Source organism: Nomascus leucogenys, chromosome 13 (assembly GCF_006542625.1).
Source record: "Nomascus leucogenys isolate Asia chromosome 13, Asia_NLE_v1, whole genome shotgun sequence".
NCBI lineage: Eukaryota > Metazoa > Chordata > Mammalia > Primates > Hylobatidae > Nomascus > Nomascus leucogenys.
In genome coordinates, this window is record NC_044393.1 from 61,485,689 (window position 1) to 61,557,777 (window position 72,089).

General features: G+C 39.2%; 2 protein-coding genes across 3 annotated transcripts; both read left to right on the forward strand.

Moving 5' to 3' along the window:
* Nucleotides 1-20,196: 20,196 nt before the first annotated feature.
* Nucleotides 20,197-46,973, forward strand: IFRD1 (interferon related developmental regulator 1). Its single transcript, XM_003261199.3, has 12 exons — nucleotides 20,197-20,572; nucleotides 25,546-25,650; nucleotides 25,787-25,871; nucleotides 26,701-26,825; nucleotides 28,628-28,785; nucleotides 31,569-31,619; nucleotides 31,704-31,882; nucleotides 31,973-32,081; nucleotides 37,689-37,823; nucleotides 41,862-41,990; nucleotides 42,411-42,506; nucleotides 45,235-46,973. Exons 1-12 carry the CDS (start codon nucleotides 20,479-20,481, stop codon nucleotides 45,322-45,324), a joined length of 1,356 nt encoding a protein of 451 aa, XP_003261247.2. The 5' UTR covers nucleotides 20,197-20,478; the 3' UTR covers nucleotides 45,325-46,973.
* Nucleotides 46,974-50,644: 3,671 nt separating this feature from the next.
* LSMEM1 (leucine rich single-pass membrane protein 1) lies at nucleotides 50,645-60,681 on the forward strand. Of its 2 annotated transcripts, none has more exons than XM_003261203.3 (4): nucleotides 50,645-50,774; nucleotides 54,618-54,749; nucleotides 56,721-56,849; nucleotides 59,603-60,681. In XM_003261203.3, exons 2-4 carry the CDS (start codon nucleotides 54,623-54,625, stop codon nucleotides 59,740-59,742), a joined length of 396 nt encoding a protein of 131 aa, XP_003261251.1. In that variant the 5' UTR covers nucleotides 50,645-50,774; nucleotides 54,618-54,622; the 3' UTR covers nucleotides 59,743-60,681. The 2 variants fall into 2 exon arrangements, with proteins under 2 accessions (XP_003261251.1, XP_004090244.1); XM_004090196.2 differs by lacking the exon at nucleotides 50,645-50,774 and adding an exon at nucleotides 50,785-51,133 and having other exon boundaries at nucleotides 59,603-60,680.
* The last annotated feature ends 11,408 nt before the right edge of the window (nucleotides 60,682-72,089 follow it).

The following is a 72,089-nucleotide window of genomic DNA, read 5'->3' on the forward strand; positions in this document are numbered from 1 at the left end:
TCATAATTCCCTCCTGTTATCCCAAGCCTCCTGATTGTTGTGGTACTTTGGGGATTCAGGGATGGGCATGTGTCAGTGCCGGGAATACAGCAGATAGGGAAGCCTGGCAACAACCTGGAAGGTAGTTCTGAGATGGCCAGGGGTGGCCTGCTGAAGACTGGAGCAGCAGTCTAAGTCCTAGCTGAGGGGACAAGCAGTAGCCAGGGAAGATGTGTGGAACAGGTGAGCATTCCTTGAGGATTTTCAGAAGCACTTAGGGAGGAGAACCTGGTAAAAGTCTAAACTTCCTTTTCATCACAAATGACATGAGCCCTGATTTTTGTTGCCCTGGGAACACTAGAAAATAGAGAAGTCTTTCACATCTGGCCTACCCCAAATAAACCTTCATGAGCCCATGTCCGGGAATGGGGCTAATTCTCTGCTTCCCTTCCACACACATGTTCACTCCTAACTACTTTTCATCCCCTTTCTATCTCTGTTCGTTTTGAGGTTGACCAAGTGGGTGGACTAGACTAAAGGAAGCCAGAAGGATCACCTATTGCAGTTTGCTACTCTGCCAGAAGTAGCCTGGGGTACTCATACAGCCTGGGGCCTGATATAGAAGATTCTCCCAGCATCGTGTTTCATATAGGTCAACACCGTGTTCCCCAGCTGATTGATACAGAGGCTCCCCAAAGGCCAGTGAGAGTGGAAGGACCATTCCTCTGAGCTCCTCTGGCTCAAGGTTTTACATAATTACTCCTTGAGATGAATGGAACTTAATAATTTATTTCTTTCCTTTCTTCTTCTTTCTTGCCTCATCCTTCTCCTCCCCTCCCTCCCACCTTCTCTCTTCATGTGTCCTGGATCCTAGAACATTTTCTGCTTATTATTTTTCAAGCTATATTGCTGTTACTACCAGTATCCTGTGTATCCTGTCGTGGCCAGAAAGCTACTTACAACATTAGTGCTTTACAGGGCACAAAGGGAGCTAAGGAAGCTTAAGGCTAGACTAGGAGGTTTCTGCTCTTTTGGCTAGAAATTATTATACGAAGACATATACTATTGTTTTAAATATATGTCATATTATATAAATTGAATTAAGATTGATTGGTCTCAGTATATAAATATGTGGTAACAAAATTCAAATTTGATAATTCAGCATAACAGTTCAGGACTTTTTTCTCCTCTTGAGAAACAGGACTCTACTACTACCTATGGAGTCTACTCTCTTATCTATGTTGGAGAACACGAATGACATGCATCAGTTTGGAATTTTTTAGGTGAAATCACCTAGAAGCCAGGTTCTGGATGAGGTGTGGTGTGATCATTTATCTTTAGACTCACAGGCTGCAGTTTACCCTCCCACCACCTATTCCTCATATCTATGCAGTCCTCCTTCCCATCCTATTGCAATACTGGGAGGGAAATATCCAGGGCAGTAGGAAACTCCCTTGTCCTAACCTCCGTACTCTGTTTCTCTACTATCTGCATTGATGACCAAAGGTCATAGGGGTTACTCTCTCTGCCTAAATGAGTGGAAGCAGAAATGTCACAGTTATGAAAGTAGTATTTGAGTTAAAGAAAGGGGCTACCAAGTATTCTGTCTATTCATTACAATCTTTTTGGACTCTCCTTTATATGGGCACTCCAGTCATCTGAGGCCTCAATTCTTAGAAAGCAAGCATCTCCACATTCTGTCCTTGACATAGATGTACTTGTTCATAAATATTTTGTCCATTTTGGCATCATCTACATCCTATGTGCTCAGTACATATTTACTAAACAAACAAGTGATTCTTGCTGCCTTTAATAGTGTTGTGTTGGCAGTGTGAACACAATTTAATACTAGAAGATATTAGTCATCAGGCCAGCCATTTAGCCACATCCTCTTATTGCCTACTCCTATAATTACATGATAAATATGGGAGCATGAATGCCCAAGGACTTTATATATCCTATTTTCTTATATTCATTTGTTTGGAGCATCAAAAATCAGTTATTGTGGCCTACTGTGTACCAGGCATTGTAACTGTAAGTGGTACAGAGTGTACAGTTTTTAGAATCCTTACAATAGTGTGGTAAGAAATTATCTTAATTTTTCATTCATTTATTGGTTCATTCAACAACCATGTGTCAGGATCTGTGTTAGATGATAAGGAGACAACAGTGAACACCACAGACAAGATCTTGATCTTCATGGCACTTAGAGCTGAGACTTAAAGAAGTAACTTGTAGTTAGAGACATATCAAGTGACTAAGCCAGGATTTGAAACTGATTCCAAAATTTGTGCTGTCTCTGAAAAATACTGATAATCAGTTACAAAGAACCTGCTAAGTGCCAATCCTTTATAACTTGGCTCATTTTTAAACCTTTGAACCAATTCCATGTATTAAGTATGACTATCCCTATTTTACAAATGAGGAAATGGGACTCTCAGAGATTAAATAACTTGCCCAAGATCACCAAGCTAGTAGACGGCAGGGCTTAGATCTGGACACACATCAGCCTGGCTTCAGAGCCCATGCTGCTTCCATGTGGTCACACTGCTGGCCAATGGCATAATGAAGAGAAAAGTCCAAAGGCCAAGCACTGTAGGGGTTTATGGTTCAGCAGGTGAGAAAAGTAAAATACACTTACAGTGCTTACAAGAGTGTAAGCAAACTGCTTTGGGGTTGAAGAGGGATTCTTTTAGTCTAAGGAGTCTTTGAAAACAGGGAAAACACAATATAAATAGAAGTTAGGATTACTTCACTTCCTTAATCTTTTTTTCCCAATGAAAATATTCATTATATACAATTTATTGAGTGTCAGAATGGATATGGCACTGTAAGACATTTCCATTTCAGAGATATTAAACTGTTAAAACATGTGGATCATAGAATCAACTGTAACTTCCCAATGGGTTCTCCTTGCCTGCTGCCCAGACAGAGCCAATTTATCAAGACAGGGGAATTGGAATAGACAAAGAGTTGAATTCATGCAGAGCCAGCTGTACAGGAGACTGGAGTTTTATTATTACTCAAATCAGTCTCCCCAAAAACTCAGGGATCAGGGTTTTTAAGGACAATTTGGTGAGTAGTGAGTTGGAAAGTGGGGTGTGCTGATTGGTGGGGTCACAGATGAAATCATAGGAAGTTGAAGCTGTCCTCTTGTGCTGAATCAGTTCCTGGGTGGGGCCAGAAGACCAGATGAGGCAGTTTATCCATCTGGGTGGTGCCAGCTGATCCACTGAGTACAGGATCTGCAAAATACTTCAAGCACTACTTTTAGGTTTTACAACAGTGTTGTTACCTCCAGGAGAAATTTGGGGAGGTTCAGAATCTTGTAGCCTACAGCTGCATACTCCTAAACCACAGTTTCTAATCTTGTGGCTAATTTGTTAATCCTGCAAGGGCAATCTAGTCCCCAGGCAGAAAGGGGGTTTGTTTCAGGAAAGGGCTGTTACCATCCTTTGTTTCAAAGTTAAACTATAAACTAAGTTCCTCCCAAAGTTAGTTCTGCCTACACCCAGGAATTAACAAGGACAGCTTGGAGGTTAGAAGCAAGATGGAGTCAGTTAGGTCAGATCTTTCACAGTCATAATTTTCTCAGTTATAATTTTTGTAAAGGCAGTTTCACAACTAAATATAGTTTCTTTTTTTTGAGACAGAGTCTTGCTCGGCGGCCCAGGCTGGAGTGCAGTCGCGTGATCTTGGCTCACGGCAACATCCACTTCCCAGCTCAAGCTATCCTCCCACTTCAGCCTCCCGAGTAGCTGGGACCACAGGCATGAGCCACCACGCCCAGCTAATTTTTGTATATTTTTTTAGAGACAGAGTTTTGCCATGTTGCCCAGGCTGGTCTCAAACTCCTGAGCTCAAAGTTATTAGCTTGCTTTGGCATCCCAAAGTGCTAGGATTACAGGTGTGAGCTACTGTGCCTGTCTTATTTTTTAATTGATGAGCATGTCTTGCTCTCTGTTCGAGGTATTTTAATTAGTAAAAGTATTGAAGAGTCATAGTCTATTCTCATTTTCATTGAGGTCCCCATGGGGCTGCTGTGTATAGTTGTTTATTTTGTGCACTGAACATAGGTACCAAGCTGAGAGCATGAAAAGAGTTTGAAATCAAGCCTATATACTAAACAATGCTTCTCACTGCAGGACTGACTCATTCCCACCAAAAGAAGGGCATTTAGGAGCCTTCTTAAAATCCGTATGAATTGGAAAGATTTTTCTATGGGCTAGCAATGGCCCTGGATCCCACAGCAGGAATGATGACAATGGTGCCACAACAGCCAGGGTTATATACTGTACTTAATATGATAACACATTTTTAATATGTCTACTATATACTTCAAAAACTGTAGAAGTTTATTAAACTCTAAATTAAATTTAAGATTAACTTAGCAATTAAGTAATTACATCATTGTAAAATTTGTTAATGAAAATTTTTATCAATTCCATGTTATTGCATAAAGACAAATTATATTATGGGATAAAATTAAATAACTTTAACTTCCAACTATACAATATTTTTGCATATAACTTCAGGGGTTTCAAAGACCATCTAAATCCCATTTTGTGGGACGTTTGGACCTCAGATTATACTAATATCACACTCATACTATTGTACAGAATGATTCAAAAAGAATTGAACACGTACAAATATTAATATAAACATGATCACAACCTAACACTTTCCATAGACATTGAAAAGGTCACTCACAGTTTGGCTCATACATGATTCTGAATTACCTGGTTACTGACAAATACATTTTGGAAGTGTTCAATTATTTTTTTGATCACCCTATATAATTTAAAAACTTCTTCTGAGAGGTTTCAAATGCCAACTTGGCACTCCTAGCCTTGGATGCTATTGTGCTGTGACTAAATATTATGGCTCATGATGCAAGATGCCTTTTATAGGTTAGATTAATGGTGAACAGAATAATATTTTTTTGGACGGCAATAATTTTACTTTAGATTTCAATAAGTGATGGCGGTATTACCTCTCCACTGCAACACTCCTTCAAAATCAGATCAACACATAACCACCCGCGGACAGAACCAGAGCATCTCTGAAAACTTCAGAGTTGTCATAGTGACCATCAAATTGTGAGCCACTCCAGGGCTTATTCTCATAGAGAGTGAAGATTCCCAGGACAATGAGTCATTATTAAAGCAGAGAGAACCTCTAAATGGTTCCCTTATTAGATCATTAAGTGTTTGACTGCAAAACATGGATCTGACAATGTGGGTATCATCATTAGCCAGGGGCTGTCTTCAATTTCACAGACTATGTCATGCAACTGTCATGTTAAACATTTATTTTTCTAGCTGAATGTCATCTTTAAGGGATATTATTTCACTGGAGAATTTGCTGAGAGGAGACTGACTTGGATTTTATCAGTCCAGAACTGAGCCAGAAGAATCTGCTACAGGGGTGTATATGTGTGTGTGTGCGCACTTGTAAAAAATGCCACATGCTCTGACTGCAACCCCATACATAAGCTCCATCAGCCAGTATAAATTCAAGTTGACCTTAACAGAAATATATTTATCTGGTCAGGTTTTAATTGGCTCTTACTAAAATGAACATTCAACATTCATTCATACTTCAATATATCGTTAATTTTGAAATATTTTATATGCCTATTACTTTATCAATATTTTTCTTTTTTCTTTCTTTTTTGTTTTTTTTGAACAGAGTCTTGCTCTGTTGCCCAGGCTGGAGTGCAATGGCATGATCTCAGCTCACTGCAACCTCTGCCTCCTGGGTTCAAGTGATTCCCTTGCCTCAGCCTCCAGAGTAGCTAGGATTACAGGCATGCGCCACCATGTCTGGCTAATTTTTGTATTTTTAGTAGGGACGGGATTTCACCATGTTGGCCAGGCTGGTCTCAAACTCCTGACCTCAAGTATCTGCCCACCTTGGCCTCCCAAAGTGCTAGGATTACAGGCGTAAGCCACCGTGCCAGGCCGAATATTTTTCTTCTTAAAGAAAAAGAATTTCAAATAATGTTGACTGATTAAAGCAGATACTTTTCCTTAAAATTTTCTTTTTAAAAAATGAAAATATTTGTTCAAGGAACACGTTTTAACTATGAATGAAAGCTGAATGCAACAAATGCAAAACGAGATCACCAAGACACATGCTAAGTATTTTGCTTCATTGAACACCCAGAGCAGCAGTGATGAAAATGAATGTAGGGGGATTAGGGATATTCACTATCAATGATTAAATGGGTGGCAGTTTTTCTTGGCCTATGCAATGATGATCCATAAATATTTACTGATGTTTTATTAATTCAACAAATATTTGTTGAGTGCCTGTCTGTGCCAATCATGGCGCTGGGTGGTTGAGATACAAAGATGAATAAAGCAGTACTTCTGTGTGCTCTGTTCTGTCCCAGCTAATCAGTGCTTCATAAAAGGGGCTAATGGCATGAAGGAGTAGGAGGGATCAGTTCTAGCTACAGGGTGGCCATGAAATCAGGCAATGCAAATATATTATTTCATTGTGTATTATAGTATAAAACCAACAAACCATTTATTATGTATGTGCCTATGTTTCTAGACTTGCTGTCCACCTATAAAAGGGTCAGGAAAGATTTTAAAGGAAAAGATACTTAGATTAAGGTCTTATATATCAAAAAATGTTCACCAAGTTTGGGGAAAGGGCCTGGAAGGACATTCCTGATTGAAGGAAATGTCCAAGGAGCTGCAAGCAATCTTGCTTAGAGTATAGGAGATTAAGCTGAATAGGTGCATAAATCAGGCTAAAGAGAACAGTTTTTGGTTTTTTTTTTTTTTTTTTTTTTTTTTTTGAGACAGTGTCTCTCTCAACCTCTAGAGCCCACCAAACAATCCTCTCACCACAGCCTCCCAAGTAGTTGGGACAACAGGTGTGTGACCCAGCTAATGCCCAGCTAATTTTTTAATGTTTTTTAGAAATGGAGTCTCACTATGTTGCCCAGGCTGAAAAAGTGTGAATCTTATTCTGCAGGCAATCAGGAGCCAGTGAGGAGTTATAAGCCAAGCAGTAACCTGATGATTCAATCAAAAAATATGTATGGAGTGTCTCCTACTTTTCAGGCCAGTGCTAGGTGCTGGGTTACAAAGATGAATTAGATACAAGGAACTCAAAGCCTAGTAAAGAAAAATATAAACAAGTTAGTGCAGTGAAAGTCATAGATTTTCTATAATAATGATGATGATGATAGCTTATTGGGTGTATATCAATACCATGTGCCAGGCATGCACTAAGTGCCAGCATGTATTATCTTACTTAATTCTCTCATCGACCCCAAGAAGTACTACTGATTAGTGCTTTTTTATAGAAAAGGAAACTGAAGAACAGAGATTTGGTAACTTGCAGCTGGTAAGTGGTACAGCCATGGTTCAAATCCTAATGGTCTGACTTCAGAAAATGTACCTTTTAATCACTAAGGGCTATGCTACTTCCCCATAATGGAAATCCCTCCAGAGCACTAGGGGCCACACTAGATAAGGCAATCCATTCTGCGGGGATGAAAGTGGGGGCTGGAAAGTCTTCATGGAGATGGTAATGGGATTAGGGATGGGATAAGGAAGATCATTCTGACAGCTTAGAGCTGGGCAAAACTAGAGGTGGGACAGTGAACTAAGAAGCTAAGTAATACTTGGTAGTTTCAGTAGGAAGGAGAGGAAAGGACAGGGTCTAGACATATTTTAGATGTGAAATGGTTTAGCATGCTGAATGAGGTTAGGTTTCTGGTTTGCATATTGAGATGGATAGTAGAGCCATTAACCAGGATGCATAATGCCAAAGAAGCAACAGGTAAGAGTGGGGTAGGGGTAGAGTGGATACATTTTTCATTTGTTAAATATGACCAGTCTGTGGAATAGTAAATGAAGAAGACAGTGATTAGATATGGGGTTCTGGAGTTTGGGATAAATATCAAAGCTAGGGATTTTATTGAATGTCATCTTTGAAGAGCTTCAAAAGAATACATTACTTAATTGCTTGTATCTCTCTAAGTGTCAAATCATAACTACTGATTTCATAAAAAAATGGTGCCAAATTTTTGGGTAAAAAAGGAATAATAATACAAGAAAGAAAATAGTGAAGCTGGCAAAGTGTACTACCTCATTTAAAAGCAAACGTGTAGGCAGGTTTTCTAGCTTATAGGGCTATGAAAATGGCACTGAAGCACTGTGCATACCTTTGAGGAGAAAAATACAGGGGGTGAGGAGAGAGGCAGATCAAGGTAAAGAGGCAGAGTTTGAGAGAACAAGGGTAGGGAAAGAATATTCCTGAATGTTGCCTTAAGCACATAAAGAGCTATAAGTATAAATGTTGTTGTTTCACTTCCTATTTTGAGAGTTCCTTGATCAGCCTAGGGTTTCCAAAAATTTATCATAAGAAACACAACCTGGAGACAAAGGCAAATTTGTTTGAATGGATGCATGAGTAGAAATAACTTGAGACTACAAGATACCTCCTTCGCCAAAAAAGACGAGGCTATGGAAATCAAGCCAACAAATAAACAACCTTCAATCTATATATGTAGAGTCAAATTAACCCTATTATCATGTGGGTGGAGTCTGTTTTATTCCCTCAGTCTTTGGAATACAGCAAAGGTACCATTACTCACCCATCATGGCAACACTTGTTTAGAAGGAAAACTATCATTCATGAATCATTGACCTGAGCATAATGAAAGTTAGCCACCTGGGATACTGTTGACAGAAAAATGGATTCCTCCCGTTGAAAGATGTTTCGGTTAAAAAAAAGTTCTGATGCCAATTAATAACAACAATAACAAGAACAGTAACAAACAACCCTATTAAGGACCATTAAGGGAAATGAAAACTCTTAATTCAGAAGCCAAAGATGGGTAAAGAACAAGAGAGTGAAAAAATCCCAAAAAGCAGTCATACACAATAATAGTGGGCACAGAAGGAAGGAAATTCTCCAAATACAGTTTTAACAGGGTGTCCTTGGACAGAATTCTGTGGAGGCGGAATGAAGTGGGCAGGGCCCTATGTTCATACATTGTATGTACAAAACAGCAGGTGACAAGAGTGAGGATTTCAAAGACATTTTCTTTCTTGGAACATATGGGACTTTTAAGGGAAGTAGGGAGATAGTTGGGGGATTATTTTTACTTATTTCTGAATGCATATAAGACTGTTAGAAATTGCCAAATGGTATCATCATTTTAAAGAGATTGTTAGATGTAACAGTATCAGTTGAGATGCTTTCAGCCCTAAGCCACAGAAATCTCAAGTTTAAATTTTTTTAAATATTAAAAGCATTTATTATAATCACATAGGGGTCCAGGGGTAGAGGATGGTAGGTGGTGCCTGTTGGTTAATTCAGTGACTCAAAACCTCATCAATGTTCTTTAACCCTTCTCTTTTGCTATTCTTGGTGTTAGCTTTGTTTGCCTTTATGCTCACAAATGACAACATCCAGAAAAAGACAAGACCATCTGTTCATTTGTATTTCTCTTGGGAAGAAGAAATCTTTCCCTCAAGCCCTCAACTCTTACACCTCACTGGCTAGAGCTGTGTTCTGTGCCCAAGAATAAACCATTTATAAGAGGAATCAATTATAAGAGGAATCAATTATAAGAGGAATCAATTATAAGAGGAATCAATTATGACCCAACCCCTGGAGCTGGGGTCCAGCCTTCCCCTGAAGCACATGGCCCCTCGAAGGAGGTTGGATATCTGAACAAAATTGGAGTTCTGAGAATAAGCAAGAGAGTAAGATGGATCTGTGGCAGGAAATCAATGATGTCTGCAACAGATTAATTTCAAAAGCCTTTTTTTTTTTTTTTTTTTGACCTGGAGTCTTGCTCTGTCACCTAGGCTGGAGTGCAGTGGTGCAATCTCGGCTCACTGCAACCTCTGCCTCCTGTGTTCAAGAAATTCTCCTGCCTCAGCCTCCAGAGTAGCTGGGACTACAGGCATTCGCCACCATGCCAAGCTAATTTTGTATTTTTAGTAGAGATGGGGTTTCCCAATGTTGGCTAGGCTAGTCTCGAACTCCTGACCTCAAGTGATCTGTCTGCCTTGGCCTCCCAAAATGCTGGGATTACAGGTGTGAGCCATGGCACTCGGTCACAAAAGCCTTTCTTGAATGGAATGAAAATATTTACTAAGTGTGTCTTATTTATATAAGGCTGATAAATCTTTTAGCGGTCTCAGCAGTTTGATAAATGGTTAGTTTTCTCTCTTGATTTTAATAAAACAACATAATTATAATTTTAAGACTATTTTAAATAAATATTTCAATGTGATAAGCTTGGTATGGTCAATTCAGTTTGGCATAGGTTTTTAAAGTGTCTGTTCAGAATTCTTTTGGCTGGATTGGTTCACAATAAATATCAGTAATGATGAATGAAATTTGGCAGTTCACTCATTCTCCATAATTTAGAAAGGTGCTAACATGCCTCCAAAGTGTTGGAGAATCTGTTCCTACTTCCTACTGCCTTTCATCTGAGTGTAAAAGACAGGCTTTTAAAGTCCCACTTGCAAATGCCTGGACAGTTTTCTGGAACTCCAAGAGACACTAATAAAAAAAAAACAGAGGAGTGCTAAGGAGAAACTGTAAACTATTCTAGCTTGCAAGAAATAAAAACTGACTGGACCTAACTTAAGCATAAGAAAGAGTTTATTTTAAAAGTTCAGGCTGGGCGCAATGGCTCACCCCTGTAATCCTAGTACTTTGGGAGGCCAAGGTGGGCAGACTGTGTGAGTCCAGGAGTTCCAGACCAGCCTTGGAAACATAGCAAAACCCCGTCTCTACAAAAAATACAAAAATTAGGCCAGGCAGGGTGGCTCACGCCTGTAATCCCAACACTTTGGGAGGCTGAGGCTGGCGGATCACGAGGTCAAGAGATTTGAGACCATCCTGGCCAACATGGTGAAACCCTGTCTTTACGAAAAACACAAAAATTAGCTGGGTGTTCGAGGTGCGCACCTGTAATCTCAGCTACTTGGGAGGCTGAGGCAGGAGAACTGCTTGAACCTGGGAGACGGAGGTTGCAGTGAGCCAAGACCATGCCACTGCACTCCAGCCTGGGCGATAGAGTGAGATCCTGTCTCAAAAAAAAAACAAAAAAATTAGCCGGGCATGGTGGTGCACACCTGTAGTCCCAGCGGCTTTGGAGGCTGTGGTGGGAGGGTTACCTGACCTCAGTGAGCTGTGATCGCACCACTACACTCCAGTCTGGGTGAGAGGCAAGACACCATCTCAAAAAAAAAAAAAAAAAAAAGTTCAGGGTGTTCCCTGGAAGCCTAAGGCAGGAATTCAATTGAGTCTGGTTGTTCTGCCTACCTGGAAGTGGAAGCTCATGACGAGATGGGAAGATCCATTTCTTGTCTCTGCTTCTCTCTACAGTCCTGTTTCATTCTCTCCTCTCTGCAAACTGTCTTTCTTGTTTTTCCATGTCTGGGGTGGGCAGATGATAGCTACTTTTTATTCTCTGCTCAGAAGACAGTCCAGACTCTTTGAGTGTCTCTCAGTTCTAATTCTGAATTCCAAGGAGAGAGAATCTGATTTACAAATGATGCTGAGCTCTCCTGCTAGACTAGGAACTTTATGAGGCCAAATACTCTATTTTCAGGCATCCCTTTGTCTCATGCTCTAGAACATGCTTAGTATATAGTGGACACCTGAGGAATGTTTGTTGAAGGAACTGAGACTTTTCCAAAAATGATGACTATCTAGTGTTGGAACTAGCGGCCCTGAGGAGTTGTGTGATTCCTAGCACTCGCAGAATTTAAGAAAAAAATGGATAAATATCTGCTTACTAATATTAATAGCTAACACATACTGTTTCATATATTCCTCATTCATATAGCTTAGATTAAGGAACTTGCACACAGTCACCAAACTAGTAAGTGGTTGATAAGGCATTTTGACTCTAGTTCTGTCTGTCTGGATCTAAAACTCGGTGACCCTCCAGCACAGTATATGGCCTCCAATAAGATTTTTAGGAGCAATGCTGGAGGCCTGGTTGACTCAGTCTAGTCTTGTCCTTATAAGTCTGATCTGGGTCTTAGTAAATTTCTCCTCTTAACCACTTTATCAGCTCCCAGCCAAAAGATCTTCCCTTGCTTACTGATGTCTAAAATTCCATCTTTAGCAGAGTCATTTCTTTCTTTGGTTTAATATAAGGAGTATCTCATCATTACAGAGTACTTGGCAGGTTACAAAGACCTTTACATAATGATGTAATTTTTATGACAATCCAGTGACATCAATAGGGCAGGGATTATTGACTCCCATTTTTGAGATAAGGAAATGGAGGTTCACTGCGGCTAGGTGACTTGCTCCAGAAGAGATGACTGAACTCTCCAGGGAGCCTGTGGACTCACTGCTTAGGGGTAAAGAGGAGGAACCTCCTTGGTCATGTCCCTGGGGGTGGCAGTGAAAGCTGATCTGTCATGAAAGAAGCAAGAGTCACCTCCAAATGGGCTGAGAGGGACCGACAGCCATAGGCCACCTGGTACTGAGTTCTGTTGCTGGACTAGGGACTTTATGAGGACAAACACTGTTTTCAGTCATCTCTTTGTTCTCATGCTCTAGAACATGCTTGGTATACAGTGGACACCTGAGGAATATTTGTTGAAGGAATTGAGACTTTTCAAAAAATGACAAATATCCACTGTTGGAACGAGCTGCCCTGAAGAGTTGTGTGAGTTCTAGCACTGTCAGAGTTTAAGAAAAAATGATAAATATCTGTTTACTAATATTAATGGCTAACATTAATTGTTTACTATGTGCTGAGTACTGAGCTAAGTACTTTACTTGTATTGTTTCATGTATTCCTCATTCCAGCCACATGAAATAGGTTCTATCATTAATCACATTGAAACCAAGGCATGGAACAGTGAAGTTACTTGCTCAAGAATGCATTGCAAATAGTATGGCCAGGATTTGAACCCTGGAATACTGAGTTAGAGCCTTGGATCTTAATCATATTGTCAATGGTTTCCTAGGGAGGCAGGAGTCTGAAGTAGGTTACCCCTTAAGAAATTTTCAACTAATTAAGATTCTCTGGTTGTTGGCCATAAAATTAGTACTACCACACGGAGAAAGCTGGGAACAAGAACTGATTGTAGACCGGGTGTGGTGGTTCATGCCTGTAATCCCAGCACTTTGGGAGGCTGAGCTGGGAGGACTGCTTGAGCCCAGAAGTTCGAGACCAGCCTAGGCAACACAGCAAGACCCCATTTCTACAAAAATAAATAAGTAAATTAGCTGGGATACATGCGTCTGTATCCCAGCTACTCAGGAGGCTGAGACGGGAGGATTGCTTGAGCCCAGGAGGTCCAGGCTGCAGTGAGCTGTGATGGCACCACTGTACTCCAGCATGGATGACAGAGGGAGACTCATATCAAAAAAAGCCCCCCCAAAACGGCCGAGTGTGGTGGCTCATGCCTGTAATCCCAGCACTTTGGGAGGTCGAGGTGTGTGGACCACTTGTCAGGAGTTCGAGACCAGCCTGGGCAACATGATGAACCCCGTCTTTACTAAAAATACATAAATTAGCCGAGCATGGTGGTGAATGCCTGTAATCCCTCGGGAGGCTTTGGCAGGAGAATTGCTTGAACCTGGGAGGTGGAGGTTGCAGTGAACCGAGATCGCACCATGGCACTCTAGCCTGGGTGACAACAGTGAAACTCTGTCTCGAAAACAAACAAACAAAAAACCCAAAAAACAAACACCATCCCCCACCAAAAAAACAAAAACAAAAACAAAAACAAAAAAACAAAACGTTGTAGAATGTAGAGAGATTGGTAAAGAACAAGTTGATTTTGGTTATGTTTAGTATGAAGAGTCAGGATATCCAAATAGAAAAGTCCAATGATATTCTTTACGTTCAACAAAAAGATAATTCCTACTTATGCTGTTGCCATAAAAAGTTCTTCCAACACAATGCGTCATAACTATCCTAGTTTGGCTGTGTGTATTATGGTACTTATGGCTCACAGTACCCTGTTAACACAGTCTCATATTTTATTATTGATAATACTGCAGCTTTGTGAGATAAGCAACATTCCCATTTTAGAAGACAATTAAACACTTACTGTCTTTTGTCAGAAATTTCATTACAGAAAGTGTATGTAATTTCAAAACTGAAAACCACAAAGAAGTATCTTCTGCACAACAAAAAGAAAAAAGCAAACAAAATATATCTTAAAGCTTAAAGAGTTCTAACTAAATTTGCCCACTGTATCATTTCTTAACAAACAGGGATCTCAAATTTAGCATGCTGTATTATCACCATTCTTGGCAATAAAACAAAAATTGCAAACATATTAAGAAAACAATGCAATCTAAAACATAACAAGTGATAATCCATGTAAAAAATTATTTGATGGAATAACATTACTATTTAATAATAAAGTTCTGCTAAAGCTTTAGAAATATCAGAAAAAACTATACTGGCAAACATTCATCAGGCAGTCAACAACTGAATGTCCCCTGTATACTGATACTAGGGGTGAAGAGACTCTAAAAAAAAAAGGGGGAACAAGGCAAAATTTAACTTCAAGGGGCCTTTTCTCGCAGGATTGCAAATAAAACCCATGACTCTGGACATAAAAAAGCAACAGTGACACTGGGGACTACCAGAGGCGGGAGGGATGGGGGGGGAAAGAGTTGAAAAACTACTGGGTACCATGCTCGCTACCTAGGTGACGGGATCATTCATATCCCAAACCTCAGCATCATGCAATATAACCATGTAACAAACCTGTACATATATACCCTGAATCTAAAATAAAAGTTGAAATTATAAAAAAGCAAGCAAGAAAACCCATGACTCCTAGGAACAAGCAGTCAGGTTCCCATATGGCCAAAGCCAGCCAGGGGCAAACTTGGAATCAGATAGGCCTAGGCTTTCTTTTTCCTTTTTTTTGAGACAGGGTCTCGCTCTGTCGCCCAGGCTGGAGTGCAGTGGCACCATCTTGGCTCACTGCAAGCTTTGCCTCCTTAGTTTACGCCATTCTCCTGCCTCAGCCTCCCGAGTAGCTGGGACTACAGGTGCCCGCCACCACGCCCAGCTAATTTTTTATATTTTTAGGAGAGACGAGGTTTCACCATGTTAGCTAGGATGGTCTTGATCTCCTGACCTTGTGATCTGCCCGCCAGAGTGCTGGGATTACAGGCGTGAGCCACCGCACCTGGCCAGCCTAGGCTTTCATCACAGACTCATTGTTTACCAATGGTACGACCTTGGGGAAGTTGCAAAACCTCTCTAAGCTCATTTCTTCATCCACAAAATGGTAAAACTAATATTTTCTGCGTAGGGTTGCTTGTAAGAATTACATGAAAGGTGTGAAAACAGTCTAGAACAGTGGCAGGGTGGACTTCCAATAAATGTTAGCCTCATCCTTTAACCCACATTAGTTCCTTTGCTTTTAAGAAAACTGCTAAAATACAGAGGAAATTGACTCCCTCATTCAATTAAACATACACAGTTATTGTCTACTGGGCCACTATGTACAGATGTATAGGTTGTTCCCTGCTGAAGGGAGATTGGTGACTGGATTCCAGCCCATAAACACTCATCAGACTTGGTGTTCTGTTTCTAATTTGCACAAATGTGCTACATGTGTGTTTCAGAAGTGACAAAACTGGGCTTTGCCCACATGTAGCATGTAGCTTGTATCTCATGTCTGAGGGAAAAACAGACAAGTAATCAAGAACTACAATACACATTAAAAAAAAGAAGTAAAAAAAAAACTACAATACATAAAATTAATGCTAGTCTAAAGAAGGCACTACAAGAACAAAAAAGAAAGACATTTAAATCAGACAAGTTGGGGGGCCCAGGATTAGTGACCCAGGATCAGTAACTTAAAGGATGATGGGGAGATCGTGGGGAAGGATATTCTAGGCAGAGGAGTGACATTTAATTATTAATACATTTATCCATTCAGTAAATGTGTTTTGTTAGTTCATGTCTTTTATTAACTCATACACAATTAATTGTCTTCTGGTTTGCTGAAGCAATGAGACATTTGTCACAATAATGTCTGTCAAAGTGGCTGGCCATAAATGCTCCAGCACCACATTCATCTGAAGAGCACTCTAGATGAAGGCGACTTATTTTGCCATTCTCATCCACCTTACAGTATTTCAGGACAGCCAGCTTCACCTTCTTTCGCTTAACACTTATTCTTCTCAGGAGTGGTGTAAACATTCAGTAAATAATAATTGAATATCTAAGTGCCATGTACTGTTCCAGTACTGAAGATACAACAGTGAATAAAACAAACAAGATCTCTTTCTTGTAATTCTAACATTCTAGTAGAAGAGACAAAAACTAATTGGGCCAAAAAAAATTAAGTAGTGAGATGTACTTTGGGAGAATATAAGCAGGGTGGAGGTGCTGGTGGTAGGTGGGTGACGATGTGACCTTAGAATGGAGAGTGGAAGAGTGGGAGTAGGAAGGCCTCTTCAGGTAGGTGTCATTTAAGCTCAGATCTGAATGGCAAGTGTGGGAAGCTTGGGTTGATCATATCAGGCAGAGGGAGAAGCTGTTGCAAGTCTTAAGTGGGGAATGAACTTTGTGTTTTTAAGTTGGCAAAGACTAGTGTGGCTGAAGTGCAGTGCATGAACAGAGGGGCAGGAGATGCAATACGGAGAGAGAGGCAGGTGCCAAACCTAGGTGAGGCCTGGAAGCTTGAGAGTGGCGAGCTCAGAGACCTGCTAAGAGTTTGATATGGCATTAGGAAAGGGACTGTGTTAGGTGATGAGAGAAGTGATTTGGGAGATAAAAGCAAGAAACAGATTCTGACAAGCCCTACATGGAGGATCTGGGAGGTATTATTTCTGCTCAGTGCTATGCAGAGAATCCCAAGGAGGCGATGACTAAAGTCATTCAAAGAAAACCTTTCATGTTTATGCCTTCAAGGAAGGTATGAATACTGAATCTTATCTCTATTACTTGTTCTTGAATCAAAGTCATCAATGAGAACTTAGAACTCTTCTCGGGTGTGCTCCTAAATTCTGATTAATGTAAAATTTATTTTTGCAACATTTGAGTATACTTACCCTGATGGTGATTTCTGTTCGATGGAATGTTAAACTAAGTTGTTTTATAAGAAGAGAATATATTTTACAATGACTTAAATGTTGAGGCAGCACATGATGTCATCTTGGTAACAAATATGTGATATTTATTTATTAGAGCATGAGAGTATTTTGCCTCCTGGTATATGAGGCAGACATTGCTATTTGTCTACCTTATATCCATGGTTTCCCCTTCATTCTTAACAACAGAACCTCAATTTTGTTTGCGAATGAGCCCAACCAAAAATACTTGTGTTCTAAACTTCCTTGCAGCTAGGGGTCATCCTGTGACACAGTTCTGGTCAACATGTAGATGGAAGTTTCTAGGGAGAGTGGTCTTTCCTGAAGAAAAAGGCAAAGTCTGGAGAAAGCCCCTTTTCCTGTTCCCTTTCGTGCTTCCCCTTCCTTTCTGGTATTTGTAATCATTTAGTGACTTGATGTTTGGAGTCTTCTAATTTCTTTAAACATATTGCAAAATAATATGTGGAGCTGAAGACCACTGTCCCATGAGGAGGTGGGCTAAATCTTTGTGATATTTGCACTGGCCTGGAGCTAAACTGTAGGCATAAAACCATAGTAAGGTAATTTTATCAAAAGTACAGTATCTCTCAGAATTCATTATACTGAAGGCTATACTTCATGTTTGTAGTGATAAGTAGTTTCTCCCTTTCCTTGATCCAGAACGTATGCATGTAGTGATACATAAGTTTCTCCCTTTCCTTGATCCAGAAAAATCTAGTCAACAATTATTTCTTAAATGTTCATTTGACTATATATATACTGACTATAATTTCAATTTCAAATGTAACACTTCTTTTTGTGCCATGAAGGATACAGAAATGATGAAAGCAAGATTTTTCAAGTTCCTGGGTCTGTGGATTTAAAAAAAAAAAAACAAGAAAGAAAGAAAAGTAAGAAAAAAAAATTAAAAAGAAAAACAGATTTTTGTTCTTGGGAAGCTGATAATTTCATGAGATGACAGATGTGCTCACAAATAAACATAAAACAAGTATGTATATGATGTGGTGGGCCATGGCCAGGCCTGCCCAAGAACGACTAAGTGGATGTGAAGGGATTTGGAAAAAAAGCCCCTGCCCCAAATGCAAAGCAACATTTCCAGGGCTGGAACCTGGATGTTAGGCCTAGGTGATGTGACTCCAGAGTGGCAAAACTGTTGCCTTATGTATAGTACAAGTTGTTTCTGGATGGTGAAGAGCCTAGGGTTATAAAAGTTATTGAGTCTACAATTCTGTGAGACATCTCATTCTGTGTAGGTCCTGTCACTGAGTTGCAGTGTGCCTCTAGATATAAGGAGTCAATGCGAGCTGCTTCCTCCCCCACAACCTGCCTCCGTATTTGGTTTCTGTGCTCTGTGCAGTTTACTGCCTGCTTCTGGATTAAACAAAGTAAAAGCAACCCTGAAATGTTGCCCATTAAATAGCACCTTTGAGTAGGCCGTGTGGGGAGGTAGTAAGTGCCATTAGGGCATTATTAGGATGAGTGTCAGAGTTGTGAGGAGGAAGAAACAATTCTGGCTGGAGGCTTCAGAAAGGTGGCAGCATGAGCTACATCTTGAAAGGTAGATAAAATTTCTTAAGGTGAAGATGGGAGGAAAAGCATTACAAGAACAGGAAAGAATATGAATGAGGAAATGGAGGTAGGAGAACAGAGTTGTATATTGGAAATGAAAAGCAGTCCTGTTTGGCTGAAGAACGAGAACTGTATGAGGAAGCAGTGAAAGATGAGGCTGGAAAGGGAGTCAGGACCAGGCTAAAAGGTTTGGCATTTAAAGTTAGTCATGGGAGCCATGGAATGTTTTTGAGCAACTATTAAAGCAGGTGGATTAGTAAAATAGGGAACACACAAATAAATCTGGCAGCATTACTGTGCATGAAACATGGATGAAAAGACTGGGAGATTGCTTAAAATGCCCAGGCATGAACTGAGGTCACATGTGATCACAGAATAGGACAGGAATTTAAGGGTGTTATTTTAAAACTAATTGCTTTGCTGGTGGGGGGCGGGGGTGGTGCATCAAAGAGAAAAAAGACTATGTATGAATTTGAGTTTTGGAATTTAACATATGGGAGGATAATAAATAGTACAGTGAACAAAGGGAAGACAGGAAGACGGAAACATAGTATTTGTTTCAGAGATGTTGGGTTGAGGCACAAGTGGAACATTCTAGTGGAAATGTGCTACAGGCAATTGCAAATAGAAGAATAGAGCTCAGCTGAGAGGTGGAGTGGCGGATGACTCACCTACATTGAGGTGAGTCAGGGACTTTGATCTGTCATAAGCATAGTATATGAACCTGATAACAGGCTCTAAATACTTGACAAATGTCCTAACGAGGAAGACAGAGATCTAGGAGTGCCTTGAGAAAAAAGGCAGCACTGCGATTATTGATCTGTATAACTTGTGTTTGTTTTACCAGCTGTGAAGTTCTCAGAACGGGCAGGTAGTATTGTCAAGGGACACATTCTTGTATAGAAACCCACAACGCTGAATCGCCATATATTCCTAGTCTAGAATCTGAGATATACACGAACTCCACAACTAAGTAGACGAAAGCATCCCTTTTTTGGGGGGGTCGGGGGAGCACATAACCCTGAACCACGGTCCAATTACAGGTACAGTACTCATGATGGCTTAAGTAGTTCATGGAACTAGTTAAAACTAAAACCATGGAAATGCTACCCAGGAGACTGTGTGTCTGGCAGGTGCCGCAGGGAAGTAGGGGAAAGGTTAAGGAGAACACCAGCCTCCGGAGAAAGAGAAGCAAAGGTGATTGCATAGCTGCCAGCTGGAAGCCGACTCTCTTCATAGGGCATACTCGCTCCACTGCGCATCGCCGGTGCCGACCTCACCCAGTTCCAAGGCGGGGGCCGCGCCGAGGCAGGGGTGGGTCACCAGGAGAAAAGCAAATGGGCAGAAAAGCCCGTTGGGAAGAGAGGGCTGGGAGGAGGCCCCGGCCTCAGCCTTACTACGTTTCCCAGAATTCAGTGAGGCCACGAAGACAGGCTCCCTGGGCGCGGACGGAAGACTCGTCGCATGGGATTTGTAGGCAGGATCCGCGCCCCGCCCGACGGAGGATTCCAATGGGGAGGGGTGCAGGGATTGGCTGGGGAGCGCTCAAGCCCCGCCCACAGGGTGACGTCATCTGGCGGTCTTGCTACTTAAGGCGTCGTGGCCTCCCCTGCCCCGCCTTAGCTCCCGCGCTAGAGAGAAACATGTATCGTTTTCGATCACAGCTCTTCACGGGGATTTCTGCTGCCGCCACCGCCCACTCTTACCCCCGCCGCTTCTCGCCTCTGTTGTTAGCCGAAGACTCGCCTCTCAGCCGCCCGCCGCACAGACGCACGAGTAAAAAGTGCAGCTCCATCGGCTGATCCTCGCTAAGCTCCGACTCTGGGCGGCACCGGGCGTCCCACGATGCCGAAGAACAAGAAGCGGAACACTCCCCACCGCGGTGGCAGTGCTGGCGGCGGCGGGTCAGGAGCAGCCGCAGCGACGGCGGCGACAGCAGGTATGGGGTATCCCCGCCGCCGGCATCCCGGTTGCCGGCCAGGCTGGCGAGTCTCCCATGCTTGGGCATGGTGGGAGTTGTAGTTCTTTCTCTGCTGTACACGTTTGCGTTTCCAGGGTGCGTGGTTTGGCTACTGAACTACAATTCCCAGCGTGCCCTGGGCGCTGCTCCTCGCGCGATTTAGATCTGGCGTGCGAACCGGACTCTTGGGCACCGGCCGTCGGGGCGGGGAGGAATGGGTCCTTGGGCCTGAGAGTGTGTCGGGACAGGGGCTGACCGGGAGCTGGGCGGGAAAGGAACCATTGTCAGAGTTCCTTTCTCTGCGGCGATCTCGCCCGATCTCTCCCCGACCACGGGTGGGGAAGAACGGGGAGTTGAGTCCGTGCCGTCACTGGCCGCCTTTGACACCCCGGCTCCAACATGGAGCTCCTGGGATGCCAAACGTCCGGCGGGTTTGGACGGGCTCTTGCGTCACACGGCCTGGGCCTTGCGCGGTGGGCCCGGGGTGACGCAGAGGCGCCGGGGAAGCTTTCCGTCTCGCGTGTCCACCTGGCCAGGCGGAGGCGTTGGAGGCGTCGGGACCACTTTCTTCCCCCTAGGCTGTGCTCCTTCCCCTAACTGGCATCTGCAGAAGCCCCGAACCTCTAGCACCTCTGCGACCTCCCGAGGCTACCTCCTGCTCACAGGGGAAAGAAACGCGTTCTCCTTTGTGCTGCATTCTATATGTTCTCTGCAGTGAGCCCCAGAGAGGCAGGGTGGTGAGGAGCTTAGGTTGCAGTTGGCTAAAAGTTGAGGTTGTAGTGCTCTCGCTACGAAGTTGAAACTTTTCCTGGGTTGGGATGGGTAGGTGCTTAACTGAAGTTATGGTTTTCTACTTATATGGTTAAGAGAAAGGATTCCGATTGGAATTGGAAGGCCCTTCTAGGAGAGACCCCAATAAACTCAAATCGAGTATTAAATAACCTGGGTAACATTTTATTTAGAAATTTAAACAGGAGTTAAATATTGGAGTATTCTCCGACGTTATCACACTGGAACTATTAGCCATTAGGTATTTTTGGACACAGTTGTCCCTCTGCCACGGCTGCCACTCAGAATGATATGCCTTTGTTCACAAGAAAAGTAAATATGGGGTTATGTTGTTAAAGGTTATTGGAAACTGGCATTTAAAAAGCTAAAAAACTCGTGATCATGTATTAAACATTTAATAATTGACCATAGGGAGCGATTCTTAAAACAGCAATTTTTTATATTTTTTTAGGTGCCTCTTTATTTTGAATGCTGTCCATGTTGATGAAATTCATTCTTTATCAAGATGTAAAATATGTAATTAGTTTATTGTGGCCTCTGGTTGCTCTATGTGAATTGAGGATACTTTTTTTTTTTTTTAAGGGAAAGAGGGAGTCTGGCTCTGTTGCCCAGGCTGGAGTGCAGTGTGGTGTGATCATAGCTTACTGCAACCTCTTAACTCCTGGGCTCAAGCAGTTCTCCCGCCTCAGCCTCCTGTAGCTAGGACTACAGGCATGTGACACCATTCCTGGCTATTTTTTACATTTTTTGTAGAGACAAGGTCTATGTTGGCCAGGCTGGTCACGAGCCCCTCGTCCCCAGGGATCTTCCTGCCTCAGCCTCCCACAATGCTGGGACGGTGCCTGGTCTAAGGATATTTCTTACCACTGTGTTTCAGCTTTTCCTCATCTGAATCATACATTTGAATTCTTTCTAGAAGATACTTATTTTATTCTTTTACCCTTTTGTTGATGAAATGGAAAAGTTTGAAAGCTAAAGTTTGAAAGTTATAATGATGTTAGTAATGGCCTAGATCACGCACAAACCTTTATTCCCGTCTAAAGTTTCTGGGCAAGCCTCCTTCCCTCTTTGTGCTTACAGTACCTATACAGGCCTCCGGTGGCTGTACGGGGATTGCCTTTTAAATTTTGCCTCAGGGCTCATTTGTGACCTCTCATCAGCTTTATTGCTGCTACCTTTTCACTATTTTAGTAGAAAAGATCCATTTCACCACTGAATTTTAGCATATGTAAACAAGTGGAAAATAATTCTTTGATTAATTTATAACACAGTACATGCTTTGAATATCTTTGGAAGTGTGTGCTAGAATTTAACTGTGGTTACCTCTCAGAAGTGGAACTGGGGAAAGGTATGGGGGTAAGATTTACTTTTTAAAACTTTAACTTGGTCCCATGTGAATGTTTTACTTGTGTAATAAACAATGAATAAATAATACTTGAGTAGAAGAGATGGAAAATTACACAAACTTTTGCTTACTTACAAGCCCCTTACCTAATTGGTATTTTTAAATGACATCTAGAAGAAATGGGATTCAAATGAGGTCTCCACTATGTAACCACATTGTCATTATTACTTTAATGAGTTTTCCATTTAAACTCTTTATTTTTTTATGTTAGTTGAGAGTTTTAGGAAGCTAATAAAATTGACTTCTTTTATACAGGTATGTCATAGCACTTAATTTAAAGAGAATATTTTCAAGAAAGAACAAAACCTTGTTAGTAAGCCCTCTAGAAATAAGTACTTTATGTGCCTAGAGTGCCATCTCTTTCATGGTACTTAGGATCACAGTGTGGGTGAGTTTGACCTAAATATCAGGCATTCATACAGGGTTCTTTTTCTTGATATATATATATATATGTATATATTTTTTTCTTTCCCTCGAATCTTAGAAATCATTAATACTGATGAGTTAAGGGAGCAGAGTAAGAGCTGCACAGGAGGAATACTCTTAGAAACAGGCTATGAAAAAGAAAAACTGAATTGACTTGTGAATAAATGTTAATAAAATTAATCAGATGACACTCATCTATTGCCATGACTTCAGTCATAAAAACGAGGAAGACAGATCCAGAAATAGAGTGTGATGTCATAGGTCTTTGTTTATTCCTGTCCTAAGCACTCCAAGAAATTTTGAGATTTTGGCTTCATTACTTAATCTTTATGCTTTACTACTTTGGCACCACGCAAGCAAATCTGAAGGCCACTTGCTTGCTGTGTTAATTTAAAAATCTGCTAAATTCTCTGTTTTGATTTTAAAAAAAGACAACTCCGTTAAAAAAAAAAAATCCAGGCCAACAGTAACAGGCTTAAATTTGGAGCATTAAAAAAAAAACCCTTAAGGTGGTGACGTTTGAACATACGAACTTTGATTTTACTGAAAGGGAATTAGGTTCAGAGGTTAATCAGGTGACTCACGGTCACTTTTGGGGCAGGATTTGGGACTTCATTTAACTTAGTTAAATTGTATGTAGTTCATGACTTGGCAATTCTTTTATTAATACAAAATCCCTAAGTGACTGTGTATTTATTCCTGAAGTTAATGAAGTTTAAAGAAAGATTCTAGTTTTTAAAAAGAAGATTTTATATTTTTAGTAACAGCATTGGTAGTTTTTTTTTTTTTTTTTTGAGACAGAGTTTTACTCTTGTCCCGCAGGCAGGGAGTGTAGTGGTGCTATCTCGGCTCACTGCAGTCTGTGCTACCCAGGTTCAAGCGATTCTCTGCCTCAGCCTCCCAGTTAGCTGGGATTACAGGCGCCTGCCACCAAGCTCAGCTAAGTTTTGTATTTTTAGTAGAGACTGGGTTTCGCCAGGTTGGCCAGGCTGGTCTCCAACTCCTGACCTCAGGTGATCTGCCAGCCTCAGCTTCCCAAAGTGCTGGGATTATATGTGTGAGCCACCGTGCCCGGCCAGCATTGGTACTTTTAAACTCTTGCACATTGTAGAAACTTTCCCTTAAAGGTAGTTTATCTGATAGGCTTTTATACTCTATCAAATACCAAAACTTCTATTTTAAGCCTTTTTTGTCTTCTCTCACTTCAAGTTGTCTTTAAAACTACCCTGCCTTAACTCCTTAATTCCCCTTAACATAAGATATGTGTAACCTAAAAACCCATTCACCAGTTCATGTTTGCTAAGTCCAGCCATTCTCATTGGAAAATATATTTGTCTTATTCTTATGATTATCTATGATACAACACTCTGTTTCTGGATCTGTTTTCATTGTCTTCATGATTTGAAATCATGGTCTAGAAATAATTATTTCATCTTCATATCAGTTTTTTTTTTTTTTTTTTTTTTTTTTTTTGAGATAAGGTCTTGGTCTGTCGCCCAGGCTGGAGTGCAGTGGCACCATCTTGGCTCACTGCAACGTCTGCCTTCCAGGCTCAAGTGATTCTTCTGCCTCAGCCTCCCGAGTAGCTGGGACTACAGGCGCATACCCCTACGCCGGGCTAATTTTTGTATTCTTAGTAGAGACGGGGTTTCACCATGCTGGCCAGGCAGGTCTCAAATTCCTGACCTCAGGTGATCTGCCCGCCTCAGCCTCCCAAAGTGCTAGGATTACAGGCAGGAGCCACCTCGCCCACCTTTGTATCAGTTTTTGTGTTATAAAAAGTGAGTGCCTCGGCTGGGCGCGGTGGCTCACACCTGTAATCTCAGCACTTTGGGAGGCCGAGGTGGGTGGATCACGAGGTCAGGAGTTCGACACCAGCCTGACCAACATGGTGAAACCCTGTCTCTACTAAAAACACACAAAAAATTTGTCAGGCGTGGTGGTGCGTGCCTGTAATCCCAGCTACTCAGGAGGCTGAGGCAGGAGAATCGCTTGAACCCAGGAGGTGGAGGTTGTAGTGAGCCAAGATTGTGCCACTGCACTGCAGCCAGGGCGACAGGGAGGCTCTGTCTCAAAAAAGAAAAAAAAAAAAAGAATGCCTCTTGTTAGAGGACTGATGTGTATAGTCGATGTATCACTGGTGCTTTGAAATACATATTAGGTGAACTTAGTTTAAGAATGTTTATGTTCACTTGTGATAAAATCTCTTTTTATAAAATGAGTCTGTGGTTTTATTACTGGATTTCTCTTAAGTAAACTTAAAAATTCCAAAGTTAAATATTTAGGTAAATGGCAATAAAATAATTTACCTCTTTCCTCTTTTACCTAATAGGTGGCCAGCATCGAAATGTTCAGCCTTTTAGTGATGAAGATGCATCAATTGAAACAATGAGCCATTGCAGTGGTTATAGCGATCCTTCCAGTTTTGCTGAAGATGGTATGAGTTTTAAATTTAAATTTGCAACTTTAGATAAAATGTTTCAGGTGGAGGAATTCTTGTAGCTAAAGTATACTATCATTGCCTGTTTTTTTTTTCTTTTAAATTACGATGGCTGGTTTATATTATTTCTTAGGACCAGAAGTCCTTGATGAGGAAGGAACTCAAGAAGACCTAGAGTACAAGTTGAAGGGATTAATTGACCTAACCCTGGATAAGAGGTAGGCAATGCTGGAAACTCCATTCTGTGTGATTCTACGCTTGATCTTAGTCAAAAGCTAAGAGAAGTTATTATTCTGTGTGATTCTAATCAGCTACCTTACATGTATATAATTTGTGCAGCTCTCAGATAATAGCAATATGTTTTTCCTAAAGGTTAATTTGTTTACTTTGGATGTTTCTTATTCCGTTGGACTTTAATGTGGGTAGTAACATGCCATTAGAATTTAGATTCAGTCAGATTAGTCATTGTTCTAGCATATAGCACGTACATAGCTGTATTTGATTATAATAGAAATGAATTTGTTGAATTAAAAGTTAATCTTCAACTAGAAATGATAATGAAACCTTGCTTTAAGCTGCTTGTCCACTAATGTTGTTATAATGTGAAAAAATGTCAAAGCTAGCTTGTTTTTCTTCACTATAGCTTCAGAACTGACCTTAATAGAATTAAAAAGCCCTGAAGATGCAATTCTAGACTTTTATAGTTTTTAAAATAGTGTAAATTTACTTAAATATGTAATATAGGAAAACAATACATTGAAACTATACTTGTACATTGAAACAATAAAATATTATGTAGGCATTTAAAGTTGTGGCTATCAAACTAAGAAAAATGCCATGATATAAAAGAGCCTGAAGTGTTTTGTGTAATAAGGTGAGTCAGAGATGGAAATTAAATTATATTATTGACAAATGGTTAGAGCTTGATGAGAATTAGATTTAAAAAATCTATACATAGATAAAGTTTAGAAGGAAATAAGATTTTAAAAAGTTATTTATTGTATACTCCAACTTGATCTTCTTTCTCTTATGTTGGGTGTTAAATAGTGCGAAGACAAGGCAAGCAGCTCTTGAAGGTATTAAAAATGCACTGGCTTCAAAAATGCTGTATGAATTTATTCTGGAAAGAAGAATGACTTTAACTGATAGCATTGAACGCTGCCTGAAAAAAGGTAATGCCCTTATTTTTGAGTCACAGACATAGAACTAGTAAGGACTGTGTTATCTTTTCAGTACCATTCAGTAATAGCACTGGAACACTGGCCCACTCTTAAAATTTTCTAATAGTCAAGGAGTGCACCATCTTGTTATAGCTCAAAATGAGACTTATTAAAACTTTGTTTTTGTTTTACGTAAACAAAAAAAAAAATAGCTTGAAACTAAGAAGGAGTAGAGTAGATTGTCATCATCCGTTTTTGTATCAGAAGGGGTGATGGTCATTCTCTTGTTATACCAGAAAAGCTTGAAAGTGTGTGTCAGACATCTAGCTCATTTTCCCTTGCACTTATATAAAACATTGATTGTACCTGTAAATTACATCATTTTCAGGATATCCCTTGGAATATTCGAATTCTAGAACTTTGTAATAGAAATTCTGGAATTCAAATTGTTACAGTGATAGAACTTTTAAGACCAAAGAGAGATCTGAAAGATAATTTTATCAGACCTTAAAGTCGAGTGTTACCAGACTTACTAGATTTAGGAACCACCAAATTTAAAAAGACTTGTGACCAGGCATGGTGGTTCACATCTGTAATTCTAGCACTTTGGGAGACCCAGGTGGGAGGATTGCTGGAAGCCAGGAGTTGGAGACCACCTGGGCAACAAAGCAATACTTGGTTTCTATTATAACAAACAAAACAAAACAAGATTTGGTGTCTGCCAACTTACTCAGCCAAGTAAGAACATTATGAAAATAATTATCCTCCACTATCATTGTTTTATTAGCAAAATATTCTAGCACCAAAAATGTAGAAATGCACGTTCAAAAAAATTGAATGAATTAAGCTTTCTATCCTTATTTTTCTCATTTTACCTGAGAGTAAAAATTTTGTTGTAAGTGAAACGTTTGATCAAATTCACCTCTTCCATTGAATAGAATAAAGAAAGGCCTAGGAAAACTGAGGTGGGTCTAAGCTTATATATCTTGTTATTGGTATAGTTGACAGCAGACCCAACTTTTTAAAGATAACACAATGGCTCTATTAAAGGTGTTTTACATTCAAACCATATGCTAAAATGGTTGTTGGACTAGATGACCTTTAAAAATTCCATTTTAGTTTGCATATTTTTTACATTTTATCAGGTAATAATTTAAGCTTAGTATTTGCCCCACGCTTGTGGTGTATACATTTCTCAAGAGTTAATTTATATGTACCTTTATATAAATGTATTTTTTGCACCACTGCATTCCAGCTTGGGCGACAGAGTGAGACCCTGTCTCAAAAAAAAAAAAGTTAATATTTTTTTTATGGTTTTAAAGACTTGTTTATTTTTAATCCCCTATTTATTTAAAAAAATGTTGGTGGGGAAACCCTGAAGATTTACCTGATGGACTGTGTACATCTGAAATGCTTAGGAGATTAATTCAAGGGCAATTTGAGCACTGTTTATATGAGTACATTAAGGACTTTGAAGACAGAAATTGGCTTGAAACACATTTAGTTGAACTGTTAAAATACTCCCTTAAGATAGATACTAATCTCCATTTTACAGATGAGGAATTCTATTTAGAGAATAAGAGTAATTAATTGATGATCATTTGGCTAATAAGTGGGATCTAGGATTTGAGTGAGGTCTGTTTCTATAGTTTGAGCTCTTTAGCCTAAGTTTGTAACTTACATCAAAGCCTGGAGCATGGGGTTTCAAAAATGGTAAATGCTATTTTGTCATTGATCAAATTTGGGAAATAACTGTCTTTGTAAGTTAGTCTACTGAAAAGACTATTGTGATTGCATCTTGGCTGCTTTTATAGGTAAGAGTGATGAGCAACGTGCAGCTGCAGCATTAGCATCTGTTCTTTGTATTCAGCTGGGCCCTGGAATTGAAAGTGAAGAGATTTTGAAAACTCTTGGACCATTCCTAAAGAAAATCATTTGTGATGGGTCAGCTAGTATCCAGGCTAGGCAAACTGTAAGTATAAGATATTTACATTTATAGATCTGTCTATTCATGACACCCAGACATGGTGCACCTGTAGTACCGTACCAGCTACTCAGAAGGCTGAGGCAAGAGAGAGGATCTTGTAAGTCAAGGAGTTCGAGGCAGCGGTGAGCCATAATCATGCCACTGAAATGTAGCCTGGGAGACAAAGCCAGACACTGTATCTTAAAAAAAAAAAAAAAAAAGATAATTCTATGTTTATGGATTTGGGTAGACATAGGAAACTCTGAAATTCTGACTTGTGAAAGTCTTCTAATTTTGGGGTTTGAGAAAGCTTTCATTCTCTAAGTGTTGGATGTTTACCTCTTGTAACAATTGACTTTAGATTTTGAGTTTTGGGGGTTTTATTTTTTGTTTTTTGGTGCGGTAATAAGTGATATAAATGATCATATGGAGATGTTTTACTGTGTCACAGAAAACAAGACACTGAGGTGGTCTTAGTGGATTTGGAAAAATAACGTGATCCTAAGCTGTTTTTTTAAACAAGTGAATCAGTTTAAGCTTGAAACATTTTAATACTTTTAATATTGATTATCCAAATCAGCTTCCTTGTTAGTATTACTTAAGGTAAGTAACATTAATCTTTGTCTAAGTAGCTTGGTAAAAATTTATTTATTCTTCTTATCATCACCACCCAATGCAAATTGGCTGGAACCCCAGGCCTCCATTGCAGCTCCGCCCACCTCTAGGTTCTTTCCATAGGGCAGCCAGGGTAGCTAGGTGACAGACGCAGCCAGAGCACTTTTTCGTCTAGTTCCTTGGCTTACCAGCCACATGGAGGCTGGGAATAGTCTAGCTGTTTGCCCTGGAGGCAAAGAAATTGGAGTTTGGCAACTTCATAGTAATCTCCTTGCCCTCCAGTAGTTAGTAATTCTGAAATATTTAATTAGCTTTTGCTACTTTTTCTTTTCTTCTTTTTGGGTGAATATGTGCAGCTGTTAAATCATGTGGAACTATGGGTATAATTTCGTACTAGAATGACAGAAAACACTCTGCTGGGTAGATTTTTGGAGCAGTCACTTAATTTTGATTGTATGTGAGTTTTTTGTTCATTTAAAGGCATTTTTTTTCCATACTTCTGAGTTGCTGTGAATTTTTAAAAAAACCTTAGCCTCCCCGTTTAGCAGATGGAATCCATATTAAGTTGAGGCAGTCCTAGGGTTTTTTTTTTTTTTTTTTGACAGGGTCTCACTCTGTTACCCAGGCTGGAGTACAGTAGCACAATCATGGCTCACTGCAGCCTCCACCTCCTGGGCTCAGGTTAACCTCCTGCCTCAGCCTCCTGAGTAGCTGGAACTATAGGCATGTGCCACCATGTCTGGCTCGCTTTTAATATTTTGTAGAGATGGGTCTTGCTGTATTGCCCAGGCTGGCCTTGAGCTCCTGCCTTGGTCTCCCAAAAGTGTTGAGATTATGGGTGTGAGCCACTGCACCCAGCCAGTCCTAGTCTTTTAATTGGCTGTTTTTCTTAGTCATTAAAAGGAACGATGTAGCCTTGCTTCTGCTGCTTACTTAGCAGAAGGGATTATGGATTGAAAATTTCCTTTAATGCTTAGGCTACTTTTAGATTTTAACAGTGTCCAATTTTTACTAGGATGATATAATGAAAATAAAATAGTGATACCAAGCAGATTAATATCACAGATATCCTCATAGTACTGGAACAGGACTGGCTAAAACCTGGGCCTGATACCAATGGTGCCTTTAAAGACTTAAAGCTTTAATAATACTTAGAACAACATGAGGGAATTTTAGTGACAAAATGTGGAGAAAGGGGAAATGGAGAATAATAAAATCTCAGATTACAAATTCTATTTTTATATGGATTAATTTGTTAAAACAAATGTTCTGAGAATTGAAGGCTTCTGTTTATGTTGCAAGTAGATGGCTTGTGTAAGTGTTGTGTTCTGAGTATGTTTTATTCGATAAGCTTTACCTTTGTAATCATATAGTGTACTCACTTTTGTTTAGCCCTTCCCCTCCCCAAACAAAAAGCAATTATACGATTCCCAGCCTCTTTTCAGCATAATCCAGAATAAGTGAAATCTGGATTAATGGGATTAATTAATTAGGTGGGAAGTTTGAAGACAATTATTTACATTTTAGGAAATTTCTGCTCCTGTGTGCTTATTTCTTGAAAGCTGATTTCTTTTAGAAGTTTTCATAGTAGAGTCTTCATAAGAACAAAAGAATATAGTTTTAACAGCTTAAAAACCAATGGAATTGTAATGTGTTTTAAAGGCTTTTTAATAGAGGGTAGGCTTCTTTATCTCATATGTCTAAACTTTCTATCTTTGAATTACAGTTGAAGTTTAATGATCTAGTAAGCACCTGTAAAGCATACAGAAAGGAAACAAGGGGATAGTTCATCCTTTCGGAATGCTTTACTGACACAGACTTATAAAAATAATTCAATAATTTAAATAATAGATTATGGAGCTGCAATTGTTTCAGAAATTATGTAATTCTTTTGCATGCTTTTGATTTTATGGATCAATAAAAGAAGACCAAAGAGGAACAGAATCACTTAGTTAAAGTCATGCTGTGAATTTGGTAGCAGAGCTTGAGCTGAAACGTACTTCCTTTGATCTTAGTTCAATATTTTTTCTCTCCTCACCTCTTTTATGTATAATGCTTGGGACCTAATATATTATGCTGCTGAGAACATTTTCACGTTGAATTATAAAAGCAGGAAGATGTAGAATTAATAAGAAATGAAATCATTAATGTCTATATATATATTTTTTTTTTAGTGTGCAACTTGCTTTGGTGTTTGCTGTTTTATTGCCACAGATGACATTACTGTAAGTAAAAAACCTTTGATTCTAGTTATCTGCAGTTATTTCTAATTTAAGATGGTTATCTTACTTCATATTCTTATGCATTAGGAACTATACTCAACTCTGGAATGTTTGGAAAATATCTTCACTAAGTCCTATCTCAAAGAGAAAGACACTACTGTTATTTGCAGCACCCCTAATACAGTGCTTCATATCAGCTCGCTTCTTGCATGGACACTACTGCTGACCATATGCCCAATCAATGAAGTGAAGAAAAAGCTTGAGATGTATGTGTTTTTAGTTTCATATTTTATAAAAGCAACATTTAGTGGACATAATTGGTTGTATTCGCATAGTAATTACTAACTATTTTTTAGGCATTTCCATAAGCTTCCAAGCCTCCTCTCTTGTGATGATGTAAACATGAGAATAGCTGCTGGTGAATCTTTGGCACTTCTGTTTGAATTGGCCAGAGGAATAGAGAGTGTAAGTATCTAACTGGCAGAGGAAAAAGCTTGTGTCACAAGGCCCATTGTTCCATCATTACCTTGCAGTTGAGAATTGGACAATAACTTTGGAACATGGCCAGCTTGAGAACCCAGTGATTTATTTCCCTACTTCTTGGCAGTGGCGGTATAATACTTTAGAGAGCGGAAACCAGTAAGGGTTGGTAGAGCAATGTTTGACTGTGGTTCATTATACTTGATTTTTGCTATCGATAGAACTGAAGTTTAGGGATCCTCATGGAGAGAGTTTTGTCTAGCATAATCTTTATGAAACTGCTTGGATTTCTCAGATACCCAATATATCAAGCTAATGAAGGCGTGTGTTGCTTCATAATATCAAACAAATGAATAAAATACTAAGTCAGCATAGGTTTGGGATGAGATGGATTCAGTAACTTCTCTAAGCCAAAGATGGAAATAAACACTGCTCATTAGACTGGGACATGTGCTTTGCAGTTACCCATTCACTTGTCCACTCACAGATGTTACCATGGCTTGGCTCTCGAAGGGATTTGAGTTTGTGATAGTTTGATCCGTCAACCCAATTTGCTTTGTACCTGTTCTTGGTTTAGCACTTTACCTTCTTATGTTCCAGGAAATCCGTTATCTCGGGCAAACTGGGTCATTTGGTAACCCTAGTTTGTCATCTCTATTTTAAGGATTGCTAAGAGAAAGGAATGCCTCAAATCTTACCATTGGAAGGGAGAATGTATTCTTAAGATATGTGATTCAGATACTGTGCTGATATTTAGAAATGAGGAGCAGGTTTGACTGCCTTCACACTGAATCTGTGAAGGATCCAATAAGAACACTCAAATATGTGGGAAATGGGTAACTAAATAGTAGATATTATTGCCAACCTTGAATTACTTACTAGATGCTTTTTAATTTAAGGAGAAAGAATATATTTTCAGAATGAAACGTTTTTTGCATTTAAAGAAGTTATTTAACAGTGAACAGTTCCAAACAGGCTTAATACAGTTCTGCCATGTATAGTCATTCATATTCCATTCTAGGCCTGTATTGAAGAAAGTTTACAGTCTTAAAATTTTTATGGGTGAAGTGGCTCTCTCCAACTCCCCTACACTCCTTTTGTTTGAGGGATAGTAGGTAGGAATGGAAAGTAAGTTAATGTTGTCAGTAGCTAATAATTCTCCTTATGTGAGAAATTGGACTCAAATTTAGCAATCAATTTAATTTTATTGAGCTAGTTAATAGCTTCTTAACCTCAAGGCACGGAAACCAGATGTCCCAATTTTTAATCTTACATTCCGCTACTCGCCAGAAATGGCAGTTTCTTTTCTTTTTTTTTCCTTGGAAATGCATTTTTAAAATGAAGTCATAATGCAGTTTAAATTATACATGTTGAATTTGTTTAAGTTTGTATAAATATATATATAGACACATACATACATACATATATATGTATATACACACATACACACCCACATATCTTTTCTCCAACTTAATAAATAACACAGGATAGCCAAGACAACTCATCGGACATATTTCATTTGACTTGAATTTTTATCCAAGGACAAAAATGAACTTGGTTACAAAACAGAACCTAGTGTTTTTATTTGCCTTTTTTTTTTTTTTTTTTAAATAAGCTTTTTATATGTGGGTGCTGGTTGGGGGATAGTTACAGGGTGTTCAAAAATTAATTCCAGGGCGTTAGTGAAATACATAGACAGATTTAAAATAGGGTTCATACAGCAAATGAGTTTTGAATTATTCAAGGCTTTTTGCTAACTTACTTTCTGATGTTATTAACTTTGAAATCTAGTGATGTGATGAATTCTGCCTGAGAGACTTAGAAAAAAACTTTTGAAGAGCTAACTTTTAGGTCGGATTTTAATGAATGAGTTGGTTAAATAATAATAATAAACTGTGTTCAAAGTTGAAATTAGTAATTATTACTCCTTTATGAGAGTTCTAGGTTAATGGATGTTTGCCGTATAACCAATTAGGTAATAGTAGACTCTGGAGCTGTTCTGCCTACCTTCAGATCTCTTTCTCTCTTACTGGTTGGATAATATTGGGCAACTTCTCTATGCCTCAGTGTCCTTATCATTAAAATGGAGAAATTATTAGTCACAACCTCATAGAGTTTTTGAGAACACATGATAGGTACAGTATAAGTGTTAGCTGTTACTTGGAATATTGGTTGAATTGAGTATTGTGTTTGGCAGTAGTCTACTAGTGGCCTTTTAGGAACTCTAGAGTAACTTAATATAAGAGAGACATTATTTGGTGGGCAGAATTAAGATCTTGGGAGCCATTGCTGGTACAATCCCAACTTGGGAAAATTTAACAAAATATAGTTAGACTTTTTCCAGGGCTCACCCATTACATTCTCCAGCTGAGCGGACAGGGGAAGTGCTACAGCATAGAGAGAAAAAAGATAATCAAAGACCAAATATACTCCTTGGAGCCAAATCTGAAATCACCTAGATTTTATACTTCAGAAGCAGCAACTTAGCATTCTTCTTGTTTTTTGCCCTTGTTTGTATAATAACTGACCCTGTGTAAAAATATCTCCATACCTTGACAAAGATATTCTGCCTTGATTAGCAGATATTCTGCCTTGATTAGCAGGAATTGAAATAAATAAGTCTTTTTAAAGACAGGGTCTCACTGTTGCCCAGGCTGGAGTGCAGTGGCAAGATCTTACCTCACTGCAGCCTCAGACTTCTGGCCTCAAACAATCCTCCCTCCTCCTTCCAAAGTGTTGGGATTATAGATACAGAGCCACAGCGTCTGGCCTCAAGTTTTATTTTAATATTAGGCTTTTGTATGATTTTTATTTCTGAATACTTAGCTATCCAAACCCAGCTTATTTTGTTTATAATGAATGTTCCAGTGACTTTTGTATAGAAATAATAGTTTGGGGAATGTTTAGTTTTTGTGACCTTAAGCATCTCACCATGTCTGCCTAAACTTTACTGGAAATTTTCTTTGGTTTCATTTCATCCTAATTCCATTCAACTTTTGAAACCATTTAATTGGCAACTGTTATTTTGCTGTGAAATAATTATCTTCAGCTGACGAGTTTGTTGTATTTATACTGTGTTAGATTCTGTTGTATTTATATTGTGTTAGATTCAAACAGGCTGTTCATAACAGTAAGATCTATAACTTAATGGATGTTTATGTCCTGTGTTTTATATATTTCTAATAGTTCAGTTCCTTATAAAAAACCCATGAGATGTGGGTGGTAATAACTGTTATATAAGAGGAGCCTGAGAGAGATTGCTAATATAGTTCTGTCTGAGGTTGTATAGATCTACATGGTGGATGCTTGTGATTCAAACCTAAATGTTCTGACTGCAAATCCTATGTCTTAAATATGATATTAAACTGCCTCATATAGTTGATTGCTACACAGAATTTTTTTAAAAATGTGAGTTCTATATACCTCCAAGTCTAGAATATTGATAAAATAGTTAATGCTTCAGAATTTATTGGGGAATTTATTTTTATGTCTTTTTAATGCTTACAACCATTGTTTGAAAGGGTGGGTATTATCTTTTTTTTCAGATGGTAAGTTAGATTTATAATTTATAAAACTTGATGTAGAGAGTAGTAGATTTGAGATTCTGATCTAGGACTTTTGACCTTGTTGTGTAGTAATGACTGCTGTTTTTTGTTATTATTGGTAAGAGTATATGAAGATACTTATTTATTTCTCTGAGAGCTCATTTTTTATTTGTGCCAGAGTGGTACAGCTCTATTATGTAATTATCCTAAACTCCTATTAATAGGCTTTTGGAAGCTGTTTATGGACTGTTTTTTGTTACATGTTACATTTTATTTTCTTCCTTCCTTTTTTTGTGTTTTTAATGCCTAAGTACACTATAGAGTCTTTTTTCTAAAATACTTAGCATTTAATTTTTCAAGTTTTAATAGGATGTTGAACTTGGTGATTCACAAACTAAACTTGATTGGGTTTTATCCATTGCTAAGATTATATTACAGTGGAGTTTTTCAATCTCAGCACACACTGTTGATATTTTGGGCTGAATTATATTTTGGTGTTGTAGGGGTGGGGACTGTCTTGTGCATTGAAAGATATTTTGCAGCATTCTTGGCTTCTCCCCACTAGGTGCCGATAGCACCCCCTTCTCCTAGTTGTGACAACCAAAAATGTCTCAGACATAGTCAGGTGTCCAATGGGAGGTAAGATCATCCCCAGCTGATAATCACTGGTAGTGATTCTTCTTAGAACAAATTAAAATAATGTATAGAATTTTCTTAAATTTTGATTTATTCTTCTATACAAATTTAAAAACCCTTTACATATACATATATACACATATATATATATATTTAAAATACTGTAAAAGAACAAGTAGCCAGTAAAATGAGTAGGAGACTGCTAGTCCCTGAAATGTGCTTTTTTTTTTTTAAATAAAATTATTCCCATCTTGTTATGATGCAATCTGATTCACTGGAATTTAAACACAGTTTGGTCTATTTTAATACCCACTTTGCGTCTTATTAATGGGTGTTGTCTCTAACTTAGATATAGGAGGTTGAATTGGAACATTTGAAGAAAACATTTGTTGGAATAGTTAAGAATATATAATTGGAAATATGACAAGAGGATATTTATGTACTTAAAAGCTAGAATATCTGTCACATTAATTTCAAGCTTATTTTCCACCAGTGTAATAATCCTTTTCATTTTAGACATTAAAAGAAACCAAGAAGGCCCAGAAGAGCTGTTATTTTAATAGAATAAGTTAAATGATTCTTAACCTCTAATGCAATAAATGTTAAACATGTATGAATTAACTAGAACTGGAGATTGCCCATCTCCTGGCTTCTTAGTAAGAAGTTTCTGTTCTAGTTTTGATCAGCTAAATAAGTTTGACTCATTTTTTAGTTTTTAATGTGGTTGTGAAATGGAGTTAGAAAATAAAAACACCACTAATAAAGAGACTTCTTAAATGCATAGCCGTGTTAACTGTGACAAGGAAGCCCATAATCTGCTTAAGGTCACAGCAAATTTCAATACATTTTGCAGCTGTCCCCCAAAAGGAATTAAAACTTGTTCTTGCCTTAAATAATTTAATCATCTGAATTATGTGCTTTATTACTTATTTGAAATATGGCAGTAAATTAGAAAGTAGGTGCTTTAAAAGCACTGCTAGTAGCTTTATGCCTTTGGGATAAGAATAATTGGAAGCCTGTGAATGTTTGGTTTGGGGACTGGGGAGCCAAGGGTAGAAGCTATATTGGTATATCTGTCTGTCACTGAACTTTGAAATCCCAGTAATGTCTTATATATGGTGGGAACACAAGAAATATTTGTTGGATGCATTTACTTGGAAGGGAAATGTTAATTGTTTTGCTGTAGTACATCATCTTGTAGTCAGCATTTCTGGGTTCGATTTTTGCATGAAAATATGTGTTTATGTATGCCTAGTCCCTAAACACCATGAAGATTTACATTGCCCATGAAGATTTACATTGCCCTATGCAACTGGATATTTTCCAAAGGTAGACTGTTCTTTATTAACTCTATATGAGGTCAGGAAAGAAAAACAATAATAAAGGAAACAAAATTGCTTTTCTTGACCAGGACTTTTTTTATGAAGACATGGAGTCCTTGACACAGATGCTTAGGGCCTTGGCAACAGATGGAAATAAACACCGGGCCAAAGTGGACAAGAGAAAGCAGCGGTCAGTTTTCAGAGATGTCCTGAGGGCAGTGGAGGTAGGCTTCTTAAATGCTGTAATAGCTTCTCATTTTGAGATTGGATTGTTTCAGGCTAAACTTGACAATTGGACCATTTTGTTGATTGAATTTCACCTTTGAAAATAATTTCTCATTTTATGACCTAGCATGTTTTTAACAATATAAGTGAAGACTTTTTTTTTTTTTTCAAACAAAGAAAAATTAATGCTGGTGTATAAAGATACTTTATTTTAGTTTTTTCTCTTTTAAATAAAAAGACCCATAGTGATAGAAATGTATTTGACCCTGGTATATTTGTCATCATTTAAACCATGGTGCTTAGCATATACATTCTTAGTATACAGTGTTTTTTGTGAATTTAGTAAGTTATTGCCTACCCCTTAGACTCCAACCCAGCTTCATTGTCATTTATTTATTTATTTATTTAGTTGAGATGGAGTCTCACTCTGTTGCCCAGGCTGGAGTGCAGTGGCACGATCTTGGCTCACTGCAACCTGCGCCTCCTGGGTTCAAATAATTCTTTGCCTCAGCCTGCTAAATAGCTGAGATTAAAGGTGCCCATCACCACGTCTGGCTAATTTTTTTGTATTTTTAGTAGAGATGGGGTTTCACCATCTTGGCCAGGCTGCTCTTGAACTCCTGACCACCCGCATTGGCCTTCCAAAGTGCTGGGATTACAGGCGTGAGCCACTGTGCCAGAGATCTTCATGATCTTTCTAGGAAAGCTGGAGGCTAAAAACCGAAATAACAAAACCTAGCATTTTAACAAGGCCGCTTAAAATCATTATCTGATGCTTGAATTTCTTCTATAATCCTCAAACCTGTTTCAATCTATATGGCAAATAAATTGGTTTAGAATGCATGGCTAAAATGAACCATAGGACAAAAGATATCTCACTGGAGAAAACTGAAAACTTTAATAATTGTTTTTGGTAGGCCAGGTAAATATTTCTTGGATTTAAAGGGTGTGTTTCTTAGATTATTGCTATCTGATATAGCAGTTATTTTAAGAATATCATCAAAATGTCATTCAACTTGATGTATGAAAATTTAAAATGAGAATTTAAACTGGAGATGGCGAGACCCCACCCCAGATCCAGTTTTAATATGTTCCAGTGAATTCTTACATGTACCCTACTTTCTTAATTCTAATCTATTTTTAGAAAAGTGAAATCTAGGATACAAATTAGATCCTTTGGGATCTAAATACTTTTGGTTAATGCTGACTCTTATCACATTATAGTAGTATTTTATATTTACTCTGGATTTTATAGTCTAAAAAGCAAAAAACCTCCTAACTAAAGCAAATATCAATATTAAGAATTAAAATCAGTCTTATAATTAGTGTGGCAGTATCTCTAAGCTATTTTCTTTAAGTAACTATAAACTATTCTTATATTTAGATTTTTTTTGAGATACTGTAATCTCCAAAGATATGATGACATGTCCTAGATTTTCTGGATGGACCTGATTTCAAGTTTTCTGCCTTGATGCATCCCTTTTGAGTAGTACATTGTAAGGGTCTCTACTGGCCGTCAAACCAGGCCAGCCATAGCACTCAGTACTGATTATTCAGAGGAAGACACAAGTGACATTTCAGCCTACACCAGTATTAACAGCCCCTTGTTGCGTATTCCTCAGGCAACTGTTAAATGGAAGCCATTCCTATCCCATAGTGATCTACCCACCCACCTTCTTTTCTTCATCTCAGGATCTCCCTTGTCCCTCCAGCCTCTGCTTCAGTGCACCTGCCTGAGAAAGGCCTGTCCTCAGGGCTTTGCTAAGAGTTGTTTCTCTTTTTTTTTTTTCACTGGAACCTAGCTTTTTCTGGAGCATCCAGCTTCTGAAGGATGGGTCTTTTAAATGAAGGTTGCCCAACTGCCACAAAGGAGATGTAAACATCTTAGGTGTGACAGTGGCTGCCACACCATTCTTTTCATTTAAAACCTTTCTTGAGGCTCATGGATTCCTCAAATCAGCAAGCACTTAATATTTTAGGTGTTTTGCCATACAGTTTTCATTTTATTATACCTCTTAAGCAATAGAATAGTCTCCTTTTAAAGGAGAAATGGGGACCAAAGGACCAATAGTTAAGTAGCAGAGCTGAAATTTGAACCCACTGTTCTGTGCTCTTTGAGCATGGCTAAATCCTATATACAGATAGGTCAAGTGAGAGAGTAACGTTTCACTTAGGTCTGTCTATTAGGTCCTTGGTGACCTTTATAAGAGCAGCTTCAGTGGAGTGATGAGGGAAAAGCCAGATTGAAGTGGATTGAAAAGTGAGAAGTGATTAAGTGAAGATGGTATGCCTTGACTATTTTAAAAACCTTGGCTGTAATGGGAAGGGGAAGAGAGTTGATAGTTGGAATGTAGTGCCAGATTGTGGGAAGGTTTGTTGTTTTGTTTTGTTCTAGATACTAGAGACAATTTATGGAGAAGGAACCGGTGGAGAAAGGAGCATCTGAAAATGTAGTCTGTTCCTTAATATCCCTGAGGCATTGGTTCCAGGATCCCCCTCAGATACCAGAATTTGAGTATTCAAGTCCCTGATATAAAATGGCATAGTATTTGCATATAACCTGTGCACGTATACTTTAAATCATCTGTAGATTACTTATAATACCTAATACAATGTAAATGCTATGTAAATAGTTGTTATACTTTATTGTTTAGGGAATAGTGGAAAGAAAGAATAGTCTATACATGTTCAGTATAGTTGCAATGTTTTTCTGAATATTTTCAGTCCATGGTTGGTTGAATCCGTGATGCAGAACCAACCAGATATGGAGGATTGACTATATATGTAAAAGATTGGGATTAGCCTTGAATTGTGGAGGGACAGAGATTTGTCTGTTACCAAAAGGAAAGAGGATAATAGGTAAGGATGCTGATGACTTTATAGAGGGTTGGTGGGAAATAGTTCTTTCCTGGTGCCTTAATGTTTTCTGAAATAAAGAAGGTTGAAATAAGATAACTCTACTGTTATTTATTTATTTATTTTTGAGCTGCTGTTACGTGCCAGACAGTCACTGTGATTGCCTCACATGCATGTCCTCTTTTACACCTCTAATAACCCTCATGCAGTATAGGTAAAGATGGCCCCGTTTTGCGGGCAAGGGAACAGACTCAACAAGGTTAAGTTACTTGATGAAATCACAAGCCCGCAAGTTGCATGTCCGTGTTAAGGGTTGACGGTCTTTTGTATTACATTATATACTTTGTCTGCTGAGTGAGAAGGGGCTGAGGTAGATGTCTGGAAGGTGGGTGGAGTGGTTTTGTCCTTCAAGTTCCATCTCCTTTCTCCTCCTCCTGTGGCAGTCAGCTCCTCCCTTCCTGGTTACTCTGACATACTCGTGATTTACCAAAGAATTAAGTAGCCAGTTTTCTTCTTAACAAGTTCTGCCACTATTCCAGCTGACTTTTTTTTATCCATCTGACTTTTATTTCCATGTCATTTGGGCTGCACTCCCATGGTTACACCTTCGAAATGGTCTTCTGACAGAATTGTTTCATCACTAAAATCTTAGATTCTAGCGTTACCTCTTATTTTCTTACAAACCTAGCCTGAGACCTCTTGGAGCCCTCTGGTTGCTGGACCTTTCCTTTTTGCTTGGTCAGTTAACCCTATTTACCCTCACTTCCTTCCCTCGATCCCTACTGCCCATCATTTCACCTCCTGCTTGTGGTACCATTTTGTTTTCCTGACTGTTCTGCAGCTTTCTTCCCTCTCCCATCCTAGGCCATTAAAAACACCTGACTTTTTTTTAAGTTTGTTGAGAGCTGTTGAAATTTAAAGGTATTCTCAACAACGTGGTTTTTGCCTTAATAGTTACTGAAACTCAGTTGTGCCTTCAAGTTTATCAAAACTAGACCAATTCTACACCCTTACATACAGGATAGCAATAGTTTGTCCACATCTCAGGTATGGCAGTATCAGTTTAAGCCATATTGTTCATTTATCTCAGCATGTATATGACCATTTCGAAATTGTGTTTACATAAGATCCCTGTGGGCCATTTTAGTGCCTGTGGTAATTTTGGTTCTTCCATTGGTTAGGAACGGGATTTTCCAACAGAAACCATTAAATTTGGTCCTGAACGCATGTATATTGATTGCTGGGTAAAAAAACACACCTATGACACCTTTAAGGAGGTTCTTGGATCAGGGATGCAGTACCACTTGCAGGTAAGTGTCATCCTTTCTACATAAATGCTTTTAAAGTAGGGAGCAGTCTTGAATATGGCTCACTTAATTGGCTTTTGAAATTAATTAGGTATCCAGAGTGCTTCCACATGTTAGAAAACAGTAAACTTATTTTTGAAAGTAGACTTGAATAAATCTGAAGCTCTTCCTTTTTTTTCTTTGTATTGTTGAAGTTGGGTGGACGGTTACTGATGTCTGTATGGAAGCAAATAGCTTGACATAGCTTTCTTGGATTCAAGGCATTGAAAACAATTTGCTCTCCTATTGAGAAACAGAAAATAAGTGATCTAAGTTTATATCTGTAGGTTCCACATAACTTCTGTTAATCAGAGTCACTCTGTCTAGTGAAAAAGAGCTATGATGTTTAATACTGAGCCGTACCACCTTTTTCTTTCATATAAGTCAAATGAATTCCTTCGAAATGTATTTGAACTTGGACCCCCAGTGATGCTTGATGCTGCAATGCTTAAAACGATGAAGATTTCTCGTTTTGAAAGGGTAGGTTTTGTTTTTATTTTTAATAAAACTAAGTGCGCCAAAGCTTTGATTCTGTCTGATGTCAGCAACTTAGCTGTGTCTACCTATATGTGGAGTTTTAGTTTTTCATGATGCTTTACGTAGAATACCTGTACTAAAGATATAGAAAGCATTTAGAGTGTGGGGGGGCGCATGTGTGTGTGTGTGTATATGCACACATATGCGTGTATATACGTATATACGCATATGTGTGTATATATATATACATATATATACACACATGTGTATATATATATACATATATATACACACATATGTGTATATATATATACGTATATATATACACACACATATATATATACACACACACACACACATATATATATATATATGTCAGCCTGGGTGACGAGAGTGAGACCTTGTCTCAAAAGCAAAACAGAGAAAAGAATATTGCTGCTTGTTTGCCCATTTAGGTATATTTCTTTCATTTTATGAAACATTTTGACAACACGTTAAAATTTAATATGTATGTATACATTTTACGTATAATTCTATCTTAATATAGGAATGATGTTCATTATTTGTTTCTTTTTATTCTATGGAGTTTTTATGTTTAAGAATAAGGATTTACATAGTCCTCTTGTATCAGATAATAGCCTGCTAAGTGAGGTACCAGACTCATTTTACAAATGAGGAAACTAGTAATTAATATCATTTTTACTTAACATTTCTTTCTTCTTCCTTTTTTTTTTTTTTTGAGATGGAATCTTGCTCTGTCGCTCAGGCTAGAGTGCAGTGGTGCAATCTCGGCTCACTGCAACCTCTGCCTCCCAGGTTCAAGTGATTCTCCTGCCTCAGCCTCCTGAATAGCTGGGATTACAGGTGTGCACTACCACACCTGGCTAATTTTTGTATTTTTAGTAGAGACAGAGTTTTGCCATGTTGGCCAGGCTAGTCTCGAACTCCTGACCTCAGGTGATCCACCCACTTTGGCCTCCCAAAGTGCTGGGATTACAGGCATGAGCCACCACGACCAGCCTACATTTCAAAAATCCTTAATTTATGTATTTTTTTTGTGCTGAGATGAAATTCATATAACAGACTATTTTAAAGTATACAGTTCAGTGGCACTTACTACATTCATGATGTTGTGCACCTCTAGTTCCAAAACATTATCACCTCAAAAGAAAACCTTCTCTTCATTAGTAGTCACTTCCCTTGTGCTACCCCCCGCCACTGGCAACCACTAATCTGCTCTCTGTCTCTGGATTTACTTTTTCTGGAGATTTCCTATAAATGGAGTTACATAGCATGCAACCTTTTGTGTCTGGCTTTATTCATTTAGCATAATGCTGTGGAAGTTCATTCATGTTGTAGCATGAATCAGAGAGCTTTATTCTTTTTTGTGGCAGAATAATATTCCATTGTATGGATATATATCACATTTTGTTTATCCATTTTAACAGTTGATGGACATTTGGGCTGTTTCCATCTTTTGGCCATTGTGAATAGTGTTGCTCTGAACATTCACATACAAAATTTTTTTTGAAAGGCTCTTTGCAATTTTGGGAGGTATTTCCTAGGAGTGGAATTGTGCTGGGTCAGATGATAGTTTTACATTTAACTTTCTCAGAAACCACCAAACTCTTTTCCATAGCTGCTGCACCAGTTTACATTCCCATCAGCAGTGTAGAAAGGTTCCAGTTTCTCCACATCCTCACTAATAATTATTTTAATTATAGCCATTCTGGTGGGTGTGAAGTGTTTAATTACATTTTATAGAACCTGGATATTTTATCAGTTTTATATCCACATAATTGTTTCTTGTACAACATTTTAAGTTTTTTAAGAAACATCAATATTTTTACATACTTTTCTCTTTTGAATAATTTTTTTGAAGAAATCCCCTGCATAATGTATTACCAAATTACCTTCCAAAGTTACTCTAATATTGGAGACAATATTTAAATTGTCTCCAGCAATGAATGAAGGCATGCAGCTGTTACACAAAGATTTGACACCATTGAGTTTTCTAATTTAAAAAATTTGTTTATTTAATTGGTATTAAAATGGCACTTCATCACTTTTTTCCTTGTTTTAGTTGACAGCCAAGTAGGACTATTTTCCACATTAGTCATGATTTGTCTTTTCTTGGATGAAGCTAAATGTTGATCTCCTTTTTTCACTGTTGTTTTTTGAAATTGTCTTATTTTCTTGGCGTTTTACAATTTGGTTAGTACTTTTCTTACTTTTCTTACTATGGAATAGCCATTAACTCTTTTTTTTTTTTTTTTTTGAGACGGAGTCTCGTTCCGTTGCCCAGGCTGCAGTGCAGTGGCATGATCTCGGCTCACTGCAACCTCTGCCTCCTGGGTTCAAATGGTTCTCCTGCCTCAGCCTCCCGAGTAGCCGGGACTACAGGCATGTGCCACCATCCCTGGCTAATTTTTTGTATTTTTAGTAGAGATGGGGTTTCACCGTGTTAGCCAGGATGGTCTCAATCTCCTGACCTCGTGATTCGCCCACCTCGGCCTCCCAGAGTGCTGGGATTACAGGTGTGAGCCACCTTGCCTGGCCCCCATTAACTCTTTGTTTTTCTCCTTTATTCTTTGTGTGTGTTTTATAAACATTTAAATGTTTATAGGGCCAAATTAGTTCATTTCTTTTCTTTGTGACTTTTACCCTTTTTCTGTTTTATAAGAATATCTTAAGTCTTACTGATGCATGTTTTTCCTGTTCTTCATTTCAGCATTTATATAACTCTGCAGCCTTCAAAGCTCGAACCAAAGCTAGAAGCAAATGTCGAGATAAGAGAGCAGATGTTGGAGAATTCTTCTAGATTTTCAGAACTTGAAGACTATTTCCTAATTTCTATTTTTTTTTCTATTTCAATGTATTTAAACTCTAGAGACAGTTTTTATCTTGGATTAACTTAGATAACTTTTGTAGTAGTGGTTATATTGCTTATAATTTAATGTACAGTATTGAAACTGGTGAGTTCTGATTATTAAATATTCTCTGTAAATCAGTAAACATGTATAAAGTATTTGTAATGTTTGGTCATAATTTATTTATGAAGACAGCAAAAGACTTTGATTTCATGATGGGGAAAACAATTAGCCAAAGTTTAATTTCTTACACTGTGGTTGTCAAGAATACTGATTTACTATAATAATATATACATACAAGATATTTAACTTAATATCTTAGACAAGAGTTCTGGATACAATTTTGGGATCTAGTTCCCCTGGAAAAGCTGCTGTGTTTTTAATTTTTAATGGAATGTAGCTTTTAAAATCCTGTCACTGGCATCAACAAAAGGAATTATACCATGAGACCTTATAGCTGTACTTAAAAGCCATTCAGTTCAGCTATTGGGAGTTCATGATGAATTAGCATATGCCAGAAAGGTTGCTAACCTTAACCTCTGAGAGCAGTAACACTGATTTTATCTGCTGTATGAGACTTTGTGCATTTTACTTTGAAATAAAGATTTTTTTCCACACTGAAAGTGCTTCTCTTCTAATAGAAGAAACATTATTTATGGCTTTGAGGTACAGAGTCCAAAATGACTAGGCCAGGTGGGCAGGGAGACAAAGCTTTATGTGTATATTTGCAAACATTAAAGTAGATGAAAAGAATGTAGCAATACATAGTTGGGATTAAGGTTTCTGACTTTCAAGAATATTTCTGCTTGGCAACGTGCAGTGTGGCTCATGCCTATAATAAGTACTCTGGGAGGCTGAGGCGGGAGGATGGCATGAGCCTAGTTTGAGACCAGCCTAGGCAACATAGCGAGACCCTGTCTCTACCAGAAATTTAAAAAATGAGTGTGGTGGTGTGTGCTTGTACTCTTTATCTACTTGGGTGCTGAGGCAAGAGGGTAACTTGAGCCCAGAAGGTCAAAGCTGCAGTGAGCCGCAATTGTGCCACTCCAGCCTGGGTGATGAGTGAGACCTTGTCTCAAAAGCAAAACAGAAAAGAATATTGCTGCTTGTTTGCCCATGAGGTATATTTCTTTCATTTTATGAAAAGCATTTTGACACGTTAACATTTAATAAACTTTAGATTAAAATATATGGTGCAAGCAACATGCCATTTCAAATCCGTAGACTTGTTTCTTTGATATTCTTGCTGTAGGTCGCAGTAGGGAAGCATATACACTGTAGGGAGAAGTATCAAAATCATTTAAGGTCTTCTTTCCAAACTAGTGTTCCCCTCCCACATCCCAACAACACTTGGAAGTCTGGTGCTCCCTCTAGGTGAAAATCATTTGCTGGCTTACGGAGTCACTGTTGCTGAGTCCCATCCCCCAGTTACAGTGCAGTGGAAAACAGGTTTAGAATCTAGAACGTGTTTGTATATTGTCACTCGGTTATGTTCCACGTAGGTTAGAACCATGGAAAAGAGATTGCAAATGGTAGTTTCTTCTAGATATTCAATTGCATATATGTATGTATATGTAATTATAAATAAAAATGAATTTTTATCGAAGTGTTATATGAACATAGGTTTTTGTTTGTTTTTGAGACAGTCTCCCTCTGTTGTGCAGGCTGGGGTGCAGTAGCGCAATCTTGGCTCACTGTAACCTCTGCCTTCAGCGTCCAGATGATTCTCCTGCCTCAGCCTCCTGAGTTGCTGGGATTACAGGTGTGTTCCACCACACCTGGCTAATTTATATTTTTAGTCATGATGGGGTTTCACCATTTTGGCCAGGCTGGTCTTGAACTCCTGACCTCAAGTGATCTGCCTGCCTTGGTCTCCCAAAGTGTTGGGATTACAGGCATGAGCCACCATGCCCAGCCTGAACATAGTTTAATGGTACTTCAAGGCTAATAAGGAAAGCCCCTTGCTCCATTCTTTCCCATTCCTCAGTCCCATCCCAAGAGACATTCAGCCTTCAATTTTTTCTAGCTTGGTTCTTTCAGCCTTCAGTTTTTGGTTTTAGGTTTCTAAATAATAGATTATACAGCCATTTTTTTTTTTGGCATTTGTCAACTTACTATTAAGACAGGTGAAATTTCTTTTATCGTTTCACATCCTAATATTATTTTGGTTAGATCACGTACTTGTTTGCATAACTGTGATCATACTTGTATGCTCACTCGTGAATTAGTTTAATGTGCTTACATTTTCATTCTCATACAACATTTTGTCTTGGAGTTAATTCTCTTATTTTTTGGCTTTTTATGCACATCATTGATTCTTCCCAAACAGTCCCAAATAAATTTGTTACAACTTTTCTTGATTCTGTACTTGTTTGTCTGTACTTGACAATCTAGACTAGTTTCTCTAATCCAATTGTACAGCAGTTTTCCTGAGACAGCACTATCGTGAGGATTTGTTTTTCTTTCTCTTGGATCCCTCATTTTCTGGATCCCATGTCTTAATTTACTTCTTTGTTAACATGGAGCACTTCTTTCAGTAGTTTCTTGGGAGTGAGTGCGTGAGAGATCAGTCAGTTATTTAGTGACTTCATATTTCTGAAAGATAGTTTGCATGGTATAAGACTCTAGGTGGAAAATCAAATTTGGAATTTTTGAAAATTTTGACAAGTGTATTCAAATTCAGAAATTGGAAGGCGTTGCTCTATTCTAATTTGCAAAATCTTGAGATACCTGATGCAGTTTTTGTTTCTTTGTTTTCTCAGCATCTTGTTGTTTCTGGTGTTCTAAAATTGCATGATACTGTGCTTTGGTGGGATTGGCAACCTGGAAAATATGAAGTTCTTGATCTCTCCTCTTCCTCCTCATTTTCTTTGTTCTGGAACTCCATGACATAGTGGAGCTCCCAAATTGAATCTTGGGCCTTATTTTTTTTTTCTGTCTGGGATATTTCTCTAAGACAATTTTGCAATTTGTATTGCATTTTATTTTTGACTAGCATTAAATTACTTGCCTCTGTGTAGCTCCATGCCACCCTCTTGCCTCTAAATCCTAGCCCTGCCTGAATTCTGCAGGGTCAGTCCTACTGTCACTCATCCGTGATAGCCCTGCTAAGGCAGATAACACTCTTCTTACCATGTTCAATACATTTATTGAGCTCTTCAGTATTGTTTCTTCCTATTTTAATTTTTCTGGTTTTGTAATTTGTACTCCTGCTTTTTTACTGGGCTTTTGGGATGAAGAAGGTATAGAGTATTAATCTGCATGTTGAATTTATATGCAGGTGACTTTATTCATGAAACTTGTGGTAACTGCTAGACAAGGGTGGCTGGGTGTTCAATGTGTAAGAATGCTTGTGTTTTCTTGAAAGTAGAAAAATGCTGTGTGATAGACTAGTTGTTCATTGCTTGATTCTTGATTAATTTTGCCCGCTTTCATTATTTTGAGGCTCAAGCATTTTGAAGTGTTCATTGTCTGTGACTCCTCTTTGATGGGTACTAAATTTCCTGGGAGCGAATTTAGATACCCTGAGATGTAATATATGAAAGAAAAAGCAAATACTTGAGAGTGTCCCTAGATTAGACACTTCATGTGAGAATATCTCTTTTTGTGACCCAAAACTCTTTTTTAGTTTTTTTGAGATGAAGTTTTGTTCTTGTTGCCCAGGCTGGAGTCCAATGGTATAATCTGCCTCAGCCTCCTGAGTTGCTGGGATTACAGGCATGTGCCACCATACCCGGCTAATTTTGTATTTTTAATAGAGACGGGGTTTCTCCTTGTTGGTCCGGCTGGTCTTGAACTCCCGACCCCAGTAATCTGCCTGTCTTGGCCTCCCAAAGTCCTGGGATTACAGGCATGAGCCACCGCGCTCGGCCCCAAAACTCTTCTTAAAGGTGGTCTTCCAGGTACGTTATAGTTAAAATGAAGTAGGTTGTCTTGCTTTGTTCTTAAGTGGCTCTCCAGAAGTCTAACCGGTCTAAAGGCAGTCTTATCCCCCTCACTGGTGTATAGTTGAATTCAGACTTGAATGTGAGGTATGGGTTTACATCTCCTTTCTGCCACTTATAATCAGTATATCCCTCAACAATTAAATTCCTTAGTTTCCATTTCCTTCCTCCTTCAGGGGAGTTTAATATTCCACAAAGTTAGAAGATTACAGGAGAGAGGAAAAGCAGTAAATGCCCCCAAATGAGGCAGTTACTTCTATTATATCTTCAAAGGTTACATGGCTTAAGGCAGATCAAGTAGTTGGGAGATTTCTTAAAAACAGCATAATAGCTAACATGAACATTTTCATTATTCAGAGAAATTTGACATATCTTTTTAACGTATATTTCTGAGAAAAGTTACTAGTTATATTGTCTTCCTCCAAGAATTAGTCTTTGGTACAGATGAGGCTTGAAAAAATGACATTCCCTCTTAGACTAGGTAGTGTGAAGGGAAAAAAAAATGACATTCCTCTTCCCCCAAAGCAGAGTGAGGTCCGTATGGGATATAGGTGTAAAGAAAATTTTGGGCTGGGCATGGTGGCTCATGTTTGTAATCCCAGCACTTTGGGAGGCCGAGGTGGTTGGATCACTTGAGGTCAGGAGTTCAAGACTAGCCTGACCAACATGGTGAAACCCCATCTCTACTAAAAATAAAAAAAATTAGCCAGACATGGTGGCACATGCCTGTAATCCCAGCTACTTGGGAGGCTGAGGCAGGAGAATCTGGAAGCAGGAAGGTCTCAGTAGGCTGGGTGGGATCATGCCACTGTGCTCCAGCCTGGGCGACAGAGTAAGATTCTGTCTCAAAGAAAATTTTGTGGAACACATATTTTTTCACTGACATGAAAAATGTTTCAAAGATGAATAATGTCCATCAAGCCATGGCAATGGAAGTAAGGATGATAAAGGATTGCACAGCTGTTTACAACCTCACTGTTAGTATCCTGCTGGGATAGTTGGTCTCATCACTGTAGCATCTTTTATGTACAGCAGAGGGCAGAAGCTCCTTGGCATGTATGTGAGGGAACCACATAAATAGAAAGCTGTTATTCCTGAGAAAGGAGGATGTGCAGACACTCACAGAACAAAGCCTTTGTAAAGGAAAGGCGGCTGATGAGATGGAGTGCTTCCTTCACCTGTGGTGGGTCTGTAGCCATGAAATCGCCCACTCACAATTGCTTTTTGTAGCTACTGGAAGCATTAGGCGTCTGACCTGCCGTCATCCTTGTTATGATGTCATAATCATATTCCGTCAATGTTTATTGCAGTTCTCTGGTTTGTCGGGAGTGTTTGCAAGTCAGTCATCATAGTGGCAGCTTCCGCCTGCTACAGGATATTTATATATGGAAGCATACCATGGCAGGAGTGCTGGAAAGGTGGTGTCAGCTAACAGTTGCTTCAGCCAGATAAGGACGGTAACTTCATTCCAATAAAAACCTCATCAATTACCAACTAAATCAGGGCATGGTGTTTTTTTGTTGTTTTCCTTTTAAAGCATAGTTTTAGTCATATATTTACTAAAAACCTTAGACATTATGAAAAAAGTCAGGATTTGGAATCTTACACTGCTTGGCTAAATTAACACAATATAGACCAACAGTTTCATGCTGGGGCTTATGGGCCACATAGGAGCACCCGTATGCTGAAGAAAGGCAAAGAGAGAACTACAGAATTTGTAGAAAAGTTTTGTTGTAGTCGTTTCTGAACAATTAGTTTTTGTTTGTTTGTTTTGTTTTGTTTTTCTGGTAACCTAGCAGTCAAAGCTCACATTTTTGTAAGTAATTTGCATGCTATTACTCCACTGAGACTGAATTATGATTCTTGAGTCTGGGAAGTTTTTGTTGCATGTGCTCTGTGTTTTTCATTTTTGATAGAAATGATTTAGACTTGATTTTAAAAATTACTTCCTGAGTGTTAAGAGGCATTGACTCGGAAATGAAATTAAAGAACAAATTACCATGACTCATTCAGTAACACTGCTTATTAGTTTTGAATTATGCCCTTTTATAATAATTCCGTTTTTGTGGCAAGCAATACTGGTGTGAGTTATTGCTATGGTTTGATACCAAGCTCCTGTGGTTAAAAAATAAAGCACCAGGCAATTTTTCATAGACGATTATCTTTATTTGTTGGAATATTTATTTGTCGGAATATTTATTTGTAAATAGTCAAAGAATTCTTAAATGACAAAAAATCAACTGTTAGCAGTCATCTAAACTGGAGGAAAATGAAATTACTTACATGTTTCCAGTCAAGGTATAAGAAAGGGTTCTGTTAAAGGGATGCTGCTTTAGCCAATCTTGGTGAATAAGCAAATTTGCACACTGGAGTTGAAAGGAGGAGGGTCAAGTTATTGTGATGAAGAATTGCTAGTAACACTGGCTTCTCCAGCCTTGCTGGTTGTTCCTAGATGCCCTCATTTGGAGATGCCAAAGATAGCAACTACTGGGTATCAAACAGCTGTGGGGCCTGGTTTTAGGGCCATGTGATCTTGTATCCATTTACTAGCAGACTCATGAGTCATTTGCAAGTCATTTGCAGGCTCTTGGAGCCCTGGAACAGCACCCAACTCAGTTTTCTCTGCTAGTTCTTTATTTTTCCATTTGCATGTTGCAGTTCATTAAAAAAATATTGGAATAGCATATATTTACATTGTGACTTCACTCTAAAGAAAACATTTTCTTTCAGAGCACATCATGGCTCACTAGGTTGTTGTCTTAGTTTTTTTTGGAGTCACCTTTTGAGTGGATAGCAAGGCCAGTAATTTGGAGATTTTATTAGCTGTACTCTTAAAGTCAGTTTTTGTGGCCATGATTTTCTAGCTAGGTCTCTATTTAGTAAACATTGATTAAGCCTCAGTATGAAATTTAAGCAACAGCAGATACATTCCTGAAGGGGAAGCTAAGGCTCAAGGCTATTAAGTCAGAGATCCAAAAATGAACCATGCTTCAGTTACCACACCTAAAATAGAAGCTGTGTGCGGAACAGTGGTCCTGTGATGTGACACATAAAACTTTTTTTCCTGGTCATATATTATTGTTTGGTCAAATATTAGTATAAACGGATGATAAAATATAAAACACATCTAAAAGGATTGTTTTAAAATCTGTGACTATGCATGAATGAATATTTGGGGGCCTTGGTTTTAACTGCAAAAGGATAAGATTTGACTGACCTCTAAGGTCCTTTTACTCTATTTGCTGCTGCTTTTTAATTTTTTTTAATTGTCATATCTAGTCATTTCCTTAGGAATGCTCTATGAAGTATATTTGGAATTCAGTAATGTCAATAAAGTGCTATGGTAGTATCTTATCTGAAAACTCAGGGAATTGTTTGTTCTTGTTAATTAAAATTTCAAGATAAGTGAAACACACTTTTTTAGTTTTAACTCTAAAAAAAATTTTTAGTCCATGACTTTTTGAGCTCACTGTCTTAGCTAGGGTTCTGGTAGCACATTTTTCACAAGTACCAGTAGTTTTAGGTATTACTGGGAAATTTTTTTTTTTTTAAATATTTTAGACTAAGTTTAAATTGCTCAGTAAATGTCTGATACTTTTTTCCCCCATATCTTCTTTAGATGTATACTTTTTTTTTTTTCTCTGAATTTGGTTTCTCCCAACTCTATATTGCTCTTCATTCTGTAGTTGAGTTTTAAAGGAAATTTTTGCAGTAACAGGAAGTAAACAGTGTGTTGTCAAATACACACAGGCACCATATTTATCGCATTGACTTTGCTAGAGTCCAGATAGACATCACGTGAAGATTTTTATCCTCAATCTTATTTCTGTTCATGTACTTATTATTAACTGCCTCCAATTCTTTTGAAAATGGTGAGATTTAAATTCTAAATAAACATTTCAGGCGTTCCATCTTAACATAAGTCACCAACTTCTAAACCTGGCACTGGGCATTTGAAGGATAGGATTGGTTCCTACTCTAAGGAGTTTTCAGTCTATCTGGGGAAATCAAAGATGTAAGCAAATAAATTCAATAAAATACTATAGATGTTCTGATAGAAGAATGTGAAGAATCCAGCAAAGGCAAAAGGAAAGACAGGTTGGTTCTTCTTCTTAGGGGAAGTGATGTTTGAGCTGAGTCTTGAGGCAGGATTAGGAAGGGATGTAGAAAAGTAGCACAAAGCAAGACTCATTGAACGCTGAACAAAAGGCCCGATTCCAGCTCTGCTACCAGGCAAATGTGTGATCCTGGGCATTTACCTCGCCGAGCTTCCATTTCCTCATTTGCGGAAAGGATGGGAGCTAAAGCACATCTAACACCCTTTCTAGATCCAAACGTCCTCTATCACGATTAGACTCGATAACCATGAAAGGAAAAGCTTTTATAGTAATTGAAATTTGTCTTTCTTGAGCCTTCTTTTCACATAATTAAATGGCCACAAGTTCTCTGTTGTGCTAGAGGTACATTTCCATGAAAACCTTTTAAACTCTTCAGGATTTTCAGTGTTGCTTGCAGTTGTGCTGTCAATAGAGAATATTACTTTTAATATTTAATAAACCTCAAGCTATTACATAAGTGACCTCAGTCTAAGGGAAACCCAGGTGGAAGAGATCTCAGAGGTCCTGAAGTCTAGCAGGATTCCTCTCTATAGCACCTAAGTTTGCTAAGATTGTTGTCTTGGGGACTCACCGTCAGCATCTTATGGCTAAAGGAATTGTGTGAAGAGAAGGACTTATATGCCATATGGAGGGAGGCTATAAAAATTGCAATTTTCTATTAAAGCTTCCTGCAATTAGAATGGTTCATGGTAATATTCTCTTCTTTCAGAATGTTTTGTGGCCACTGCTGACTAGCTTAATTTTGTCTACCTAGTCTTCTTGCACAAAGGATTTGAGGCATCTCACCAGAATGTGAACAATGTAATAAAAGAGAAAAATTTTAAAATTAGTTACAAAATAAAAACAGATCCAGGGAAAATATAGGCAGAACTGAGACACCTGAGGAGGAGAAAAGAGCATTTGCAGATAAGCAGGGTATACATGGATGTACAATTCTTAAAATTGGGCCACACGTTTGACTGTGAGCTTCCTGGCAAGCAAAGCAAAAAGAACGATTACAAAGTGGTCCACAGAAGGAAATATTTTTTTTCTGGATAAGCCAAGTTCTCTAGAGCCTTAGTTGAAAATACTATTTGTGGGTGGTTCTTCATAGGCCTGTCTGGCTTCCTGATGGCTGTGGTTCTTGTGAAGTTGAGTTCACAAGCCCAACCTCTTGTTTTTAACATCAGTGTTTTCTTCCAGGGACAATGACTCATTCTTCCCAGGACACTGGTTCTTGTGGCATTCAGGAAGATGGAAAGCTTTATGTGGTGGATTCCATAAATGACTTAAACAAACTAAACCTCTGTCCAGCCGGATCGCAGCATCTGTTCCGTATGTGTGCTGGGGAAGGCAGAGCGGCCCTTCCTAGCTTCTAGGCTACCTAAAAATAGCCACTGCTGACTGGATGTGTGGGTGTGGTGGGGGCAGAGTGGGCATTAGGAAGAGGTTGGCACTGGAAATGTTATTTGTTGTTGGGCAATTTTGCTTTTGTTTTCTGAATACTTGACAGGATTGTGGGCTTTCTTGGCTCCTACACAAGATTTGAACTCTTGACTTCAAATATTCTGAGATCCTGTGGCATTTCTGTCCCTGGAAAGGGGTGGAGCCTGCAGAGCTGGACTCCTGGAGGCTGGCTCATCCCTCTCCTAGTGACCATGGCTAGGTCACCGATGGGGACCACTTCCCACAGGAGTGTTGTTTTATAGCAGATTGCTGAGAGAATGCTCAATCCAGAGCATTTTCTACTTACAAGTTACAAATTGCGCAATTAAGGGTTGGAGAAAGGGGATGGGGGAAGCAAAATAAAATCTGCTAAATACTAAATGTGTATCTTGCCTCCTAAATATTATAAATGAACTTTATCAGATCACTCTGAGTGCCATCTTTTCTAGCTTAAATGCTGACATTCAAACACCAGTGTTAATTGCTCACTTGCCATTTGTTTCATATGCACTCTAAACTTATTGTCCCAAATTTATATCTATTATTTCCTGTCTAAATCCTTTCTGAGTTCCTCCTTTTTTCTTCATTTTAATAAGTTCAAATTTTCATCTGTTTTTATTGCAGTCAGTCTCAATAGAAGTTCAGGTGTCAGCCCTATGCTGTTGCTTTGATTAGGAAGCAAAAGTGGCTGAAGGGTATGGCATAGGATGTACTTATAAGGCATGGGACATAAGCCACCCATCTGTCCATAATCAAATGGCACAGTGAGTGGGACCAATTCAACGTAGGAGAATATGCAAAAAGTAATCCAATGATCTCCACTACCCCAGGTTTCGGTGTTGCTTATTCACTGCAACGAATAATCTGGGTGTTATTAGGCAACCAGACCTTGAAAAACGGTGATTAAATGCAGACAATTCTTGGTTTGAGTGAACCAAGCTATTGATAAAATGTAGCTGCATTCTCAGTTCAACTGCAAAGCATTTAAAAGAACCCTGCTTCCAGAGCATATCCATCCAGAAGACAGCTTTAAAAAACCAAAATAGGTCAGGGCCGTTTTTGTTTAAATGGATGTAGGCTTAACCGACTATTCCTATAATAAAAGAAGTTTCCAGGGAGATATCCCAGAGCATTCAGTTGAGTCTTCCACCCAGCATAGGTGTCCCACAACCAGCTCTGTTTTACTCCTGGGTTACTTTGGGAAAGGGTAATAGAACTTCTATCACTCTTAGCCTTTAACTTCTATATTCCCTCTCCCCACACACAAAAATTCATGTTCTGCTATTTCAGTGTTAAGACAGTCTTCAAAGAACTTTCCAAACAGGTCTAAGGAGATAGCTTAACCCTGCTTATTCCTTGAATACCAATAGAGAAGAAGGTAAATAATTCACAAATTTCTCTGTGCCCAAAGATATTCCTGAAACAAGTCATGGCCAGGCGCGGCGGCTCATGCCTGTAATCCCAGCACTTTGGGAGGCCGAGGGGGGCAGATCATGAGGTCAGGAGTTTGAGACCATCCTGGCTAACATGGTGAAACCCTGTCTCTACTAAAAATACAAAAAATTAGCCGGACGTGGTGGCGGGCGCCTGTAGTCCCAGCTACTCGGGAGGCTGAGGCAGGAGAACGGCGTGAACCCGGGAGGCAGAGGTTGCAGTGAGCCGAGATCGAGCCACTGCACTCCAGCCTGGTTGACAGAGTGAGACTCTGTCTCAGAAAAAAAGAAGTCACTTTCTAGGCTTGTCAGAGGGAAAGTGGGTGTATCCATTACTCATGGTCTAACACTGGGGTACTGTTCAGTTCTGCTGACAAGTTGTATGCTGAGCAGTTTTTGTCCTTGTTTTTTGTTTGTTTCATATTAGCTCTAGAGGACAAAATCCCAGTCCTTGGCACAAACTCAGGAAATGGAAGCCGGAGTCTGTTTTTTGTGGGGCTGCTAATTGTGCTGATTGTCAGCCTGGCACTGGTTTTTTTCGTTATATTTCTAATAGGTAAGTACCACCACAGGTTTATTTTTAATTACTTGTATGCGTTTATTCATAGCTGGTTAACGTTGCTCCCGCAAAGTTTGCACCCTCCAGTCAATGCTTCCTGGTCATCAATGCTTACACTGAAAGAAGAAGGAATGCCTTGAGTGAACCCCACTGGCTGAGGACAGGGTCCCTTGGGCACAAACCCACTGCAGAAGCCCATAGTGCCAGAAGTCCATGAATATGTATGTTAAATAATTCTTTAGCACTTTAATTTCTCACTTGGAGCCTCTAGCTGCCCAAAGGAAGGCAACTTATTCTGGTTGATTCTAGCTTTACTTTATCCAATGCCTAGATTTCTCCACTAAATTCAGATCTATAACATCGAAACATTGAGGTTTCGAACTGAACTCGCTCCCAGGTTTTCTCACTTGCATATCATCCTAGACATCAATGAGAAGCACTTGAGGGCTTGTGTAAGGCCCCAGAGACAGTGTTGGAGATGTATAAAGGTGGCTTCTTTCCAATTTGATCCTGTCCAGGCAACCTGCTCCTAATATAACCTGCTTTGTCTGCTCCTGGCCTGGGCCATGCATGTTGTGACCTTGAGTGGTGACTCAGGCTCCCCCACCTCAGCTTCTCAGTCAAGAGATCCTTCAAGCCTTCAGCACCACCCTCCTCTCTGCCTTGGATGTGGGAGGGGTGCTGTCCACCTGTGGTGCTGTCCTCCCGTTCTGAGCGTTGCCTATTCCCACAGAGCCCACCAGTTTCCTCTCTCTTCTGGAATTATTTTGATTCTCTTCCAGATGACTTAAGAGCAGACAGAGCCTAAGGGAAGGTGTCATCTTTGATACCTTTTTGCCTGGGTGCACTGCACTGTCATTTCTTTCACCCTTGAGTGCTTTGTAGCCTTTGGAAGGGCTCTAATTTAATTTCATTCAGGATTAGAGGAGGCAGAGGTGATGATGACGATGAGAGGAGACAGGTGGGCAGAGTTCATGATGACCCTTTCACCGCTTCCAATCCTATTTCCTCCCCCAAAGACTCCTCCCTCCTTGCAGCTTGAAGGTCTTTATCTAGCCTCTGGAGAAAAGGGTTGGGACTGGGAGGGAGGGGTCATGTTTAATTGCTTCTCTTGCACCGGGCTGATGACCTTTTGCATTTAGAAGCTAACATGTGCACTATTTTTACAATAGTTGCAAACTTGCATCTGATGATCAATTAGGGGAGGCTTGGCTACTGAACCAGCAATGCCAGAAAGAGCACATGGGCTAGTATTCTGAACCGTTACTCCAACATAAATTAATACTGGGCATGTCATCCTGCCACACCTGCCTGGGGGTAATGACCGAATTAAACTATTAGGAAATTTTAGGTATGTCTACAGACACGTAAACAACCCTCTGCCAAATTCTTTTTTCTGTGAGATAAGTAGCAAGATTGAGGGAAATAATACTGAATGCTATATATTGAGTCATTACTCTGTCCCGGACACTGTGCTAAGCCCTTGATACCTCTTTGCCCACAACCTCATAACAACTCTGTATTGTAGAATCCATTATTATTATTATTATTATTTTTTAAGATGAAATCTCACTGTTGCCCAGGCTGGAGTGCAGTGGCATGATCTCAGCTCACTGCAACGCCACCTCCCAGATTCAAGCGATTCTCCTGCCTCAGCCTCCCAAGTAGCTGGGACTACAGGTGTGAGCCACCATGCCCAACTAATTTTTGTATTTTTAGTAGAGATGGGGTTTCACCATGTTGGCCAGGCTGGTCTTGAAATCCCGACCTCAGGTGATCCTCCTGCCTCGGCCTTCCAAAGTGCTGGGATTATAGGTGTGAGCCACCGTGCCCAGCCAAATCCATCATTATTTTGGTTTTACCAATGCTGAAACTGAGATTTAGAGAGATCTATTAATGCGCCCAAGGTCATGTTGCTAATAAGTGCCAAACTGGGGCTCAAGGACGCTCCACTTGACATCAAAGACTATGTACTTTATCAACATCACTATGTTCCACTTTTATGAATAGGATTTATTTTATATTTGCCTTGAGTGTTTTTTATTGACAACAAAGTCATATTAAATAAGAAACAGAAAGATCAGGTGAATAAAGAAGTGTGTCTTTTTATTGGATAATTGCTCTGTGTTAGATACATTAAGTTTATTATCTTAAATCCTTCCTCTAGCCATCTTAGAAAATTTAACTCTGATAAGCAAACCTCAAAGTGTTCCGTTCTGTATCTTATTGCCAAAGGTCCTGTGTATTTGGAAAATATTGTTCCATTCTAATGGGTGGTCTGAGGGAGAATTATTACACATTCATTTTGGGCTGGTAATTCAGAACAAGCAGACTTATGTCAAAATAGGCTGGAACCCAAAGAATGTAATTTCTCAAATGAAGAGCAAAAACCTTTTTCTGAGAATGGGTCTCAAAATAAATCAACATAGCAATCACTTCTGGGAGGATAATCAAACATGCTGACAGTTTCCTTTGGTTGCTCACAGCAAGGTCTTTTTTAGCTATAATTGGTGTGAAGTTGCCAAAGGTAGTCTAGGTTGGCACCAAGAGATTGTAAAAACAATTCACTGGATAGGCAACTTCAGCCTTCACCAGTTTCTCTCCTGGGCTTCTGGCATGAGTGGATATGGGAACAGGGGATTTACCAAGAGTGTCTTTCAGCATCAGCTGAGCACCAACATGGGGATCTGATGAATTTCAGTGGAACACAGTGGAAACCAATGTAACACAGTCTGTTTTCTGTTTTGAAGTTCAAACTGGAAACAAGATGGATGATGTGTCAAGAAGACTAACAGCTGAAGGAAAAGACATAGATGATCTTAAGAGAATCAATAACATGATCGTAAAGCGACTCAACCAACTCAACCAACTGGACTCTGAACAAAACTAAAGAAATGATTTTCTGAAAGCACCTGCTAACACCTTGAGCTTCGTACTTTCCTGGGAGTGTACAGGGTTAGGAACTGAGAAAGTGCACTTCTTCAGGCAACAGATGATCTGGTCAGGGAACCCACCCCTGGGGCCCACTTTCTGCAGCAAAATGGGAGCAACTCCAAGGCAAGTGGGTATGGGAATAGCAACTAAAAAGGGGTGAACTTGTCTCAGCCCCCTTTTATGGTAGGGCGCTTCAACTTTAATGGGGTAGGCAGCTAGCAGGGAGGAGAATCAACAAAGCAAGATAACTTGACTATGTACGTCCAACTTCTTACAGAAGGAGCTTTGCCACCAGAACAAGTTCACCGTGTCAGTGAAGTTCATGACACCTCATGCACCTCTACAGATGTCTGGGAAAGCCTGAGAAATTCATTGAGTTTTATGTGTTGAAGGGAACCAGGTGATTACTCTTTTCAATAAGAGGGATTCTGCTCAGGTGATTAGACTTTGACTCTATTTCCCCAGGGACAGCGATGGGTGGGCCCCAGAGCTAGTTGCTGTCTGGTGTTTGCTGGTGAAAACATGAGCAGTAGTTATGTGGGGTTGGGGGTCAAAAGGGAAAGCCTAATTAATTCAACGAATGTTTATTAAGCTCCTACTCTGTACAAATCACTCTACTCAAGAGGAGCTTACATAAGAGTGCAGGATAAAGAAAGGAGATGGACAGTTATATGTAATTATATAAGCTTTGTGTATTTTGTTTCTCATGAAAAAACCACTTTGGTCCCGTGCTGATTGATTTGGAAGAAATCTGATAGATTTGTGGCCTTTGCTAAATTACGCTAGGAAATTATGTAGTTAGAATATTTGGAACCTGCATTAGTTCCAGCAATGAAAGTAAGACACACAGCATATGACATAAGGTACAGTGTGAAATAAATGAGTTTAAAAAGCATATGAGTCTTAGAAAATCTTTTATTTAATATAAAAATATTCTACCAGTCAGTTGAAGAAGTATTATGATTCTATCATTTTGGATTGATCAAAAACATTTGGGTTTACCAGGGTATTAAGCATTCACTTTACAATACTAAATAGTTTTTTTTTTTTATTATACTTTAGGTTTTAGGGTACATGTGCACAATGTGCAGGTTTGTTACATATGTATCCATGTGCCATGTTGATTTCCTGCACCCTACAATACTAAATAGTTAATGAAATAAACACATTTTGCTTATCCAGTTTTGCACTCAAAAACCATTTGTATTGATACTCTTTTTCTTAAAATTGATAGATATCATGCAGAACATTGTTAAAATGTGAAATTTGCAGTTATTGGAAAATCTTTTTTGACCTATTGATAGGGTATGGCAAAAATCATTTGTTATCACGATTTGTTGTAAAGTTGTTTCAGAAACTGATGATCTGATGCAACAACTCTTTGAAAAAAAACCACTTATTTCTTTCCTTTCTGTATGCCTTATTATACTTTTCTCTCTTTAATATCTAAACAGGGGATATATTTCATCCCCAGTGATAACCTTTATTCCAAGAAATTTATGGTTTTTACAACATAAAATAGTGTCTGATAAATCATTTTATTCATCTTTTTGGAGCCGATGTTTTTTATCTGTACTGTCCTGCCTGTATTGCACAGACAGAGGTGTGGTGATGCCTCTGACCCTCACAGCCTGGAAGACTTCAGTCACCACAACTCCTGGTATTGGGTATTCGATTCACAAATTAACAACTTCCATTGGACGTGTTTAAAAAGTATTGGCTGGCTACAGATAATCTTATGGTAGTCAAATACAGCGGTTAAGAACACGGGTTTTGGGATCCAACATCCTGGTTTGAATCCTGGTGCCACCACTTATTGTGACTTTGGGGAAATTAACTTAATTTTTTGTTTTCAGTAAAATTGAATACTTAGAAAATCGATTTCATAGTATTATTATGAGGCTTTAAAAAGGTTATAAATGTAAAGGACTTAAAAATATAAAGGACTAACTCAATAAATGTTAGTTGTTATTATAATGATATTATTGTTAAAAGTAGTAGGCGTGGCATAGTGGAAATAACCGGCTACATTTAAACCTCTATTGGTGAGACTAAGGACCAAACATTTTTTTTGTGGCATGGTTTAAGATGATAGCCACCCTGATCTCTTCTGAGCAAGGATGATGGGGTGAGAGTCTTTTAGCAAAATAACTCGTTAAGTTACGGTATAACAGGCGATCAGTATAAGCAGGAAGGTTTGTTGTTTTCCAAATGATCTAGTCTGAAGAACATAAGGATCCACATTCACCTACCTGCGATGGAGCCAGGAACCTGTCTGTCTGCCCGGGGCTAAAGCCTTGACCCACAGGGTGCACTGGGAGGAGAAGGGAGTGGGACACTAAAGGTAAGGCCCAGGAGAAGCAAAAGGAATAGAAGGAACAGCTGAACCAAGACATGTCCTGAAAGGAAAAGAAAAGAGAGTATTGTACCATTCTTTGGACTTCGGCTGTGTTCACAAGAGGCTGAGAGAGGGATGATTGTTCTAGTAACAGACTTTATCTGCACACCCTTCCTGATGTCGCCAGCCCTTATGGGAGGATCACACATATCTTCTGACTCCAGGTCCCATGTCACGTACTTTGTATTCTGCCATGAGGACCCTGGAAGAATTTTCTTATAGCCCCACAAATTGTTCTGTCTTGGTAACCAGCTATAGGTGGGCCTGGCCCAGCTCTGCATACCATGCACTGCTGTGACACCTGGAGGCTGTTGGGTCTTGGAGCTACCTGGAATTAGGAGGCCGTGGCTTCTAGTAAGGCCACTGAGCTGCAACCTAAGGGGTACAGGGTACTTATCACTCAGGAATAGACCAGGATCAACTGGCCAGGACTCTGTCAATGAGCACCAATCCCCAAAGCAAGAACAAAGCAACAAAGAGATACAAAAATAACACAAAACAACTGTTTTGTTCTGGGTAACAATAGCCTGGGGAAAAGGGGAGAATCTTGGTGCACATGTCATTTGGACTAACTGAGGTATCTTGGAATATATTGTGCAAACCATCGTGTTATAACAAATTTTTATTGCTTAGAAAAAAAAATAATGGAAACAAGTTCTCCTTGAGTCAGGGCATAAAAATAATTTTATTCCAGATTAACATAATGACCTTATTTATATTCAGGAGAGAAGGATAAGCAAAAGAGATCGATCATCAGAAAAGACTGGTAGTCTAGCCCCTCTGTGAATGAGTTTGCTCCCAGGAAGCTGTGAAAAGAAGAGAGAGCCTTAGAACTGTGGTCAGGCAGTGTATTTTCTTTTAAGGAAAAATAAAAATGTTCTTATTGGAATCCGTGCAGCCACTTATTTGGTGAAGATAACTTCTCAGTAATTTTTTTTTTCACATAGGGAAAACATTACTGAAATGTAATTCTACTTTTTATGAGGATGAAAATGGTTTTTTAAAAAGCAATGAAAAAACAGCACAGAACAAAATTCCATTTAATAAATGGGTACTAAGCATATACACTGTGCCCAGCATTGGTGCCATGCTGTGCTGGACACTACAAAGGGTGTCAGAGGCAGCAAAATCATGGTCCCTTCAAAGAGGCTTCTGATCTGGACATGCAAATAAGCCATGTACAGGCAATCAGTAATGATCTGTAATCATGAATCAGAAATAGCAGTTCCTCGGTCTGCCCATCCGAGTATCACTTGAGAGGCTGGAAAGACCCTGATTCTTGGACTGTGGCCTCGGCTATTCTGACTTAGCAGGCATGGGGTGGGACTAGGAATTCCTGTTATGAAATGCTGCTGTGATGATTCTGGTGCTCAGTTTATGTGGCTGGACAGATAACGGATTCAGAATAAACTTGGGTTCTGATTCTGGTTCTATGCACGAGTAACAGTGTGGCCTTGATCATGTTCCTTAATTCCCCCGACTTTCAGCATTTTCTTCTGCATCATGGGAGGGTGTTGCTGCTGGTGAGAATAAGGGAGCTGACACAAAGCCCTTCAGTCTCTGTGTTGTTTATAGGTCACTAAAAAATTAAATGAACTTAAATTGTATATTAAAGAGGGTGGCCATTCTGTAGATATTATTTTGAATGTTTAGGCAACACTAGTAATCTCTTGTCAAAGAACCCCCAAATATGTTCAGAAGAACATGCCCGTGTCACTTCCTCCTTCACTCATTTTTATTTTCTCTTTATTTCCATCCCATTCCTGTACCTCCGGTCCCACTTGTCTTGACCTCCTCAACTGCATGGAGCTTAGGCTTCACTGGGGCTGTTGAGGGCTATTTTGATAGCAGGTGTGAGCAAGCACCTGGGAACTCCGAAGGGTAAGGGACCCGAGGAGAGCCCAGGCAAGGGGCTTGTTCTACATACTGCCCCAAGAGAGCCTGAGAAGATCTGGTTGAGAAAAGTAGTGCTGCTCGGGTCACTGCCTAAGGGAGTGGCTACACATTAGACTCACCCCTGCCTGATCCCATCCACATCAATTACATCAGGATCCACCAAGTCCCATCATTTTGAGTGGGAACTTCCTGTCTTGAGTCTTCTTCTGAAGACCTTTTCTAGACCGTGTGGTAGGAGAAGATTGACATTCCCTTCTGGGGATGGACAGATGTCCCTTATTTGATCTAGCTGTATAAGTGACTTAGAAACAACTCTACTCTTCAGATTTAGTGGGATTAAAAATGTAATCAACCAATATTAAAATATTCAGTAATCAACTGGAACCAATGACAGTCATGCACCATGAACTGAGACAAGTGATTGATTTATTCCTCAGGAGCTGAGGAGCAAAAAGTTAAAGTGAGCAGAGATAAGCTGTTATGTAGTATAGTGCAACTCCTAAAATGGCAAAGAATAAAACTTGTCTTAAATTTAGCTGACTTTCCTGTCTTTGCAAATCAGTCAATTTGGACAAAACTTGTGTTACCCTTGAATTTCGCTCACCACTTAAGGGAAATCAAAAGAAGTCACATAATCGGTCAGAAAGAAATTCAAGGAAGCATTTACTTCTGTTTCATTTCTTCATTTTCTGTTTTTTTTTTTCCCTTCAAGATTAGTATTAACATTAACATAGCTGTGAAGTCTTCTGTAGACATTTGCTTTTTGGCCAGCAATGTGGGGAGTAGGATGTGAAGGTGGATAAGAACAGAGAAAGCAGCCATGGCATGAAATATAGAGCCCACCTGCAAGGCGGCAGTGTTTGACGTCTTCTCAGATGGAGGCAGGCATGAGATATTTCATGTCTTCCCAAGTGGATAAAGAACGAACGATCTGTCAGAAATGAAGTCCTGAATTTAGAGAGTCATGATCCTAATTCTTCTTCTTTCTTGGCTTCATCTGTTCCCTTTTAAATTTTGAAACTTGATTCATTTTTCACGCATGAATCCCCAAAGAAATGAGCTGTAACAGGCTTATTTCATTAGGAACATTCCTTCTGAATGTGGAGTGCTGCTGCCACAGAGCATTTATTGTTTAATGAACAAACGGAGTAGACCAAACAATTGAAAACCAGTTAATAATTCAATTATGGCTTCTCCAATGCTAAAAATGTCTAATCTGTCATTCCCTAAAGTGATTTTCAATATTGCCAGAATTAGACTAAATTAGAACTCTACTCTGTGTCCCCTTCCCAAACTTCTTTAATATTCATAAGTCAGGATCAACTTCTGAATTACTGTAAACTTATGTAGAGGCTCAAAAACAGTTTTTTTATAGACTCAGAAAAACACTGATGAAAGACATGAGGCAGTCTTTGACATTCAGTTTGGGAACTTTTAAAGAAAACCTTCAGTAGAGATGCTAGAAAACCCAGGTTCTTTCCATATTACTTGGTAGAAGTCACAAAGGAATATTTTATAAATGTTTTCCCACCAACTTGATGCAATTCACTCTTCTTTTGAGCCTAGAACTTCATTTGAACCTCTTAGATTTTGCCTTGTAATGGTGTATTTGTGTTGTACCCTTTGTTTGATTCTGGTCTGGGCATCCCCAGCATGTTAGTATATTGCTCAATAATGTGAATTTGTTTAATTGAATTAAGCTAGGAAGAGTTTCCAGGCTGCCTGCATTGCCTCTGATTTGCAATTAGAGCAAAGTGGTGCTCACTAATAGGAGAGGAGGGACACCTGGTGGCAGTTGGGTACTTCAAGCGAAGGAGGTCCATTTGAGAGAAAGAAGGCAAGTGAGAGGATGGAGTATGTGTGGGATATTGGAGGGAGAGCAAATGGTGGCATCAGACCTGGAACAACTGGGAGCTGCAACTGGAGGAAATGGCCATGAGCAGGCTAAGAGGGCCGTGTACACCATGGTGAAAACTGTGGACTTTGGAATTGAAGGACCTGCCTTTGAATCTGGCTCTGCTGCTCACAAGTTGTGTGACCTTGGCTAAGTTATTTACCTTTCCTGGGCCTTGGTCAGCTCCTCGATAAAATGGGAATAACACTTATCTCACAGAGTTGCTGTGATGATCGAACAAAACGATGCCTCACCGGATTTATAAGCGTGGCTAATCTTTTTATTTGCAGAAAGAAGCGGGAAAGCAGAGTCTGAGGTCCAGATGAGACCTTCTGCTGGCTCTAGAGAGGGGCTGCTGGTTCTTTTGGATTTGAGGAATTTTCCTCAGAAGGGAGCTCTCCAATCCCACTTTTAGGAAGGTCTGTACAAGGTAACCTTATCTTCAGGCCTCTTCTGGGAAGAATCTTCTTGTGAAGCACTAGGAATTTATTAAGCTCCAGACGCTTTCATCATGTAGACGTGCATCCCTCATGGACCTTATCTCTAAGTGGGGAAGCAAGGTTACCACACAACGGCAAAATCAGAAAGAAAACGTGCTTAAGTGCCCAAATTTATGGCCCAGAAAATAAGAGCTGGAATGGTTCGGGGAGGGCGGACATCTCCTTGAGCAGACAATAAGCTAACTGCTATCCCAGGAAAGCCCTCAGCCCCATGCAAACTGGGACAGTTGATCACCCTACCTTTAGAGAGAATAACAGAACCACCTGGAGAGTTTCTCTGGATGTCTCTACAGAACTGCCTACAACCTCACCCTAACTTTTAGCTTTTCCTCAAGACTCAGATCGAGGTAAACAGCTTGTTTTAAGAACTAACCTCTGTCGTTAATTCAGTCTCCTATTCCGAACCCGGGACCATGTTCTATCTAGTCAATTTGTCCCTTTCCAACTTCTAAAACATTGCTCAAATCCATCCCTTCCTCCCTATCCCTACCGTCTGTGCTCTACTTAAGCCCATAATTGTGTTTTGTCCAAATGATCACAACAGCATTCCCACTGGTCTCGCAGACTCTGGGTTTGTCTCTTTCAAGTCCTCATTCCACAAGGCCATTAGAATAATCTTCTTAAAAATGTAAATCTATACCCTCCCTAGTCAAAAATCTTTAATAGTTCCCAAATCCTGCTTTGTAGGTTCTTTATAGCGTGCTATTTCCACGATATCTTTGTTCATAGCGTTCCTTCTGTTTGGGATATTCTTTCTAATCCCTTCATTTCAACATCCCTCCTGTATGTATCCAGTCTTCTCAAACAGACCCTCTAAAATGTTTTTGGTTTTGCTTCCTTAAGGAGTCCTACCCTAATATTTTCAGGCACCAGATGGACTTTGGAGTCAGGTGAACTGGATTAGAATCTTAGTTCTGATTCTTAAAAGCTGTGTGGCCTGGGAAGGAACCTTAACCACTCTCTCAGTTCCTTCCTCTCTGAAAATGAGGGTGATAACATTGACCCTATAGTGTTTGAAAGGAGATCGCTGTTTGTGAAACACTTAGCATAACTCCTGGTTCATAGTCAGCCTTCCACTGGGCTGTGACCACCACGAGGGTAGAGACCATGTCTCTCTTTTTCATCCTTGAAACCTTAGTGCCTAGCAGTGTCTGGCAGACAGGAGGCTTTTTGAATAAATGAAAAAAGAAACAGTAGCTTTTAGGAATGTATTTATATACATATGTATTTCCTACAGTTTCCTCTTTATTAAAATTGCTTGGGGATAAGAAACCTTTAATTTTTGTAGGCTTTCTCTTATTTGCAAATGCATCTCTTTACTCCTCAAAGGTGGATTGTGGATTCTCCTGAAGAAGAGTGATTTAATCTGGAAAGATTAGAGATGTCAGTTGACTAGGGAAAGCTTTTCTTAACTTATAGTAGCCTTTGTGGAGAAATCCATTGCTTAGTGGACTCTGATGATGCAGCTCATGCAGGCAAGGTCCACGCTCCTTAACTTTGCAGCTGCTGTCCTGGGGAAGGATGATGAGGGGGAGCTCAGTCAGCAGGTGAGACAGAAAGGGGGTCTTGCAGAAAAGGAGGTGAATATATTGTCCTTGTTCTTGCTTTACTCTCAAATTTGTCTGGTTTTTGTTTGTTTGTTTTGTTTTGTTTTCAGATGTAGGAGAAAAGAGACATTTTGCTGGTAGTGGTGCAATTCTTTTTCTTTTCTTTTTTCTTTTTCTTTTTTTTTTTGAGATGGAGTCTCGCTCTTTTGCCTAGGCTGGAGTGCAGTGGTGCGATTTTGGTTCTCTGGAACCTCCGTCTACTGGGTTCAAGCTATTCTCCTGCCTCAGCCTCCCCAGTAGCTGGGATTATAGGCGCCTGCTACCATGCGTGGCTAATTTTTTGTATTTTTAGTAGAGACAGGGTTTCACCATGTTGGCCAGGCTGGTCTTGAACTCCTAACGTCAAGTGATCTGCCCGTCTCGGCCTCCCAAAGTGCTGGGATTACAGGCGTGAGCCACCGTGCCCAGCCTGTGTTGGAATTCTTTACAGGCTGAATTTAGTGCAGGATCAGCTATGTGATTTGTGGAGCCCAGTGCAAAATGAAAATGCAGTGCAGGCCCCGTGTTCATAAATTCTTAATAATTTCAAGATGGCAATAGCAGAGTATTAAACCAAACACAGTGTTCTCTGCAACTGCACAGGTTGACAACCCAAGAAACTGCTCTAGTTTAGAGATTATAATCATATTGGCAGACAAGAAAGTCTGTGTGTTCCTGACATTTTCTGCAGTGTTCAGCTCAATTCCTGACTTATGAGGTTTAGAAAAAGAAATACCCAGCCAGTAAGTCCTCTCTTCTTCATAAAGCTCTGCTATGTTCCCTGTGATTTACACTGTCTTGGTCTTTTTGGTTTGTTTTGCCCAAGACCCTGAACATCTTTGCATTATGATTTCTCCAGGTTTAATTTTTTGTTGTTTGTTTTTTCTGAGACAGGGTCTCAACCTGTCACACAGGCTGGAGTGAAATGGTGCTATCATAGCTCACTGCGACCTTGACCTCCTGGGCTCAAATAATCCTTCTGCCTCAACCTCCCAAGTAGCTGGGACTACAGGTGTGTGACACCATGCCTGGATAATTTTTAAAAAAATTTTTTGTAGGAATGGGGTCTTGCTTTGTTGCCCAGACTGGTCTCAAACTCCTGGGCTCAAGTGATCCTCCTGCCTCAGCATTCTAAAGTGCTGGGATTACAGGTGTGAGCCATTGCGCCACCGGGCTGTGCCACCACTCCAGGTTTAGTTCTTTTGTCTGCTTGCTCTCATCCTTTTTGTTAGAAATTTGAATGTGCACTACATTCTTTCATTCCTACAGTCTTTCTTCTTTGCATTTGTTGTCCTTTAAACAGATTTTCCATCTTTAACTCATTTAGATTTTTTTTTTAAACTGTCCTTCTATGGTCATTTTAGTTTTCTTTGGATGCCTTCCAATTTTCATTTTTTCCTCAGCAAATAAAGTGTTTAAAATGGAGTGTGGTGATCTAGGAGCCATGGATGTGAAGGCAGAGCTTAGGCTGCCTTGATTTTAGGAGACCCAGCTTATAACTGGATGGTTCGCTAACCCCCCAGCAACTGTTATGCTCTAAATTAGACCCACTCTTTTCTCGTGGTTGGCTTCTGACCCAGTATACTTGGCATTTCCTTTTTCAAGCTTTTCCTACATCCATTCTGTTTCAGTTTCCTAGGTGTAGTTTTACTTCCAATTATTTTAGCACTCACCTTTACTTGAATCTTGATTGATTTTTGACTATTTCTTTATTTTCTTTGGCTTCATATCAACTTATTCTTTGGTCTTAATTTTTGACCTAAGAAAAGAAAGTCCACCCATATTGGGTCAGATATTTAGCCCAGGATTCTGCTTTTGGCAGTCAAGGATATTTTATGGATGAATATGGTGGTTTTCCATAGTTCATCTGAGTGATTAGAAATTAAAAACACATAATGGATCTATAGCATATGATATTAAATTCTTCCTCATAGCTGTTTATTTCTGTGTATTATTATAATTTTGACTTTCTGACTTCCCTCTCTTTCCCTTCTCTTCTCTATTGCCTCAGTCTGTAATTTCTAAAGCAGGTTTTGTGCCTTCAAGACTATTGCCTGGGGTGCGGTAATCAAACTAAACAAAGCATTGGAAAATCTGTATCTATGAAGAAACAGAATTGTTGTTTATTCCTTGTAAAAAAATTGCAATCTCAAAATCTACTAAAAGAATGGGGGTTGCTTCACAGACCTGTTGGAAGAGAAAAGACATCATTTCTGAATTTGAATGACTGCCATAGACAGGTGTGGATATGAATTTATCATGCTAATATGAACAGGACAATTAAAACTGTGCCTGATGTCACCCACTTGTGTCTAGATCTTAATGTTCCCAACACTAAATGAACATAAAAATGGAAAAAGTCCTAACAACGATCTGCAGTTCAAATATACTGTTTTTCTGGAAATGGTAACATTGCTGAAGTTTTTGGTACTGAAATTTACATTTTTTTCATTGATTAAAGATGTTTGAACAGCTCATTCTCTTGAAAGTAAGTTTTAAAAGTGATCACATATGTAGTTAATGGCTAACAGCTAATGTATTCCAAATTCTAAAGTGGATTTAGAATAAAGAGCAGAGAGTTTTTCCACTAGGTGGTAGGATTTTGCCATGGTCATGTCTCAAAATGTTGAGAGGAGGAAAAGTAACTTAAGGAGTAAAATTAAGATAGTGACTGTAATAACACCACATATTGATCAAATAGATTTTTTTTTCTTGGCACAAACACAGAAATTTACTCCTAATGTATTCTTGAAGTAGGCCTAAAATAAGTTCAAGGATTTTTAATTTTTGGAAAAAAAACTGGGCATTAAAAGAACACTTTTAGAGACTTAGTTTGTATTTTATATCCTTTTATACTTGTTGGATTTTTTTTATCATGTACAAGTTTTGCTGATTCAAAAACTCAGTCTGAAACCTCTGTGAGACCCCAGTTCTCTCTGCTTATAGAATGTCTTCTAGCAAGTACATTATGTCTGCATTTGTCAGGGGTTTGTTTTTTTTTTTTGAGACGGAGTCTCACTCTGTTGCCAGGCTGGAGTGCAGTAGCGCAATCTCGGCTCACTGCAACCTCTGCCTCCTGGGTTCAAGCAATTCTCCTGCCTCGGCCTCCCGAGTAGCTGGGACTACAGGCGTGCGCCACCACACCCAGCTAATTTTTGTATTTTTAGTAGAGACGGGGTTTCCCCATGTTGGCCAGGATGGTCTCGATCTCTTGACCTCATGATCCACCAACCTCAGCCTCCCAAAGTGCTGGGATTACAGGTGTGAGCCACTGCACCTGGCTATTTTTTTTTTTTAAATTAACAACTTCCTTTTTATGTTAGAGCCTTTGTGGGGAAAAAAATCTTGGAACTGAAGAGAGGAAAATCTCAAAAGGTATTCTTTATTGTCAAAACAATTTACTGAATTTCTAGTTGTTTCTAAGGACATTTTTATTCAGTGCTCAGCCTTCCTTGTTGATTTAAATGTGATTGTGTTGCTAGTAATACTTATTTTACATATCATACAACATGCTTCAATTCATTTGCCCTAGTTCTAACCAGGAAATAAGATTAGAAAATAATCTTTGTTCTTCAGGTTTTTACTTTGACTATAGAATTAAAGTGTTTACATTTCCATCTAGTTTCTCTGAATAAAATCTTGACTCCTATGCTAAACTCCTTTAATTTTTCCTTATCCGGTAAATGAATCTTCCTGATCCTTTTATTATTCCCCTGTGTGACACCCTCGCCCTTTACCCTACATCTTTTGAGCTCCACAAAGGCCTCTGTTGAAAAGAAGATTTAGCTGTAGCCTCAATAGATTTGGGTCAGACTCTATGATTAATATTTAATTTCAGCCCTTAGATAAAGGTCGGCCAGACGTTGTTTCTCTCTGAGTCCCTTTGTGTCTAAACTCATAGTGTAATTTGCCATGTAGAGCCATGGCCCTGACCTTGTAACCTTTCTGCTATCTGGGTCTTTCTTCGAGTGCACAGCTTGTCGTCTTTTCATGAAGATTTCACAAATTGAAACCTGATTTTGTAGTGGA

Bases quoted from the DNA above. Each gene is read 5' to 3' on its own strand.
- LSMEM1 (XM_003261203.3), top strand. From the start codon at position 54,623: ATGACTCATTCTTCCCAGGACACTGGTTCTTGTGGCATTCAGGAAGAT. The intron at 54,750-56,720 runs GTATGTGTGCTG...GTTTCATATTAG, and splicing joins CGGATCGCAGCATCTGTTCC to CTCTAGAGGACAAAATCCCA. The intron at 56,850-59,602 runs GTAAGTACCACC...TCTGTTTTGAAG, and splicing joins TTTCGTTATATTTCTAATAG to TTCAAACTGGAAACAAGATG.
- IFRD1 (XM_003261199.3), top strand. From the start codon at position 20,479: ATGCCGAAGAACAAGAAGCGGAACACTCCCCACCGCGGTGGCAGTGCT. The intron at 26,826-28,627 runs GTAATGCCCTTA...CTGCTTTTATAG, and splicing joins TGAACGCTGCCTGAAAAAAG to GTAAGAGTGATGAGCAACGT. The intron at 41,991-42,410 runs GTAAGTGTCATC...CTTTCATATAAG, and splicing joins GGATGCAGTACCACTTGCAG to TCAAATGAATTCCTTCGAAA.